The 63,669-nt window shown below is 42.9% G+C and overlaps 1 protein-coding gene across 1 annotated transcript; it reads right to left on the bottom strand.

Annotated features, from left to right (window-relative positions):
* Positions 1 to 16,159: 16,159 nt before the first annotated feature.
* On the bottom strand, positions 16,160 to 54,375 carry LOC124000323 (BCL2/adenovirus E1B 19 kDa protein-interacting protein 3-like). The gene is made up of 6 exons (XM_046306602.1): positions 54,076 to 54,375; positions 48,694 to 48,838; positions 24,350 to 24,437; positions 24,111 to 24,190; positions 23,445 to 23,594; positions 16,160 to 16,564 (listed from the first exon to the last, which is right to left on the bottom strand). The coding sequence occupies exons 1-6, from the start codon at positions 54,116 to 54,118 to the stop codon at positions 16,516 to 16,518; spliced, it is 555 nt and encodes a 184-aa protein (XP_046162558.1). The 5' UTR covers positions 54,119 to 54,375; the 3' UTR covers positions 16,160 to 16,515.
* Positions 54,376 to 63,669: the final 9,294 nt, after the last annotated feature.

Raw genomic sequence — 63,669 nt, 5'->3', positions numbered from 1 at the left:
CATCAGTCCTGTGTCATGCCACTGTCATTCCATGACAGTAAAGCATCCTGAGACCATTCATGTGTGGGGTTGCTTCTCAGCCAAGGGAATGGGCTCACTCACAATTTTTGCCGAAGAACACAGCCATGAATAAAGAATGGTACCAACACATCCTCCGAGAGCAACTTCTCCCAACCATGCAGGAACAGTTTGGTGACGAGCAATGCCTTTTCCAGCATGATGGAGAGCCTTGCATAAAGCAAAAGTGATAACTAAGTGGCTCGGGGAACAAAACATAGATATTTTGGGTCCATGGTCAGGAAACTCCCCAGACCTTAATCCCATTGAGAACTTGTGGTTAATCCTCAAGAGGCGGGTGGACAAACAAAACCCCACAAATTCTGACAAACTGGTTAGGGTATGTTTTAATAGTCATAGTGGGTATATAATCTCCTATACAGTTCCCGATAAACTCATTTGCCGTCTCAGCGTATTCGTTGATATTATTCTCTGAAGCTACCTGGAACGTATCACAGTCCGCGTGATCAAAACAATCTTGAAGTGTGGATTTCGATTGGTCAGACCAGCATTGAATAGTCCTTATCATGGGTACTTCCTGTTTGAGTTTCTGCCTATAGAAAAGGAGGAGCAAAATGGAGTCGTGGTCAGATTTGCCGAAAGGAGGGCGCGGGAAGGCCTTGTAGGCATGGCGGAAGTTGGAGTAACAGTGGTCGAGTGTTTTAGCAGCGCGAGTACTACAGTCGGTATGTTGATAGAACTTCGACAGCCTTTTCCTCAAATTTGCTTTGTTAAAATTCCCAGCTACAATAAATGCAGCCTAGGGATATGTGGTTACCAGTTTGCATAAAGTCCATTGAAGTTCTTTGAGGGCGGTTGTGGTATCGGCTTGAGGGGGGATATACACGGCCGTGACTATAATCGAAGAAAAATATATTGGGAGATGATACGGTCTGCATTTGATTGTGAGGTATTCTAGGTCAGGTTGTGACGGCCCTGAATTTTTCTGAACCGTCTCAGTGCAGCTCCTTCCAATAGGGCGCTTTCCCTTTAATTCCCAATTAAATAGCCAGCATCAGCTGCGTAAAAGTGGGGTTGTGATGGAGACATGACTGAGGATGTGTTCAACCCTCAGTTCCCGAAGCTTCTGTATTCCGTTGTTATGTTGCCGTTAAACCTGTGTTTTGTTGCCTAATAGAGTTTACCCAGGATCGGATCCACTCTTTGCGTCCCTGGACTACACCTCTCTGTTCTTCGTGGCCTTTCTCCGCGGGAGATCTAGATTGTCTGACTGACCGACTGACTACCACCTTTTTGTATACGGTATTTCATTTGTTTTGATGTGATGTATACTGTGATTTATGTAGTTTGTTGTAGTTGAGGACTTATTAAGAGTTGATACGCTTTAAAGTTCTGTGGTAAACTTATTGTTCTATTGATGGTATGATTAATACTGGGTTTACGCTACATGGAATGAACGGACAAACATTGCATGACAGAAGTCACTTGAGTTCCCTGAACTCTACCGGGCAGGACTCTTTTTAGGCCCGAGGTACAGGACATTTCTGGAGGAACCAGAACTCATTGTGTTATATTATTATATGTGTGTGTAATCATTGATGTTGTTAATACAACCCACACAAAAGAGTATAGTTGTTTTTGAAGTTCTTTCCAATGTTTTAAGGGTTTATGAAAAGTTTATTTCCATCCTGACCTTTACATAAGTCCTTTGTATTGGTGTAGACTTGACGGACCAGATGGGACTCATTCCCACCCAAACTAAAAGGAGAAACTAATGTTTTCTCTGGTAGGCACAACCTACCTGGCACCCCTATAAATAATAACCTCAAGTCAAAACCGTTACAAGGTAAACAAAAGGACATGAGTTCCTGTATGTTGTCACAATTACAACATGAGTCGTTAATCATGAAACACACACCCCCGGTCCTACTTCTTCCCGGAGAGATATTTATTCCTGTCTGCGTGATGAACTGAGAACCCAACCGGATGTACCAACTCAGACAGTATATCCTGAGAGAGCCATGTTTCCGTGAAAGAGAGTATGTTACAATCCCTGATGTCTTTCTGGAAAGAAACCCTTGTCCTGAGATCATCAACTTTATTATCCAGAGACTAAACATTAGCGAGTAATATACTCTGAAGTGGTTGGTGGGGTGCGCACCACAAGTCGGACTAGAAGACCACTCCGAGTACCTCTCCTCCGCCAGCATTGTTTTTGGTTGGCTTCCGGAATCAGTTCAATTGCCCTGGGGGTGTGAACAAAGGATCCGCTTCGGGAAAGTTGTATTCCTGGTTGTAATACTGGTAGTGCTGGTGAGTTACCGCTGCTCTGATATCCAATAGTTCTTTCCGGCTGAGTGTAATAACACAAAAGAAATTCTGGACTGACAATGTAAGAAATAATACATAAAAAACTAAATACTGCATAGTTTACCAAGAGCTAGAAGTAAGGCAGCCCTCTCTGGCGGGATAAGACAGTTTTACTGAACTCATGAAGCATTTATAAGTTATTTCTTCAATTATCAATGTTTATATATCATTCATTGAAATGATCATTGAATAGATTCCCAGATCTCAGACTGTGGCTTTAACACTGTCACCGGGGCCAACACTGTCACTGGGCCCGACACTGTCACCGGGGCCAACACTGTCACCGGGGCCAACACTGTCACCGGGCCCGACACTGTCACTGGGCCCGACACTGTCACTGGGCCCGACACTGTCACTGGGCCCAACACTGTTACTGGGCCCAACACAGGCACCGGGCCCAACACAGTCACTGGTGCAAACATACCGCAAGACAGTCCAGAACACCCACGGCCGGAGGTCGTCACACTATCTGGCACCAAACTACTTGTCACATTTGGCAGACATGAACAAACCGGAGGCTTAATAATGTTTGTTTTTCTAATTTTTGTGTTTTTTTTGTGACTTTTTTGAGTATGGAGGCTTGTTACATTTTGAGATTTCAAGGCATTTGTGGTTTCCAAGTACTCCGCTAGTCCAGACACCTGCAGTGAACACCTAGCTAGTCGCTGAAGAAACTCATGACTAAGAGTGGAAATGTGTATATATAAGAAGTTGTAGGTTGCACTGCTGCTGTGTTGCATAACAAGAAGCTAGATGTGTGGTCAGGAGTGCATTCTTCATCGATTCAGTCTTAAACTGAAGTCTGTTCAAGATGTCTGCAGCAGTGCAAAGCTGCTCCTTAAATGTACAAACAGAAGGAGCAAGATAGAAGCTTCATCAGCAGACAGCATTGAGAAAGCGAGACAGTTTCTGTACCCAGCTACCACATGTGTTTTGTGTGGTCACTTGCATGTCTCTTCAGTCTTTTGGTGTTTTCTGGTGTGGACTCCATCTAAGTAGTTGACAGAGATTCTTTAGGACACCCACAGACTAAACTCTCCTCTGATTGGTTGAGTTATCACAAAGGCCTTCCACAGAAGTGAGGTTCTGGATCAGCGAAAGGCACCAGTGTGATAGGCTAAGCATATAATTAATTATTGGACAGCCCACATCCGTTTGCTGGAGACCCTGGACTGAGTCACGTCATAGTGTGGTTGGTGAGCTCAGACTGAACCGTGTAACTGGGTTTGTATCAACCCAAACCCCAGAGACAGACAGGCTGCTGCTATTCTTAGACTGGAGACAGATGTGAAATTGTGCAGCTCAGGTTTTCTCATCCCTAAACCCCTTTTCTTATCCCTACAGTATGTCCTTTTTTATCAAGCGTTAGCCTACACACATATACACACACATAGTACAGTACGTCTTGCTGCTATTGTACTGTATAGTGTCATTACTCTGTGTTGTGTTTGGTTGTGATGTGCTGGGTTGTGATGTGCTTTGATGTGATGTGATGTGCTGCGTTGTGATGTGTTGGGATGTGTTGTGCTGCATTGTGATGTGCTGGGTTGTGTTGTGTTTGGTTGTGATGTGCTGGGTTGTGATGTGCTTTGATGTGATGTGATGTGCTGCGTTGTGATGTGTTGGGATGTGTTGTGCTGCATTGTGATGTTATGTGTTGTGTTGTGCTGCGTTATGATGTGCTGGGTTGTGTTGTGTTTGGTTGTGATGTGCTGGGTTGTGATGTGCTTTGATGGGATGTGTTGTGCTGCATTGTGATGTGCTGGGTTGTGTTGTGTTTGGTTGTGATGTGCTGGGTTGTGATGTGCTTTGATGTGATGTGATGTGCTGCGTTGTGATGTGTTGGGATGTGTTGTGCTGCATTGTGATGTTATGTGTTGTGATGTGCTGCGTTGTGATGTGTTGTGCTGCATTGTGATGTTATGTGTTGTGATGTGCTGCGTTGTGATGTGTTGTGATGTGTTGTGCTGCATTGTGATGTTATGTGTTGTGTTGTGCTGCGTTATGATGTGCTGGGTTGTGTTGTGTTTGGTTGTGATGTGCTGGGTTGTGATGTGCTTTGATGGGATGTGTTGTGCTGCATTGTGATGTGCTGGGTTGTGTTGTGTTTGGTTGTGATGTGCTGGGTTGTGATGTGCTTTGATGTGATGTGCTGCGTTGTGATGTGTTGTGATGTGTTGTGCTGCATTGTGATGTTATGTGTTGTGATGTGCTGCGTTGTGATGTGTTGTGCTGCATTGTGATGTTATGTGTTGTGTTGTGCTGCGTTATGATGTGTTGTGTTGTGATGGGGATGTTCTCAAATGAATGAAGTTGCACAATTGTAATCAGTAGCCGTGAGGAGAGTTTATTCATCTTCTAATTAGACTAAGACATGTATCAGAGCTTAGGCTGGTCCAGGAGAGGGAAGGCAACTCCAAACCCCAAATTACAGCCTCCACATTGGGCTTTACTCCGTCATTAGACTCAGCTCTAAAGCCAAAGGCTTAATAATCCTCCCACATCCTATGGGATTGTGGGTATTTGTCTTGAAACATATGAGCCCATTTGTTTCTAGAATGATCTTCTAAGACAGTCCAGGTAAGAATAGAAGTTGACTACTTGAGTTAAGCCCCTAGGTGCTATGGTGAGGAGGATCTCATCCATCTTTTACTCTGTCTGTTTAGGTTCCAAGTTTTTCCAGGTCGTACCAGTCGAAAGTATGAATTATACAAAGCTTAATTTTTTTGAGGGTCAAAAGAAGACTGGAAAATATATTCTCAGCCAATGTATGTAAATTAGGATTTTAAAATGTAATGCATTCGGTATTACTGATGCATATTTATTCCATCTTTAGCTGTAATTTTAGGAGCATGTTTAAGAAAAAGGCTAGTGTAACCCGAGAATAAACCTACCTAACCTGAGGCAGGTCTACTCTTAGCCAAGGATAGGACACATTCCAGACAGATAATTTATCCTTTATATGTAGGTGACCTGACCAGGAAAAACTGGTTTTAGTTGTAGCCTAGAGTTTTTCCTGCACTGATTACATGGTCCAGAAACTTGTCTGGTCCTACATGGTTGCTTTATGTCCTGTAAGAGACCAATAGGACTCAGTTTAGATCATTAGTATGCTGTCATACCCACACCTTTTCCATTTGCTTGGCCATAAAGTCTATCTACCAATCAATGAAGTTGTCTGTGAAATCACTCAAAATGTTCTCCACTGTGGACAAGTGGAGAAATTATACTTTTCCTGGAAGCGTAATTATTGCACAAGGTGTACCTACCAAGGTATTCTCAAAACAACTACAGTACATGTGAGGGGAAATGTATAATTTCATAAACAACACAGCCTTTTAGTGCCCACTGAAATTCTCAGTAAGGATTGTCCAAGACTAGCTAATGGAGGCCCCCTCAGTGGTAAGAGGACCCAGGTAATGCTCTTACCAGATGGACACATCCAGTCAGTCAGCCCACAGACTAGCCAGCAGCTGTTCCACTAACTTCACACAGGCACCATTCAGCACGTACATCACCTTCCACCACCCTCGACCCCCTCACCCTCTCTCTCTCTCGTGCTCTCTTTCTCTCTCTCTCTCTCTCTCTCTCTCTCTCTCTCTCTCTCTCTCTCTCTCTGTCTTCCTACCATCTTGTTGTCTTTCTGTGTATTTCTCTCTCTTGGCCATCTCTCTCTCTCAATTTCAATTTAAGTTACTTTATTGGCATGGGAAACATATGTTTGCATTGCCAAAGAAAGAGAAATAGATAATGAACAAAAGCGAAACAAACAATAAAAAAAGACGAGTAAACATTACACTCACAAAAGTTGCAAAAGAATAAAGACATTTCAAATGTAGTATTATGTCAAAATACAGTGTTGTAACGATGTGCAAATAGTTAAAGTATAAAAAAGAAAACAATAAACATAAATATGGGTTGTATTTACAATGGTGTTGGGTCTTCACTGGTTGCCCTTTTCTTGTGGCAACAGGTCACAAATATTGCTGCTGTGATGGCTCACTGTGGTATTTCACCCAGTAGATACGGGAGTTTATCAAAATGTGTTTTCGAATTCTTTGTGGGTCTGTGTAATTTGAGGGTAATACATGTCTCTAATATGGTCATACATTGGGCAGGAGGTTAGGAAGTGTAGCTCAGTTTCCACCTCATTTTGTGGGTGGTGTGCACATAGCCTGTCTTATCTTGAGAGGCAGGTCTGCCTATGGCGGCCTTTTTCAATAGCAAGGCTATGCTCACTGAGTCTATACATAGCCAAAGCTTTCCTTAAGTTTGGGTCAATCACAGTGGTCAGGTATTTCGTCACTGTGTACTCTCTGTTTAGGGCCAAATAGCATTCTAGTTTATTCTGTTTTTTGTTAATTCTTTCCAATGTGTAATTATCTTTTTGGGGGGTCTGTTTGTGTTTGAGAACAGAGCCCCAGGACCAGCCTGCTTAGGGGACTCTTCTCCAGGTACATCTCTCTGTAGGTGATGGCTTTGTTATGGAAGGTTTGGGAATCGCTTCCTTTTAGGTGGTTGTAGAATTTAACGGCTCTTTTCTGGATTTTGATTATTAACGGGTATCGACCTAATTCTGCTCTGCATGCATTATTTGGTGTTTTACGTTGTACACGGAGGATATTCTTTGCAGAAATCTGCAGGCAGAGTTTCAATTTGGGGTTTGTCGCTTTTTGTGAAATCTTTGTTGGTGATCGGCACCCAGACCTCATAACCATAAAGGGAAATGGGTTCTATAAATGATTCAAGTATTTTTTAGCCAGATCCTAATTGGTATGTCAAATGTTATGTTCCTTTTGATGGCATAGAAGGCCCTTCTTGCCTTGTCTCTCAGATCGTTCACAGCTTTGTGGTAGTTACCTGTGGCGCTGATGTTTAGGCTTTGGTGTGTATAGTTTGTGTGCAATTGTATTTGTGGTCCTGGCAACTGGACCTTTTTTGGAACACCATTTTATTTTTGTCTTACTGAGATATACTGGCAGGGCCCAGGTCAGACAGAATCTGTGCAGAAGATCTAGGTGCTGCTGTAGACCCTCCTTGGTTGAGGACAGAAGCACCAGATCATCAGCAAATAGTAGACATTTGACTTGGGATTTCTGTTGTTTTGAATTTGGCGCCCTGCAATTTTGTATGGTTTGGCCTCCACAGTAAGTGTGAGCAGAGCCTGTTAAGCATCTGATAGATGCTTGGCATAGATTAAAGCTAGAATCCTTAATTGAAACAATAACAAAGCGCACACCAAACCTCTGTTTGGGTAAAAGGCTGAGGAATCGGCCTGGAGAAATGTAGCCACTCTCAAATTCATAGCGAGAGCCATGGATGCAAGGACTGGTCATACATGATATCAAAATGATAGTTTCAACCAATGTTTTATACCGTCTTTGTTTACATTTATGTTGTTTACAAATATTTGTGTAAAAACAGCTTATTTTTTGGGTTCTAGTGGTGTACGACAGTTGAACTAAGCTCACAATGCATTTATAAGTTATATTCCTCAATAATTAATGGGTAAATATTTTTTATTTATAAATCCAAAAAGTTATGTAGCAATTAAGGATTCTAGCTTTAAGGCCTACGTCAAAGAATTGTATTTGGCCCAAGATGTGAGGACAAAACACACCTTTGCTTATCTGCCATGACTTGCTTACAGTACTGTACATTATCTTAGAGTGTATGTGTGTTTTAGTGTGTGTGCGTGCATTCATTTGTGTGCGTCTCCATCCCATCTTTCATTCTAAGCCTATGATGAATAATGCCCCATTGAGCCAAGCATGTCTGGGCTGGATGGGTTGAGTCCACCAATGAATTCAAATGGGAAATGGCACAGTAGTACACTGTAGTCCTTGTCAGTCCACAGGGCATATGACTGACTACTGCTGGGAAGAGAGTGGAAATAGGAGGAGAGAGGAAACGCCACATGGAAACTATTATGACGTTGGTTTCACAATCTGGCTCTGAGACACACACACACACACACACACACACACACACACACACACACACACACACACACACACACACACACACACACACACACACACACACACACACACACACACACACACACACACACACACACACACACACACACACACACACACACACACACACACACACACACACACACACACACACACACACACACACACACACACACCATTTTGACACTGGTTAATTGGTCCACAATCTGGCAAAACTGTCTTCATGTGTTTGGTTACATGTCGGGGGAAATCCACACACCAGAACAGCCCAGTAGCAACACAAAGGAATCTCTTTCATCCTTATGTACACCTTGGTGGGCTGACTGGGAACAGTCAAAAGTGTGGGGGAAGGTTGGTGTTGATGTGAGTTAGAGAGTCATAATGGTGTGTTGTCATGACATCCACCAGTGTGCTGAAGGCTGGTATCACTGAGGTGTTGGTTGTCTCCCTGGGTAGACCATATTCAGTTTGACATATCATTCAGGATTCAGGACAGTGTTTTATAGTGTGTGTAGTAGGGGTTCTATTGTGTGTTGGGGTGGAATTAGGTTGGACATGATGTTGTTCCCATAGACTTCACAAACTTAAATGATTTGAATTCAAGGATTTTACTAGAATCTAGGATTCCCAGAAGTACTTTCTCCCCCAATGTGAAGTTGATAGATAGTGTGTGAAGCCATGCGTGGGAGTGAGGACGGTTGCATATCAGACAGTGTGTTATTGTGCTTTGGCCGCTTGTGTAGTATGAGTGTGTGATGGTGCTATGAAGTATATCGTTCCTTATGATAAATTATTATGTATATTGATATTTATGATACATTATTATGTATATTGATATTTATGATAAATGATGAGGTATATTGTTCCTTATGATAAATGATGAGGTATATTTCAGCTATAAGGCCCGAGGAGGTGTGGTTATGGCCAATATCCCAATGCTAAGGGCTGTTCTTATGTGGGACGTAACGTGGAGTACCTGGATACAACCTTTCGCCATGGTATATTGGTTATATACCACAAATCCCTGAGGTGCCCTATTGCTATTATGAACTGGTTACCAACGTAATTAGCACAGTAAAAGTAATGTTTTGTCATACCCATTGTATACTGTTTGATATATCATGGCTTTTAGCTAATCAGAATTCAAGGATCAAACCTCCCGGTTTATAATGTTACTAATAATAAATTATGAGGTATATTGTTCCTTATGATAAATGATGAGGTACATTGTTCCTTATGATAAATGATGAGGTACATTGTTCCTTATGATAAATGATGAGGTATATTGTTCCTTATAATAAATAATGAGGCATATTGTTTCTCTTGATAAATGATGAGGTAAATTGTTCATTACAATAAATGGATCACGGAGAGGAAAAGTGAAGGAACCCGGGGTTGGAACCGGTTCAGGGAACAGAACCGGAAACCGGAAGATTAATACTTTTTTTCAGGGAAGAAAAATGGAACCTGGAACAAAACTGTTCCTGGAAAATAACTATTATTTTAAAGCATGGGAACAGCTTAATAACGTTATTTTAAGTTCCAGGCATTTGTTTTTAGTTCCACAACAAAGCACCTATGCAAAGCCCTTACTCTGTCACTCACAAACTTTTTCCAGTGTCTGCCTGTAAGCTGAAAATCTTTACCCGTGTGTGCTTAGGCTACCTGCCCCTCCCCCTCTGAAGCATAGCCTACTGTACTGACGTTACAAGCATGATTCAGAAGATAGGGAGAGACATTTTGAATTAGATAGAGATGAATGAATAAAAAATTCAGTGCTATTATCACGTTTGACATTGGATTTATTAACTAAGACGTGTTTTTAATTCTGGTGCTGCTTTGCAAAAAATGGTGGTTCTGTACAGAATGAAACGATTGGGGACATGCAATTCCTTGAGCGGAGCTTGGTGTAATCTGGTCACCTTGTTTGAATGTTAAGTCATGGTTATGACATGCCAATTTAAATGCATTCCTTCGTTGGGCCCAGGCCGTATGAAACCGGAGTCTCTATTTCCTGTTTGGCAGGAAAGAGAGGCCGAAAGATAATGCCTTTTACAGAGAGACAGACGTCCCACTCTTTCTGAAGCGGAGGTTCAGGAAATGAATGAATTTCTTCCAGGGAGGGTGGTGGGGTGGTTAGGGAGGGGGGTGGTTAGTGGGTTCTCTGTACCACCTTGTTGTGTGAACTGGTTTTGGGTGAGAGGGAGACAGAGGGGTACAGGGTGGATCACTGTAGAAGACGACAGGTAGCCTAGGGGTTAAGAACGATGGGCTCCTTAACGACAGATCCCTGGTTCGAATCACCAAGCCCATTAGGTGAAAAATATGTTGATGTGTACTTGAGCAAGGCACTTATCCCAATTGCTCCTGTAAATCACTCTGGATAAGAGCATCTGATAAATGACACAAATGTAAACATAAGAATCTGCATAGACCTCCCCTTCAAATCCACTGAACTGTTTCTATAACATTACTTAACCTAAATTGACCAATTACAATCAACCTAGCGTGCAGTACAGAACACAAGGCATGCTGTGTGTAAACATATGTGTGCGGCCATGTCTGTCTGTTTGAGAATGGAAACCAGGTGTTTTTGTGCTCTTCCAACAACAGTATGTACAATAGCAGTTGCACTGTCAGCTAGCAGTGTGACCCCAGCAGGAGCCTTCACATCAAACACCCTGCTGATGGATGAGAAACCTATTTAGTTGGGCCAGGGCTCAGAACAAATGGGAGCAATTTACCCCAGGCAGTAAAATAGCACTCCTGGCCCGGCCCAGCCAAGTCCCGTTATTTTATATGAGATGTTAAATGGGGTAAGGGAGCATGCGTTACACATGGTCAGTGTTCGGTTCATGGGAAAGCTGCAAGTGTAAAAGTCTTGACTGATTTCATGTCAGCACATGTAAAAATAATAAAAAATATATAAAAGGTTTAAGGTCTGAAGGGAAGTCAGGAGGACTGAGACAATAAAAGAGTTAAGGTCTGAAGGTAAGTCAGGAGGACTGAGACAATAAAAGAGTTAAGGTCTGAAGGGAAGTCAGGAGGACTGAGACAATAAAAGAGTTAAGGTCTGAAGGGAAGTCAGGAGGACTGAGACAATAAAAGAGTTAAGGTCTGAAGGGAAGTCAGGAGGACTGAGACAATAAAAGAGTTAAGGTCTGAAGGGAAGTCAGGAGGACTGAGACAATAAAAGAGTTAAGGTCTGAAGGGAAGTCAGGAGGACTGAGACAATAGAAGCGTTAAGGTCTGAAGGGAAGTCAGGAGGACTGAGACAATAAAAGGTTTAAGGTCTGAAGGGAAGTCAGGAGGACTGAGACAATAAAAGAGTTAAGGTCTGAAGGGAAGTCAGGAGGACTGAGACAATAAAAGGTTTAAGGTCTGAAGGGAAGTCAGGAGGACTGAGACAATAAAAGATTTAAGGTCTGAAGGGAAGTCAGGAGGACTGAGACAATAAAAGAGTTAAGGTCTGAAGGGAAGTCAGGAGGACTGAGACAATAAAAGAGTTAAGGTCTGAAGGGAAGTCAGGAGGACTGAGACAATGAGACAATAAAAGAGTTAAGGTCTGAAGGGAAGTCAGGAGGACTGAGACAATAAAAGAGTTAAGGTCTGAAGGGAAGTCAGGAGGACTGAGACAATAAAAGAGTTAAGGTCTGAAGGGAAGTCAGGAGGACTGAGACAATAAAAGAGTTAAGGTCTGAAGGGAAGTCAGGAGGACTGAGACAATAAAAGAGTTAAGGTCTGAAGGGAAGTCAGGAGGACTGAGACAATAAAAGAGTTAAGGTCTGAAGGGAAGTCAGGAGGACTGAGACAATAAAAGAGTTAAGGTCTGAAGGGAAGTCAGTAGGACTGAGACAATAAAAGATTTAAGGTCTGAAGGGAAGTCAGGAGGACTGAGACAATAAAAGATTTAAGGTCTGAAGGGAAGTCAGGAGGACTGAGACAATAAAGTTAAGGTCTGATTTAAGGTCTGAAGGGAAGTCAGGAGGACTGAGACAATAAAAGAGTTAAGGTCTGAAGGGAAGTCAGGAGGACTGAGACAATAAAAGAGTTAAGGTCTGAAGGGAAGTCAGGAGGACTGAGACAATAAAAGAGTTAAGGTCTGAAGGGAAGTCAGGAGGACTGAGACAATAAAAGAGTTAAGGTCTGAATGGAAGTCAGGAGGACTGAGACAATAAAAGAGTTAAGGTCTGAAGGGAAGTCAGGAGGACTGAGACAATAAAAGAGTTAAGGTCTGAAGGGAAGTCAGGAGGACTGAGACAATAAAAGAGTTAAAGTCTGAAGGGAAGTCAGGAGGACTGAGACAATAAAAGGTTTAAGGTCTGAAGGGAAGTCAGGAGGACTGAGACAATAAAAGAGTTAAGGTCTGAAGTGAAGTCAGGAGGACTGAGACAATAAAAGAGTTAAGGTCTGAAGGGAAGTCAGGAGGACTGAGACAACAGAAGAGTTAAGGTCTGAAGGGAAGTCAGTAGGACTGAGACAATAAAAGAGTTAAGGTCTGAAGGGAAGTCAGTAGGACTGAGACAATAAAAGAGTTAAGGTCTGAAGGGAAGTCAGGAGGACTGAGACAATAAAAGAGTTAAGGTCTGAAGGGAAGTCAGGAGGACTGAGACAATAAAAGGTTTAAGGTCTGAAGGGAAGTCAGGAGGACTGAGACAATAAAAGAGTTAAGGTCTGAAGGGAAGTCAGGAGGACTGAGACAATAAAAGAGTTAAGGTCTGAAGGGAAGTCAGGAGGACTGAGACAATAAAAGAGTTAAGGTCTGAATTGGGGGGGTGGTAAAGAGACATGGGGGGGGGGAACTACACACGGATAAATTATGTTGTTGATGATGTCACTGCATTCCTGTAAAACCTTCAGAGAGTGTGTGTGTGTCTGTGGTGTGGTGTGGTGTGGTGTGTGTGTGTAGCTGAGTGTGTTCTGGATATTGTCTCAACATGCACAATAAATCCAGAAGTAGCAAGGTAAACTTATTTACCATATAAACACTTTGATGCGCAACGATTCACCTCACATGGAAAAGCTGTAAAATGTCCAACAGATGTTGCAGTTTACGGTACAGAAAATGACTTCCCAAACATCGCATTACTGAAGTAGCCTGTTCCTCCACTGATGCATGACTAAATGAGAATATATTGCGGTTACACAATGGCTTGACACAAACATGTCTGACAGATAATTTAATGAGGATCACGGCTAACTTATACAAATGTCTGAGTTTTGATATACAGTACCAGTTAAAAAAACTACTCATTCAAAGTTTTTTCTTTATTTGTACTATTTTCTACATTGTATAATAATAATGAAGACATCAAAACTAAGAAATAACACATATGCAAACATGTAGTAACTAAAGTGTTAAACAAATCATAATATATTTTAAATTCTTCAAAGTAGCCACCCTTTGCCTTGATGACAGCTTAGCACACTCTCGGCATTCTCTCAACCAGCTTCACCTGGTGTGCTTTTCCAACATTCTTGAAGGAGTTCCCACTCTAACCACTAGGCTACCCTCGGGCGGAAGGGTAGCCTAGTGGTTAGAGCATTGGACTAGTAACCGAAAGGTTGCAAATTCAAATCCCCGAGCTGACAAGGTACAAAATATGTCGTTCTGCCCCTGAACGGGCAGTTAACCCACTGTTCCTAGGTCGTCATTGAAATTAAGAATTTGTTCTTAACTGACTTGCTGAGGAAAAGTAAGGTAAAAAATATATATATATGCTGATCACTTGTTGACTGCTTTTCCTTCACTCTGCGGTCCAACTCATCCCAAACCATCTCAATTGGGTTGAGGTTGGGTGATTGTGGAGGCCAGGTAATCTGATGCAGCACTCCATCACTCTCCTTCTTGGTCAAATAGCCCTTACACAGCCTCGAGGTGTGTTTTGGTTCATTGTAATGTGGAAAAACAATTGATAGTCCCACTAGACACAAACCAGATGTGATGGCATATTGCTCCAGAATGCTGTGGTAGCCATGTTGGTTAAGTGTGCCTTGAATTCTAAATAAATCACAGACAGTGTCACCAGCAAAGCACCCCCACATCATAACACCTCCTCCTCCATGCTTGACAGTGGGAACCACACATGCAGAGATCATCCGTTCACCTACTCATCGTCTCACAAAGACATGGTGGTTGGAACCAAAAATCTCAAATTTGGACTCATAAGACCAAAGGACAGTTTTCCACCAGTCTAATGTCCATTGCTCAAGTTTATTGACCCAAGCAAGTCTCTTATTCTTATTGGTGTTCTTTAGTAGTAGTTTCTTTGTAGCAAACCAACCATGAAGGCCTGATTCATGCAGTCTCCTCTGAACAATTGAGATGTGTCTGTTACTTGAACTCTGTGAAGCATTTATTTGGACTTCAATTTCTGAGGCTGGTAACTCTAATGAACTTATCATCTACAGCAGAGGTAACTCTGAGACTTCCTTTCCTTTGGCGGTCCTCATGAGAGCCAGTTTCATCATAGGGCTTGATGGTTACTGCGACTGCACTTGAAGAAACTTCCAAAGTTCTTTACATTTTCTGTGTTGACTGACCTTCATGTCTTAAAGTAATGATGGCCTGTCGTTTCTCTTTGCTTATTTGAACTGTTCTTGCCGTAATATGGACTTGGTCTTTCATCTAGAAAGGCTATCTTCTGTATACCACCCCCTACCTTGTCACAACACAACTGATTGAGTCAAACCTATTAAGAAGGAAAGAAATTCCACATATTAACTTATAACAAGGTACACCTGTTAATTGAAATTCATTCCAGGTGACTACCTCATTAAATTGGTTGAGAGATTGCCAAGAGTGTGCAAAGCTGTCATCAAGGCCAAGGGTGGCTACATTGAAGAATCTCAAATATAAAATATATTTTGATTTGTTTAACACTTTTTTGGTTACTACATGATTCCATATGTGTAATATCATAGTTTTGATGTCTTCACTTTTACTCTACAATGTAGAAAATAGTAAAAAACGAAGAAAAACCCTTAAATAGAATGATAAATATCAGATGTGTCCAAACTTTTGACTGGTACTGTATATGTTATTATATCACAGTTCTCTAGCACTTGTATCATTATTAGCATAATGTGATTGTGTAGCCAAACACAATAAAAGTGTATAAAGAAGGAAAGATCTAGTAAGAGAGACAAACGGACCACAGGCATGTGGAACTGTATGAGGAATGAAGTTTAATGGGCTTATGGTCCTTCAAACAGTTCAGAGTTTAAACAGTCAGATGGTTATATAGGACAACAAAAACAACCAGCGCCACTTGTGTTGTCATAAACCACTTAGAACGTTATACAAACCATTCCTCAACGTTATACAAACCACCCAGGCTTATCACAGATCTGTTATTTCTGACACAAATTATTGGTGACCAGAGTCAAATAAAGATATACTGTTGGGGACTTTCTTTCACCAGAATTTGATTTTGGTTTAAATTTGGACTATATATCTTCAATGCCTTGCTCATACCTTCCATGTGGATTTAGTGAGGAGTTACTCTCTTTTTTCTCTCTCCCTTTTCTCTCTCCATCTCATCACTCCTTTCTCTCTGTTAGTTAACTGAGATCAGTGTTACTCTGCTGGTAAAGTAATAGTGATCTCAGTCTGAGTTATAGACACAATGTCTGTATAGCAGTCTCTCTCCGGCCCTGACACACGCGTACACACACACGCACACACACGCACACACACACACACACACACACACACACACACACACACACACACACACACACACACACACACACACACACACACACACACACACACACACACACACACACACACACACACACACACACACACACACACACACACACACACACACACACACACACACACACACACACACACACACACACACACACACACACACACACACACACTCTCTCTCTGGCCCTGGGACAATCACAGATTCAGAGATGTTGGGTGACTGACTGATGGACAGACACACAACGTGCTGGTGGGTGGTGGACAGACAGACATATTGAGACAGACAGAGAGACAGTGGTAAAGAAAGGCCTGGTCCTATGTTGCCCCATGACAGCGAGAGAGAGGGGCAAGGGGTGTGTTGTGGCAAGGGCTGCCATTCCTATTGGTCTGCCGTCAACAAATGGGAGCGCTACCCTGAAGCATATATCACAGAGTGCTAGTTGTGGAGGCAGCCAATCGTTTCCCTATGTATATCCTGAGAAAGGGAGAGAGAAATATACTGCTAATATTGATAACACAATACTTATACTTTTATCTTTAATCTGCAATTTCTAACCACATTTACCTGGTTGTTGTATAAACACAGATTGCTGCCATTAGGAAAGTCAGGTGGTGGTGGTCTAATAGTAGGCTACTTCATTATCATTACTAAGACAAACTGCATCTCATTATCTCTGCTGGTAGCTAATATGTCCTGTACTTCTCTGTAACATATATACACAACCATTCAAAAGTTTGGGGTTACTTAGAAATGTCTTTGTTTTTGAAAGAAAAACACCTTTTTTTGCCCATTAAAATAACATCAAATTGATCAGAAATAATGTGTAGACATTGTTAATGTTGTAAATGACTATTGTAAATGGAAACAGCAGATTTTTAATGGAATATCTACGTACATAGGCGTACAGAGGTCCATTATCAGAAACTATCACTCCTGTGTTCCAATGGCACCTTGTGTTAGCTAATCCAAGGTTATAATCTTACAGTTTTTTTTGATTGCTTAAGCACGATTTTCAAAACAGGGCCCGTGTTTTAAAAACACTACACACAATTAGCACAACCACACACCCAATTAGCAAAACACTACAGATCCTTTGCAAAATGAAACACTCTTGTAAAAACGATACACTTCTTTTTAAAAACCACACTTTGTTACCATATGAAACACACACATTTCACATTACTATACTCTGTTTGCACGAGTTACACTCTGCTGTGATAAACCTAAAACACTTTTAGCACTTCTACTTCCCTATGATTAGAGTAGGCTACTATCAACAAAGTACAAATATAATGTAAATTCACCAAACACTACACAAGACCAATGTTGCAGACTGAAGAAACTCATTTATTTCTCAACACGCCCAAAATGTTGACATGGAGATTCATAATACTGTAACCAAACGTCACTTTACGTATTGTAAGATCAAAAAAATCAAATAAAAAATAACTAGACATTGTCTCTTCGCCTAGCTGGATCTGGCCAGAGAATTTCATCAACATCGCAGGCAATGTTGTCATTAGCAAGACACCTTGGAAAGAAACGTCTTGAATGACGAATCCATCCGTGCATTGCTGCTACCTCCATCTGGTCACAGGCCTCCTCCATGGCTTGGATGAGGGTTACCTCAGCCTGGAGACGGAGATCATATACCTTCCACCGCCATCCCGAGAAAAACTCTTCTATAGGGTTGAGGAATGGAGAGTATGGTGGAAGATATAGGACGGTGAAATGTGGATGTTGCTGAAACCAGATCTGAACCAGAGCAGAGCGGTGGAAAGACACATTGTCCCAGACAACAATGTATTGCATATGATCGATTTGATTTGCTGCTGTTATGTTGTGCAATTGGTCCAAGAATGTAAGTATGAGTGCTGTGTTGTAAGGGCCCATATAGGCATGGCGGTGGAGGACCCCATTCTGTGTAATGGCTGCACAGAGTGTTATATTACCCCCACGTTGCCCTGGGACATTGACTATAGCCCTGTGGCCAATGATGTTTCTTCCCCTCCTTCGTGTTCTCGTCAGGTTGAACCCAGCCTCATCTACGTAAATGAACTCATGCTGGATCTCCTCTCCATCCATTCGTAAAACTCTGAAAAAGAGTGTCAGGCAAAATTGTGTAGATCTAGTATACATATTACAGTACAGTAAATGATTATGAGACAGTATGCAAGATCACACTGCTAAAGTGAATACATACCTCTGCATAATCATGCCGCAGTCGTTTCACCCTTTCGGAATTGCGCTCGAAAGGCACTCGATAAATTTGCTTCATTTGAATATGTTTTTTTTTTAGGATGCGTGCCAGTGTTGATGTTGAGACCTGATGGATATCGTTGAAAATGGCGTGGTTATTGACAATGTTAGCTTGAAGCTGCTAGAGTGTTATAGCATTGTTGGCCAAAACCATGTTTACTATCTCCCTCTCTTGCTGTTCTGTGAACATAGGAGGCCTTCCCCCTTGTCGTCCCTGACCCTCAATCCTATGTAGAAAAAAACAGTATAAAGTATAGTATATAAAGTATAGTATATATATAGTACAGTAATTTCACAGGAAAAGGTAACAGAAGTGCTGATAGTGCATAGAATACAGTACTGTAAGCAGTTACTGAAACCGTGCAGATGTTTTTGATATGATGATATTTTTACAATACCTATTTTCCAGTCTAAATGTTCTCATCACACTTGCCACTGTATATCGGCTTAGATTTGGCTGTACTCGCAGTCCAGCCTCCCTCAGCGTCAGGCCGTGGTTGACAACATGGTCAACCAGTGTTGCGCGGATCTCATTTGTCAGATTCGGTCCTCTTTGAGCACCTTCCTGTCTTCCTCCTCGTCCTCCTCCTCCTCCTCTTTCTCTGACTCTTTCCATTGTGCTTGAAGGCCGATGAACTCACCTGCTGCTTTTTATAGTGCTAATACACCTGATTGGTGTGTCTACAATTAAGCAAACGAGTGTTTGCACACCTGATGACTGTGTTGAACCAATAGGTCGGAGGGTGTGGTAATCTGACAGTCAGTGCTTTGGTATTGCAAGGATGTGACTTCATGATAGATTTTTGTGTGTAATGTATGTTAAGTGTGTTTAATGTTTTGCAAATCACTGTGTGTAGAGTTTTGCAACAAGTGTGAGGTTGACAATGTGCTTATAGTTGTGCAAATATGGGCTGATTTTTTGCTTCTTGAGTGTAAGGTTTTGCTAATAGTGTACTACTTTTAATTTTAGTGTGTAATCAATCCAAAAAAACTGTAAAAGGCTAATTGATCATTAGAAAACCCTTTTGCAATTATGTTAGTGTTAGGAATTTTATGAATAATGACTAAACAATATCTACATTTAAATAGAACTATAACTAATTAAACTCTACCCTGTTTTACAATATCTGATGAATAATGTTAGTTCCTAAGAAAGAGGTTATGTAGCATGGATAAGGGGTAATTGGAAATGATAACCATTGTGTAGGAAGGAATGTGTGTGTGTGTGTGTGTCTTAAGTAAGCAAAGAGGGTCATTAACCTATTTTGAACCGACTTAACTATAACTCTGTGGCGATCAAATAAGACAGCGAGAGCCTCTCCAGGTTTTCCGTATCTGGAACTGTCTGCTAAAGTGGTAATAAATTATGGGGAGACTTCAGGAGTTAATCCAGTTATATTGTGTGTCATGTATGTGCGCTGGTGAGTTGGAATGAACTTTTGAACCTGCTTTGTCCTGATCGAGAGGAGGAAGGACATTTTAAAACCTATGACGTCATATTTGATATATAAACTGTTGTACAGGGTTCTATGAGCAGCGTGCTCCGAGAATAAATGCTATTGGCTAATTTTGATAAGACTGGTCTCTGTCTATTTTATGCAAATAAGGATCTTACAAATTCTTAGAAACAGACAGAGGGATTTTAATTGGGATTTTAATTGTATTGGTTAATGAACACATATAGGAATTATACAATTCCCTTGACAGTTAGCACAGCTGAAAACTGTTGTCCTGTTTAAAGAAGCAATAAAACTGGCCTTCTTTGGACGAGTTGAATATCTGGAGCATCAGCATTTTTAGGTTCGATTACAGGCTCAGAATGGCCAGAAACAAAGAATTTCTTCTGAAACTCATCAGTCTATTGTTGTTCTGAGAAATGAAGGATGAGTGTGAGGCCCCGGTGCACAACTGAACAAGAGGACAAGTACATTAGAGTGTCTAATTTGAGAAACTGGCAGAAAGAGAGTCGGACCGAAATTCAGCGTGGTGGTTACTCATGTCTTTAATAAATGAAGAGCGATACATGAAATAACTTAATACAAAAGCAAAACAACAAACGGAACGTGAAAACCTAATTACAGCCTATCTGGTGAAACTACACAGAGACAGGAACAATCACCCACGAAATACAAAGCGAAACCCAGGCTACCTAAATACGGTTCCCAATCAGAGAAAACGAGAATCACCTGAGTCTGATTGAGAACCGCCTCAGGCAGCCAAGCCCATACAACACCCCTACTCAGCCGCGATCCCAAATACTACAAAACCCCAATACGAAATACAACAAAACAAACCCATGTCACACCCTGGCCTGACCAAACAATCAACGAAAACACAAAACACTAAGACCAAGTGACAGAACCCCCTCCCCCCTAAGGTGCGGACTCCCGGACGCACCACAAAACCATAGGGAGGGTCCGGGTGGGCGTCTGTCCATGGTGGCGGTTCCGGCTCGGGATGTGGACCCCACTCCATTAAAGTCATAGTTCCTCCCCTTCGCGTTCCGGGATAATCCACCCTCGCCGCCGACCATGGCCTAATAGTCCTCACCCAGAACCCCACTGAACTGAGGAGCAGCTCGTGACTGAGGGGCAGCTCGGGACTGAGGGGCAGCTCGGGACTGAGGCAGCTCGGGACTGAGGGGCAGCTCGGGACTGAGGGGCAGCTCGGGACTGAGGGGCAGCTCGGGACTGAGGGGCAGCCCGGGACTGAGAGGAAGCCCAGTACTGAGAGGAATCCCAGTACTGAGATGAAGCTCAGGCAGGTAGTAGGCTCCGGTAGATCCTGGCTGGCTGGCGGATCTGGAAGATTCTGGTTGACTAGCAGATCTGGAAGATTCTGGTTGACTGGCAGATCTGAGAGAATCTGATTGACTGGCAGATCTTGAAGATCATGGCTGACTGGCGGATCTAGCTGCTCTATGCAGACTGGCAGCTCTTTGCAGACTGACGGCTCTGGCTGCTTCAGGCAGACTGACAGCTCTGGCTGCTTCATACAGACTGACAGCTCTGGCTGCTCCATGCAGGCTGACAGCTCTGACTGCTTCATACAGACTGACAGCTCTGGCTGCTTTATGCAGACTGACAGCTCTGGCTGCCTCATACAGACTAACAGCTCTGACTGCTCCATGCAGGCTGACAGCACCCTGCAGACTGACAGCTCCTTGCAGACTGACAGCTCTTTGGAGACTGACAGCTCTGGCTGCTTCATGCAGACTGACAGCTCTGGCTGCTTCTTGCTGACTGACAGCTCAGGCTGCTCCGAACAGGCAGGAGGCTCCGGCAGCGCTGTAGAGGAGGAAGGCTCTGATAGCGCTGAACAGGCGGGAGACTCCGACAGCGCAGGAGAGTAGAAAGGCTCTGATAGCGCTGAACAGACAGGAGACTCGAGCAGCGCTGTAGAGGAGGAAGGCTCTGATAGCGCTGAACAGGCGGGAGGCTCCGGTAGCGCAGGAGAGGAGAAAGGCTCTGATAGCACTGAACAGACAGGAGACTCCAGCAGCGCTGTAGAGGAGGAAGGCTCTGAAAGCGTTGAACAGGCGGGAGACTCCGACAGCGCAGGAGGGAAGGAAGGCTCTGATAGCGCTGAACAGACAGGAGACTCTGACAGCACAGGAGAGGCGAGGCGCATTGTAGGCCTGATGCGTGGTGCTGGCACTGGTGATACTGGAGCGAGGACACGCACAGGAAGCCTGGTGCGGGGAGCTGCTACTGGAGGACTGGTGTGTGGAGGTGGCTCTGGATAGACCGGACCGTGCAGGCGCACTGGAGCTCTTGAGCACCGAGCCTGCCCAACCTTACCTGGCTCGATGCGCACTCTAGCCCGGCCAACACGAAGGGCTGGTATGAACCGCACCGGGCTATGCACCCGCACTGGAAACACCGTGCGCTCCATAGCATAACACGGTGCCTGCCCGGTCTCACTAGCCCCTCGGTAAGCACAGGGAGTTTGCGCAGGTCTCCTACCTGGCGTAGCCATACTCCCTGTAAGCCCCCCCAATATTTTTGGGGGGCTGCTTTTCGGGCTTCCATCCGCGTCGCCGTGCTGCCTCCTCATACCAGCGCCTCTCCACTTTTCGCCTCCTGTTCTTCCTTGGGATGGTGATATTCTCCAGGCTGAGCCCAGGGTCCTTTTCCGTCTAATATCTCCTCCCAAGTCCAGAAGCTACTCACGATTAACAGGGAGAGTTGTCTCAGGTCTGACTCCTGACACTCTCTCCCTGAGCCCTCCCCCAATACATTTTTGGGGATGACTTTCGGGTTTCTTTCTGCGCTGCCGTGTCTTTCTCTTCGACTCCATTCGCCTATAGCCCTCTTCGCACTGCTCCAGCGAATCCCAGGCGGGCTCCGGAACTCTCTCTGGGTCGACCGCCCACCTGTCTATTTCTTCCCACGTCGTATACTCCTGATATTGTAGCTCCTCATAACAGCGTCTCTCAGCTCTCGCCGCCTCCAGTTCTTCTCCGAACAATTCATCCTCCTTTCGCTGCTCCTGCTGTCGTTGCCTGTTACCACGCCACTCGGTCCATGTGTGGTGGGTGATTCTGTAACGGCGTTCTTCGTTAGTAGAAAGAGAGTCGGACCAAAATGCAGCGTGGTGGTTACTCATGTCTTTAATAAATGAAAAGCGACACATGAAATAACTTAATACAAAAGCAAAACAACAGACGGAACGTGAAAACCTAATTACAGCCTATCTGGTGAAACTACACAGAGACAGGAACAATCACCCACAAAATAAAAAGCGAAACCCAGGCTACCTAAATATGGTTCCCAATCAGAGACAACGAGAATCACCTGACTCTGGTTGAGAACCGCCTCAGGCAGCCAAGCCCATACAACACCCCTACTCAGCCGCAATCCCAATAACCACAAAACCCCAATACGAAATACAACAAAGCAAACCCATGTCATACCCTGGCCTGACCAAACAATCAACGAAAACACAATAGTCATTTACAACATTAACATTGTTTTCACTGAATTTCTGATCAATTTGACGTTATTTTAATGAACCAAAGATGTGTTTTTCTTTCAAAAACAAAGACATTTCTAAGTGACCCCAAACTTTGAACGGGCATGTGTGTGTGTCTTACCCCACTCCCAGTGTGAGAATGTGTGAGACCAGCAGTGAGGGGATGAGGATCATGAGGATGTCGGAGGAGAACAGGCCTCTCTTCATCACCTCACTCTTCCTTACACTCAGGGAGCCTGACTGCTGCTTCGGGTGCTGGAACACAAACTCCCTGGGGGAGTGAGAGAGATGGGGGGAAGGGAAACAAGGGAGATGAAGATAGAAAGAGATTTAGAGAGATCAGGAGAAATGGGAAAATAGATAGATAGAAAGAAAGGAGGAGAGAGGGAAGACTTGAATGAAACATTTGGTTTTGTCTTGTTTTTCAAGATAAAAGGAGATTTCTCAGGAGAAATTCTGTAGTCTCATACCATGAAGATAAACATACCTTCATGACTGTAAAATAATATCATATGTCATGTTCAGATGTAATGGAGAGATATTATCTGTCAGGTTTCAATGCTATTGTACACAGTTTTATTCATTATGTATTAAAATAATAACTACATTCCCTCTAGCAAATCCACAGGCCCCCCATTAGTCAGTGGTTGTTCTTAGCAGCCAAGTACTCTGTGTATGTTAGTTAATGTGTTGACATTGCAACTACTCAAATAAGGTCAATGGAAATAAAATGAATTACAGTGAAAATCAATTTGGAATCATTCCAATTATATGCGTAGGTTCTTACTTTGGTGGAAGGTTCTCAGGCCGACTGGACCAGTCCCATACCCACTCAGAAATCAGCCCCCTCTCCCCTTCTTCTTCGGACTGAGACGGGAGAAGAGAGGGAAAGATAAATGTCATTTAATAAGTACATTTGCCATCATGAAAACACTGACTTGTGTGGTGTTAAAGCTATCTAATAGCAAAGGCTTGCTACTGCTACAGTAAAATATGTGATGTGAATGTTTTGTGTTTGTTTAGTACCTGTATGGTAACACAGTCTATACTGCTGCTGCCTTCACTGTGGGGAGGGGAAGCAACACTCTGTGGAGGAGTCACCACCTGTGGAGGACTGAACACAGAGAGCAAGTCAACATGACTTGACTGCACACACACACACACACACACACACACACACACACACACACACACACACACACACACACACACACACACACACACACACACACACACACACACACACACACACACACACACACACACACACACACACACACACACACACACACACACACACACACACACACACACACACACACACACACACACACACACACACACACACACACACACACACACACAGGCTACTAACCTGTCATTACTCCTCTCTCAGCTACTAACCTGTCATCACTCTTCTCTCAGCTACTAACCTGTCATTACTCCTCTCAGCTACTAACCTGTCATCACTCTTCTCAGCTACTAACCTGTCATTATTCCTCTCAGCTACTAACCTGTCTTTACTCCTCTCAGCTACTAACCTGTTATTATTCCTCTCTCATCTACTAACCTGTCTTTACTCCTCTCAGCTACTAACCTGTCATTATTCCTCTCAGCTACTAACCTGTCTTTACTCCTCTCATCTACTAACCTGTCTTTAATCCTCTCAGCTACTAACCTGTCATTATTCCACTCAGCTACTAACCTGTCTTTACTTCTCTCATCTACTAACCTGTCTTTACTCCTCTCAGCTACTAACCTGTCATTACTACTCTCAGCTACTAACCTGTCATTACTCCTCTCAGCTACGAACCTGTTATTATTCCTCTCTCATCTACTAACCTGTCTTTACTCTTCTCTCAGCTACTAACCTGTCATTACTCCTCTCAGCTACGAACCTGTCATTACTCCGTCTCAGCTACTAACCTGTCTTTACTCTTCTCTCAGCTACTAACCTGTCTTTACTCTTCTCTCAGCTACTAACCTGTCATTACTCCTCTCAGCTACTAACCTGTCTTTACTCTTCTCTCAGCTACTAACCTGTCATTACTCCTCTCAGCTACTAACCTGTCATTACTCCTCTCAGCTACGAACCTGTCATTACTCCTCTCAGCTACTAACCTGTCTTTACTCTTCTCTCAGCTACTAACCTGTCATTACTCCTCTCAGCTACGAACCTGTCATTACTCCTCTCAGCTACTAACCTGTCTTTACTCTTCTCTCAGCTACTAACCTGTCTTTACTCTTCTCTCAGCTACTAACCTGTCATTACTCCTCTCAGCTACTAACCTGTCATTACTCCTCTCAGCTACGAACCTGTCATTACTCCTCTCATCTACTAACCTGTCTTTACTCTTCTCTCAGCTACTAACCTGTCATTACTCCTCTCAGCTACTAACCTGTCATTACTCCTCTCAGCTACTAACCTGTCATTACTCCTCTCAGCTACGAACCTGTCATTACTCCTCTCAGCTACGAACCTGTCATTACTCCTCTCAGCTACTAACCTGTCATTACTCCTCTCAGCTACGAACCTGTTATTATTCCTCTCTCATCTACTAACCTGTCTTTACTCTTCTCTCAGCTACTAACCTGTCATTACTCCTCTCAGCTACTAACCTGTCATTACTCCTCTCAGCTACAAACCTGTCATTACTCCTCTCAGCTACTAACCTGTCATTACTCCTCTCAGCTACTAACCTGTCATTACTCCTCTCAGCTACGAACCTGTTATTATTCCTCTCTCATCTACTAACCTGTCTTTACTCTTCTCTCAGCTACTAACCTGTCATTACTCCTCTCAGCTACTAACCTGTCATTACTCCTCTCAGCTACGAACCTGTTATTATTCCTCTCTCATCTACTAACCTGTCATTACTCTTCTCTCAGCTACTAACCTGTCATTACTCCTCTCAGCTACTAACCTGTCATTACTCCTCTCAGCTACTAACCTGTCATTACTCCTCTCAGCTACTAACCTGTCATTACTCTTCTCTCAGCTACTAACCTGTCATTACTCCTCTCAGCTACTAACCTGTCATTACTCTTCTCTCAGCTACTAACCTGTCATTACTCCTCTCAGCTACTAACCTGTCATTATTCCTCTCAGCTACTAACCTGTCTTTACTCCTCTCAGCTACTAACCTGTTATTATTCCTCTCAACTACTAACCTGTTATTATTCCTCTCTCAGCTACTAACCTGTTATTATTCCTCTCTCATCTACTAACCTGTCTTTACTCCTCTTAGCTACTAACCTGTCATTATTCCTCTCAGCTACTAACCTGTCTTTACTCCTCTCATCTACTAACCTGTCTTTAATCCTCTCAGCTACTAACCTGTTATTATTCCTCTCAACTACTAACCTGTTATTATTCCTCTCTCAGCTACTAACCTGTTATTATTCCTCTCTCATCTACTAACCTGTCTTTACTCCTCTTAGCTACTAACCTGTCATTATTCCTCTCAGCTACTAACCTGTCTTTACTCCTCTCATCTACTAACCTGTCTTTAATCCTCTCAGCTACTAACCTGTCATTATTCCACTCAGCTACTAACCTGTCTTTACTTCTCTCATCTACTAACCTGTCTTTACTCCTCTCAGCTACTAACCTGTCATTACTACTCTCAGCTACTAACCTGTCATTACTCCTCTCAGCTACGAACCTGTTATTATTCCTCTCTCATCTACTAACCTGTCTTTACTCTTCTCTCAGCTACTAACCTGTCATTACTCCTCTCAGCTACTAACCTGTCATTACTCCTCTCAGCTACGAACCTGTTATTATTCCTCTCTCATCTACTAACCTGTCTTTACTCTTCTCTCAGCTACTAACCTGTCATTACTCCTCTCAGCTACTAACCTGTCATTACTCCTCTCAGCTACGAACCTGTTATTATTCCTCTCTCATCTACTAACCTGTCATTACTCTTCTCTCAGCTACTAACCTGTCATTACTCCTCTCAGCTACTAACCTGTCATTACTCCTCTCAGCTACTAACCTGTCATTACTCCTCTCAGCTACTAACCTGTCATTACTCTTCTCTCAGCTACTAACCTGTCATTACTCCTCTCAGCTACTAACCTGTCATTACTCTTCTCTCAGCTACTAACCTGTCATTACTCCTCTCAGCTACTAACCTGTCATTACTACTCTCTCAGCTACTAACCTGTCATTACTCTTCTCTCAGCTACTAACCTGTCATTACTCCTCTCTCAGCTATGAACTTGTCATTACTCCTCTCTCACCTACTAACTTGTCATTATTCCTCTCTCAGCTACTAACCTGTCATTACTCTTCTCTCAGCTACTAACCTGTCATTACTCCTCTCTCAGCTACTAACCTGTCATTATTCCTCTCTCAGCTACCAACCTGTCATTATTCCTCTCTCAGCTACTAACCTGTCTTTACTCCTCTCAGCTACCAACCTGTTATTATTCCTCTCTCATCTACTAACCTGTCTTTACTCTTCTCTCAGCTACTAACCTGTCATTACTCCTCTCAGCTACTAACCTGTCATTACTCCTCTCAGCTACTAACCTGTCATTATTCCTCTCTCATCTACTAACCTGTCATTACTCTTCTCTCAGCTACTAACCTGTCATTACTCCTCTCAGCTACTAACCTGTCATTACTCCTCTCAACTACTAACCTGTCATTACTCCTCTCAGCTACTAACCTGTCATTACTCCTCTCAGCTACTAACCTGTCATTACTCTTCTCTCAGTTACTAACCTGTCATTTCTCCTCTCAGCTACTAACCTGTCATTACTCCTCTCAGCGACTAACCTGTCATTACTCCTCTCAGCTACTAACCTGTTATTACTCCTCTCAGCTACGAACCTGTTATTATTCCTCTCTCATCTACTAACCTGTCATTACTCTTCTCTCAGCTACTAACCTGTCATTACTCCTCTCAGCTACTAACCTGTCATTACTCCTCTCAGCTACTAACCTGTTATTATTCCACTCAGCTACTAACCTGTCTTTACTTCTCTCATCTACTAACCTGTCTTTACTCCTCTCAGCTACTAACCTGTCATTACTACTCTCAGCTACTAACCTGTCATTACTCCTCTCAGCTACGAACCTGTTATTATTCCTCTCTCATCTACTAACCTGTCATTACTCTTCTCTCAGCTACTAACCTGTCATTACTCCTCTCAGCTACTAACCTGTCATTACTCTTCTCTCAGCTACTAACCTGTCATTACTCCTCTCAGCTACTAACCTGTCATTACTCTTCTCTCAGCTACTAACCTGTCATTACTCCTCTCAGCTACTAACCTGTCATTACTCCTCTCTCAGCTACTAACCTGTCATTACTCTTCTCTCAGCTACTAACCTGTCATTACTCCTCTCTCAGCTACTAACTTGTCATTACTCCTCTCTCACCTACTAACTTGTCATTATTCCTCTCTCAGCTACTAACCTGTCATTACTCCTCTCAGCTACGAACCTGTTATTATTCCTCTCTCATCTACTAACCTGTCATTACTCTTCTCTCAGCTACTAACCTGTCATTACTCCTCTCAGCTACTAACCTGTCATTACTCCTCTCAGCTACTAACCTGTCATTACTCTTCTCTCAGCTACTAACCTGTCATTACTCCTCTCAGCTACTAACCTGTCATTACTCTTCTTTCAGCTACTAACCTGTCATTACTCCTCTCAGCTACTAACCTGTCATTACTCCTCTCTCAGCTACTAACCTGTCATTACTCTTCTCTCAGCTACTAACCTGTCATTACTCCTCTCTCAGCTACTAACTTGTCATTATTCCTCTCTCAGCTACTAACCTGTCATTACTCTTCTCTCAGCTACTAACCTGTCATTACTCCTCTCTCAGCTACTAACCTGTCATTACTCCTCTCTCAGCTACTAACCTGTCATTATTCCTCTCTCAGCTACTAACCTGTCATTATTCCTCTCTCAGCTACTAACCTGTCTTTACTCCTCTCAGCTACCAACCTGTCATTATTCCTCTCTCAGCTACTAACCTGTCTTTACTCCTCTCAGCTACCAACCTGTTATTATTCCTCTCTCATCTACTAACCTGTCATTACTCTTCTCTCAGCTACTAACCTGTCATTACTCCTCTCAGCTACTAACCTGTCATTACTCCTCTCAGCTACTAACCTGTCATTATTCCTCTCTCATCTACTAACCTGTCATTACTCTTCTCTCAGCTACTAACCTGTCATTACTCCTCTCAGCTACTAACCTGTCATTACTCCTCTCAGCTACTAACCTGTCATTACTCCTCTCAGCTACTAACCTGTCATTACTCCTCTCAGCTACTAACCTGTCATTACTCTTCTCTCAGCTACTAACCTGTCATTACTCCTCTCAGCTACTAACCTGTCATTACTCCTCTCAGCTAACCTGTCATTACCTCTCAGCTACTAACCTGTTATTACTCCTCTCAGCTACTAACCTGTCATTATTCCTCTCTCATCTACTAACCTGTCATTACTCTTCTCTCAGCTACTAACCTGTCATTACTCCTCTCAGCTACTAACCTGTCATTACTCCTCTCAGCTACTAACCTGTCATTACTCCTCTCAGCTACTAACCTGTCATTACTCCTCTCAGCTACTAACCTGTCATTACTATTCTCTCAGCTACTAACCTGTCATTACTCCTCTCAGCTACTAACCTGTCATTACTCCTCTCAGCTACTAACCTGTCATTACTCTTCTCTCAGCTACTAACCTGTCATTACTCCTCTCTCAGCTACTAACCTGTCATTATTCCTCTCTCAGCTACTAACCTGTCATTACTCTTCTCTCAGCTACTAACCTGTCATTACTCCTCTCTCAGCTACTAACCTGTCATTACTCCTCTCTCAGCTACTAACCTGTCATTATTCCTCTCAGCTACTAACCTGTCATTACTCCTCTCAGCTACTAACCTGTCATTATTCCTCTCTCAGCTACTAACCTGTCATTACTCCTCTCAGCTACTAACCTGTCATTACTCCTCTCTCAGCTACTAACCTGTCATTACTCCTCTCAGCTACTAACCTGTCATTATTCCTCTCTCAGCTACTAACCTGTCATTATTCCTCTCTCAGCTACTAACCTGTCATTACTCCTCTCAGCTACTAACCTGTCATTACTCCTCTCAGCTACTAACCTGTCATTACTCCTCTCTCAGCTAGTAACCTGTCATTACTCCTCTCAGCTACTAACCTGTCATTACTCCTCTCAGCTACTAACCTGTCATTACTCTTCTCTCAGCTACTAACCTGTCATTACTCTTCTCTCAGCTACTAACCTGTCATTACTCCTCTCAGCTACTAACCTGTCATTACTCCTCTCAGCTACTAACCTGTCATTACTCCTCTCAGCTACAAACCTGTCATTATTCCTCTCTCAGCTACTAACCTGTCATTACTCCTCTCAGCTACTAACCTGTCATTACTCCTTCTCTCAGCTACTAACCTGTCATTACTCCTCTCAGCTACTAACCTGTCATTATTCCTCTCAGCTACTAACCTGTCATTATTCCTCTCTCAGCTACTAACCTGTCTTTACTCCTCTCAGCTACTAACCTGTCATTACTCCTCTCAGCTACTAACCTGTCATTACTCCTCTCAGCTACTAACCTGTCATTATTCCTCTCTCATCTACTAACCTGTCATTACTCTTCTCTCAGCTACTAACCTGTCATTACTCCTCTCAGCTACTAACCTGTCATTACTCCTCTCAGCTACTAACCTGTCATTATTCCTCTCTCATCTACTAACCTGTCATTACTCTTCTCTCAGCTACTAACCTGTCATTACTCCTCTCAGCTACTAACCTGTCATTACTCCTCTCAGCTACTAACCTGTCATTACTCCTCTCAGCTACTAACCTGTCATTACTCCTCTCAGCTACTAACCTGTCATTACTCTTCTCTCAGCTACTAACCTGTCATTACTCCTCTCAGCTACTAACCTGTCATTACTCCTCTCAGCGACTAACCTGTCATTACTCCTCTCAGCTACTAACCTGTTATTACTCCTCTCAGCTACGAACCTGTTATTATTCCTCTCTCATCTACTAACCTGTCATTACTCTTCTCTCAGCTACTAACCTGTCATTACTCCTCTCAGCTACTAACCTGTCATTACTCCTCTCAGCTACTAACCTGTCATTACTCCTCTCAGCTACTAACCTGTCATTACTCCTCTCAGCTACTAACCTGTCATTACTATTCTCTCAGCTACTAACCTGTCATTACTCCTCTCAGCTACTAACCTGTCATTACTCCTCTCTCAGCTACTAACCTGTCATTACTCTTCTCTCAGCTACTAACCTGTCATTACTCCTCTCTCACCTACTAACTTGTCATTATTCCTCTCTCAGCTACTAACCTGTCATTACTCTTCTCTCAGCTACTAACCTGTCATTACTCCTCTCTCAGCTACTAACCTGTCATTATTCCTCTCTCAGCTACTAACCTGTCATTATTCCTCTCTCAGCTACTAACCTGTCTTTACTCCTCTCAGCTACTAACCTGTCATTATTCCTCTCTCAGCTACTAACCTGTCTTTACTCCTCTCAGCTACTAACCTGTTATTATTCCTCTCTCAGCTACTAACCTGTCTTTACTCCTCTCAGCTACTAACCTGTCATTATTCCTCTCTCAGCTACTAACCTGACATTATTCCTCTCTCAGCTACTAACCTGTCATTACTCCTCTCAGCTACTAACCTGTCATTACTCCTCTCAGCTACTAACCTGTCATTACTCCTCTCAGCTAGTAACCTGTCATTACTCCTCTCAGCTACTAACCTGTCATTACTCCTCTCAGCTACTAACCTGTCATTACTCTTCTCTCAGCTACTAACCTGTCATTACTCTTCTCTCAGCTACTAACCTGTCATTACTCCTCTCAGCTACTAACCTGTCATTACTCCTCTCAGCTACTAACCTGTCATTACTCCTCTCAGCTCTGTTATTATTCTATCTACTAACCTGTCTTTACTCTTCTCTCAGCTACTAACCTGTCATTACTCCTCTCAGCTACTAACCTGTCATTACTCCTCTCAGCTACTAACCTGTCATTATTCCTCTCTCATCTACTAACCTGTCATTACTCTTCTCTCAGCTACTAACCTGTCATTACTCCTCTCAGCTACTAACCTGTCATTACTCCTCTCAGCTACTAACCTGTCATTATTCCTCTCTCATCTACTAACCTGTCATTACTCTTCTCTCAGCTACTAACCTGTCATTACTCCTCTCAGCTACTAACCTGTCAACCTTATTCTCTCTCAGCTACTAACCTGTTATTACTCCTCTCAGCTACTAACCTGTCATTACTCCTCTCAGCTACTAACCTGTCATTACTCCTCTCAGCTACTAACCTGTCATTACTCCTCTCAGCTACTAACCTGTCATTACTCCTCTCAGCTAGTAACCTGTCATTACTCCTCTCAGCTACTAACCTGTCATTACTCCTCTCAGCTACTAACCTGTCATTACTCCTCTCAGCTACTAACCTGTCATTACTCCTCTCAGCTACTAACCTGTCATTACTCCTCTCAGCTACTAACCTGTCATTACTCCTCTCAGCTACGAACCTGTTATTATTCCTCTCTCATCTACTAACCTGTCATTACTCTTCTCTCAGCTACTAACCTGTCATTACTCTTCTCTCAGCTACTAACCTGTCATTACTCCTCTCAGCTACTAACCTGTCATTACTCCTCTCAGCTACTAACCTGTCATTACTCCTCTCAGCCACTAACCTGTCATTATTCCTCTCTCAGCTACTAACCTGTCATTACTCCTCTCAGCTACTAACCTGTTATTATTCCTCTCTCAGCTACTAACCTGTCTTTACTCCTCTCAGCTACTAACCTGTTATTATTCTTCTCTCAGCTACTAACCTGTCTTTACTCCTCTCAGCTACTAACCTGTTATTATTCCTCTCTCAGCTACTAACCTGTCATTACTCCTCTCAGCTACTAACCTGTCATTACTCCTCTCAGCTACTAACCTGTTATTATTCCTCTCAGCTACTAACCTGTTGTTATTCCTCTCTCAGCTACTAACTTGTCATTACTCCTCTCAGCTACTAACATGTCATTACTCCTCTCTCAGCTACTAACCTGTTATTATTCCTCTCTCAGCTACTAACCTGTCATTACTCCTCTCAGCTACTAACCTGTCATTACTCTTCTCTCAGCTACTAACCTGTCATTACTCCTCTCTCAGCTACTAACCTGTTATTATTCCTCTCTCAGCTACTAACCTGTCTTTACTCCTCTCAGCTACTAACCTGTCATTACTCTTCTCTCAGCTACTAACCTGTCTTTACTCCTCTCAGCTACTAACCTGTCTTTACTCCTCTCAGCTACTAACCTGTTATTATTCCTCTCTCATCTACTAACCTGTCTTTAATCTTCTCTCAGCTACTAACCTGTCATTACTCCTCTCAGCTACTAACCTGTCATTATTCCTCTCTCATCTAATAACCTGTCATTACTCTTCTCTCAGCTACTAACCTGTCATTACTCCTCTCAGCTACTAACCTGTCATTACTCCTCTCAGCTACTAACCTGTCATTACTCCTCTCAGCTACTAACCTGTCATAACTCCTCTCAGCTACTAACCTGTCAATACTCTTCTCTCAGCTACTAACCTGTCATTACTCTTCTCTCAGCTACTAACCTGTCATTACTCCTCTCAGCTACTAACCTGTCATTACTCCTCTCAGCTACTAACCTGTCATTACTCCTCTCAGCTACTAACCTGTCATTACTCCTCTCAGCCACTAACCTGTCATTATTCCTCTCTCAGCTACTAACCTGTCATTACTCCTCTCAGCTACTAACCTGTTATTATTCCTCTCTCAGCTACTAACCTGTCTTTACTCCTCTCAGCTACTAACCTGTCATTACTCCTCTCAGCTACTAACCTGTTATTATTCCTCTCTCAGCTACTAACCTGTCTTTACTCCTCTCAGCTACTAACCTGTCATTACTCCTCTCAGCTACTAAACTGTCTTTACTCCTCTCAGCTACTAACTTGTCATTACTCCTCTCAGCTACTAACCTGTTATTATTCCTCTCAGCTACTAACCTGTTATTATTCCTCTCTCAGCTACTAACTTGTCATTACTCCTCTCAGCTACTAACATGTCATTACTCCTCTCTCAGCTACTAACCTGTTATTATTCCTCTCTCAGCTACTAACCTGTCATTACTCCTCTCAGCTACTAACCTGTCATTACTCTTCTCTCAGCTACTAACCTGTCATTACTCCTCTCTCAGCTACTAACCTGTTATTATTCCTCTCTCAGCTACTAACCTGTCTTTACTCCTCTCAGCTACTAACCTGTCATTACTCTTCTCTCAGCTACTAACCTGTCTTTACTCCTCTCAGCTACTAACCTGTCTTTACTCCTCTCAGCTACTAACCTGTTATTATTCCTCTCTCATCTACTAAACTGTCTTTAATCTTCTCTCAGCTACTAACCTGTCATTATTCCTCTCTCATCTAATAACCTGTCATTACTCTTCTCTCAGCTACTAACCTGTCATTACTCCTCTCAGCTACTAACCTGTCATTACTCCTCTCAGCTACTAACCTGTCATTACTCCTCTCAGCTACTAACCTGTCATAACTCCTCTCAGCTACTAACCTGTCAATACTCTTCTCTCAGCTACTAACCTGTCATTACTCTTCTCTCAGCTACTAACCTGACATTACTCCTCTCAGCTACTAACCTGTCATTACTCCTCTCAGCTACTAACCTGTCATTACTCCTCTCAGCTACTAACCTGTCATTACTCCTCTCAGCCACTAACCTGTCATTATTCCTCTCTCAGCTACTAACCTGTCATTACTCCTCTCAGCTACTAACCTGTTATTATTCCTCTCTCAGCTACTAACCTGTCTTTACTCCTCTCAGCTACTAACCTGTCATTACTCCTCTCAGCTACTAACCTGTTATTATTCCTCTCTCAGCTACTAACCTGTCTTTACTCCTCTCAGCTACTAACCTGTTATTATTCCTCTCTCAGCTACTAACCTGTCATTACTCCTCTCAGCTACTAACCTGTCATTACTCCTCTCAGCTACTAACCTGTTATTATTCCTCTCAGCTACTAACCTGTTATTATTCCTCTCTCAGCTACTAACCTGTCATTACTCCTCTCAGCTACTAACCTGTCATTACTCCTCTCAGCTACTAACCTGTTATTATTCCTCTCAGCTACTAACCTGTTATTATTCCTCTCTCAGCTACTAACCTGTCATTACTCCTCTCCGCTACTAACCTATCATTACTCCTCTCAGCTACTAACCTGTCATTACTCCTCTCAGCTACTAACCTGTTATTATTCCTCTCAGCTACTAACCTGTTATTATTCCTCTGTCAGCTACTAACCTGTCATTACTCCTCTCAGCTACTAACCTGTTATTACTCCTCTCAGCTACTAACCTGTCATTACTCCTCTCAGCGCTACTAACCTGTTATTATTCCTCTCTCAGCTACTAACCTGTCATTACTCCTCTCTCAGCTACTAACCTGTTATTATTCCTCTCTCAGCAACTAACCTGTTATTATTCCTCTCTCAGCTACTAACCTGTTATTATTCCTCTCAGCTACTAACCTGTCATTACTCCTCTCAGCTACTAACCTTGTCATTTCCCCTCTCCCTACCTCTCTACTGCCTGTCTACTTGCCATTTCCCCTCTCCCTACCTCTCTACTGCTCTACTGCTCGTCTATTTGTCATTATTATTCCTCTCTCAGCTACTAACCTGTCATTACTCCTCTCAGCTACTAACATGTCATTACTCCTCTCTCAGCTACTAACCTGTTATTATTCCTCTCTCAGCTACTAACCTGTCATTACTCCTCTCAGCTACTAACCTGTCATTACTCCTCTCAGCTACTAACCTGTTATTATTCCTCTCTCAGCTACTAACCTGTTATTATTCCTCTCTCAGCTACTGACCTTTTATTATTCCTCTCTCAGCTACTAACCTGTCATTACTCCTCTGAGCTACTAACCTGTCATTACTCCTCTCAGCTACTAACCTGTCATTACTCCTCTCGGCTACTAACCTGTTATTATTCCTCTGTCAGCTACTAACCTGTCATTACTCCTCTCAGCTACTAACCTGTCATTACTCCTCTCAGCTACTAACCTGTTATTATTCCTCTCTTAGCTACTAACCTGTCATCACTCCTCTCAGCTACTAACCTGTTATTATTCCTCTCTCAGCTACTAACCTGTCATTACTCTTCTCTCAGCTACTAACCTGTCATTACTCCTCTCAGCTACTAACCTGTCATTACTCCTCTCAGCTACTAACCTGTCATTACTCCTCTCAGCTACTAACCTGTCATAACTCCTCTCAGCTACTAACCTGTCAATACTCTTCTCTCAGCTACTAACCTGTCATTACTCCTCTCAGCTACTAACCTGTCATTACTCCTCTCAGCTACTAACCTGTCATTACTCCTCTCAGCTACTAACCTGTCATTACTCCTCTCAGCCACTAACCTGTCATTATTCCTCTCTCAGCTACTAACCTGTCATTACTCCTCTCAGCTACTAACCTGTTATTATTCCTCTCTCAGCTACTAACCTGTCTTTACTCCTCTCAGCTACTAACCTGTCATTACTCCTCTCAGCTACTAACCTGTCATTACTCCTCTCAGCTACTAAACTGTCTTTACTCCTCTCAGCTACTAACTTGTCATTACTCCTCTCAGCTACTAACCTGTTATTATTCCTCTCAGCTACTAACCTGTTATTATTCCTCTCTCAGCTACTAACTTGTCATTACTCCTCTCAGCTACTAACATGTCATTACTCCTCTCTCAGCTACTAACCTGTTATTATTCCTCTCTCAGCTACTAACCTGTCATTACTCCTCTCAGCTACTAACCTGTCATTACTCCTCTCAGCTACTAACCTGTTATTATTCCTCTCTCAGCTACTAACCTGTTATTATTCCTCTCTCAGCTATTAACCTGTCATTACTCCTCTCTCAGCTACTAACCTGTCATTACTCCTCTCAGCTATTAACCTGTCATTACTCCTCTCAGCTACTAACCTGTCATTACTCCTCTCAGCTACTAACCTGTTATTACTCCTCTCTCAGCTACTAACCTGTCATTACTCCTCTCAGCTATTAACCTGTCATTACTCCTCTCTCAGCTACTAACCTGTCATTACTCCTCTCAGCTACTAACCTGTCATTACTCCTCTCAGCTACTAACCTGTTATTACTCCTCTCTCAGCTACTAACCTGTCATTACTCCTCTCAGCTATTAACCTGTCATTACTCCTCTCAGCTACTAACCTGTCATTACTCCTCTCAGCTACTAACCTGTTATTATTCCTCTCTCAGCTACTAACCTGTCATTACTCTTCTCTCAGCTACTAACCTGTCATTACTCCTCTCAGCTACTAACCTGTCATTACTCCTCTCAGCTACTAACCTGTCATTACTCCTCTCAGCTACTAACCTGTCATTACTCCTCTCAGCTACTAACCTGTCATTACTCTTCTCTCAGCTACTAACCTGTCATTACTCCTCTCAGCTACTAACCTGTCATTACTCCTCTCAGCTACTAACCTGTCATTACTCCTCTCAGCTACTAACCTGTCATTATCCTCTCAGCTACTAACCTGTCATTATTCAGCTACTAACCTGTCATTACTCCTCTCAGCTACTAACCTGTTATTATTCCTCTCTCAGCTACTAACCTGTCTTTACTCCTCTCAGCTACTAACCTGTCATTACTCCTCTCAGCTACTAACCTGTCATTACTCCTCTCAGCTACTAAACTGTCTTTACTCCTCTCAGCTACTAACTTGTCATTACTCCTCTCAGCTACTAACCTGTTATTATTCCTCTCAGCTACTAACCTGTTATTATTCCTCTCTCAGCTACTAACTTGTCATTACTCCTCTCAGCTACTAACATGTCTTACTCCTCTCTCAGCTACTAACCTGTTATTATTCCTCTCTCAGCTACTAACCTGTCATTACTCCTCTCAGCTACTAACCTGTCATTACTCCTCTCAGCTACTAACCTGTTATTATTCCTCTCTCAGCTACTAACCTGTTATTATTCCTCTCTCAGCTATTAACCTGTCATTACTCCTCTCTCAGCTACTAACCTGTCATTACTCCTCTCAGCTATTAACCTGTCATTACTCCTCTCAGCTACTAACCTGTCATTACTCCTCTCAGCTACTAACCTGTTATTACTCCTCTCTCAGCTACTAACCTGTCATTACTCCTCTCAGCTATTAACCTGTCATTACTCCTCTCTCAGCTACTAACCTGTCATTACTCCTCTCAGCTACTAACCTGTCATTACTCCTCTCAGCTACTAACCTGTTATTACTCCTCTCTCAGCTACTAACCTGTCATTACTCCTCTCAGCTATTAACCTGTCATTACTCCTCTCAGCTACTAACCTGTCATTACTCCTCTCAGCGCTACTAACCTGTTATTATTCCTCTCTCAGCTACTAACCTGTCATTACTCCTCTCAGCGCTACTAACCTGTTATTATTCCTGTCTCATCTACTAACATGTCATTACTCCTCTCAGCTACTAACCTGTTATTATTCCTCTCTCAGCTACTATCCTGTCATTACTCCTCTCAGCTACTAACCTGTTATTATTCCTCTCTCAGCTACTAACATGTCATTACTCCTCTCAGCTACTAACCTGTTATTATTCCTCTCTCATCTACTAACCTGTCATTACTCCTCTCAGCTACTAACCTGTTATTATTCCTCTCTCAGCTACTAACCTGTCATTACTCCTCTCAGCGCTACTAACCTGTTATTATTCCTCTCTCATCTACTAACCTGTCATTACTCCTCTCAGCTACTAACATGTCATTACTCCTCTCAGCTACTAACCTGTTATTATTCCTCTCTCAGCTACTAACCTGTCATTACTCCTCTCAGCTACTAACCTGTTATTATTCCTCTCTCAGCTACTAACCTGTTATTATTCCTCTCTCAGCTACTAACCTGTTATTGTTCCTCTCTCAGCTACTAACCTGTCATTACTCCTCTCAGCTACTAACCTGTTATTATTCCTCTCTCAGCTACTAACCTGTCATTACTCCTCTCAGCTACTAACCTGTCATTACTCCTCTCTCAGCTACTAACCTGTTATTATTCCTCTCTCAGCTACTAACCTGTTATTGTTCCTCTCTCAGCTACTAACCTGTCATTACTCCTCTCAGCTACTAACCTGTCATTACTCCTCTCTCAGCTACTAACCTGTCATTACTCCTCTCAGCTACTAACCTGTCATTACTCCTCTCAGCTACTAACCTGTTATTACTCCTCTCTCAGCTACTAACCTGTCATTACTCCTCTCAGCTATTAACCTGTCATTACTCCTCTCAGCTACTAAACTGTCATTACTCCTCTCAGCTACTAACCTGTTATTATTCCTCTCTTAGCTACTAACCTGTCATTACTCCTCTCAGCTACTAACCTGTTATTATTCCTCTCTCAGCTACTAACCTGTCATTACTCTTCTCTCAGCTACTAACCTGTCATTACTCCTCTCAGCTACTAACCTGTCATTACTCCTCTCAGCTACTAACCTGTCATTACTCCTCTCAGCTACTAACCTGTCATAACTCCTCTCAGCTACTAACCTGTCAATACTCTTCTCTCAGCTACTAACCTGTCATTACTCCTCTCAGCTACTAACCTGTCATTACTCCTCTCAGCTACTAACCTGTCATTACTCCTCTCAGCTACTAACCTGTCATTACTCCTCTCAGCCACTAACCTGTCATTATTCCTCTCTCAGCTACTAACCTGTCATTACTCCTCTCAGCTACTAACCTGTTATTATTCCTCTCTCAGCTACTAACCTGTCTTTACTCCTCTCAGCTACTAACCTGTCATTACTCCTCTCAGCTACTAACCTGTCATTACTCCTCTCAGCTACTAAACTGTCTTTACTCCTCTCAGCTACTAACTTGTCATTACTCCTCTCAGCTACTAACCTGTTATTATTCCTCTCAGCTACTAACCTGTTATTATTCCTCTCTCAGCTACTAACTTGTCATTACTCCTCTCAGCTACTAACATGTCATTACTCCTCTCTCAGCTACTAACCTGTTATTATTCCTCTCTCAGCTACTAACCTGTCATTACTCCTCTCAGCTACTAACCTGTTATTATTCCTCTCTCAGCTACTAACCTGTTATTGTTCCTCTCTCAGCTACTAACCTGTCATTACTCCTCTCAGCTACTAACCTGTCATTACTCCTCTCTCAGCTACTAACCTGTCATTACTCCTCTCAGCTACTAACCTGTCATTACTCCTCTCAGCTACTAACCTGTTATTACTCCTCTCTCAGCTACTAACCTGTCATTACTCCTCTCAGCTATTAACCTGTCATTACTCCTCTCAGCTACTAACCTGTCATTACTCCTCTCAGCTACTAACCTGTCATTACTCCTCTCAGCTACTAACCTGTCATTACTCCTCTCAGCCACTAACCTGTCATTATTCCTCTCTCAGCTACTAACCTGTCATTACTCCTCTCAGCTACTAACCTGTTATTATTCCTCTCTCAGCTACTAACCTGTCTTTACTCCTCTCAGCTACTAACCTGTCATTACTCCTCTCAGCTACTAACCTGTCATTACTCCTCTCAGCTACTAAACTGTCTTTACTCCTCTCAGCTACTAACTTGTCATTACTCCTCTCAGCTACTAACCTGTTATTATTCCTCTCAGCTACTAACCTGTTATTATTCCTCTCTCAGCTACTAACTTGTCATTACTCCTCTCAGCTACTAACATGTCATTACTCCTCTCTCAGCTACTAACCTGTTATTATTCCTCTCTCAGCTACTAACCTGTCATTACTCCTCTCAGCTACTAACCTGTCATTACTCCTCTCAGCTACTAACCTGTTATTATTCCTCTCTCAGCTACTAACCTGTTATTATTCCTCTCTCAGCTATTAACCTGTCATTACTCCTCTCTCAGCTACTAACCTGTCATTACTCCTCTCAGCTATTAACCTGTCATTACTCCTCTCAGCTACTAACCTGTCATTACTCCTCTCAGCTACTAACCTGTTATTACTCCTCTCTCAGCTACTAACCTGTCATTACTCCTCTCAGCTATTAACCTGTCATTACTCCTCTCTCAGCTACTAACCTGTCATTACTCCTCTCAGCTACTAACCTGTCATTACTCCTCTCAGCTACTAACCTGTTATTACTCCTCTCTCAGCTACTAACCTGTCATTACTCCTCTCAGCTATTAACCTGTCATTACTCCTCTCAGCTACTAACCTGTCATTACTCCTCTCAGCGCTACTAACCTGTTATTATTCCTCTCTCAGCTACTAACCTGTCATTACTCCTCTCAGCGCTACTAACCTGTTATTATTCCTGTCTCATCTACTAACATGTCATTACTCCTCTCAGCTACTAACCTGTTATTATTCCTCTCTCAGCTACTATCCTGTCATTACTCCTCTCAGCGCTACTAACCTGTTATTATTCCTCTCTCAGCTACTAACATGTCATTACTCCTCTCAGCGCTACTAACCTGTTATTATTCCTCTCTCATCTACTAACCTGTCATTACTCCTCTCAGCTACTAACCTGTTATTATTCCTCTCTCAGCTACTAACATGTCATTACTCCTCTCAGCGCTACTAACCTGTTATTATTCCTCTCTCATCTACTAACCTGTCATTACTCCTCTCAGCTACTAACATGTCATTACTCCTCTCAGCGCTACTAACCTGTTATTATTCCTCTCTCAGCTACTAACCTGTCATTACTCCTCTCAGCTACTAACCTGTTATTATTCCTCTCTCAGCTACTAACCTGTTATTATTCCTCTCTCAGCTACTAACCTGTTATTGTTCCTCTCTCAGCTACTAACCTGTCATTACTCCTCTCAGCTACTAACCTGTTATTGTTCCTCTCTCAGCTACTAACCTGTCATTACTCCTCTCAGCTACTAACCTGTCATTACTCCTCTCTCAGCTACTAACCTGTTATTATTCCTCTCTCAGCTACTAACCTGTTATTGTTCCTCTCTCAGCTACTAACCTGTCATTACTCCTCTCAGCTACTAACCTGTCATTACTCCTCTCTCAGCTACTAACCTGTCATTACTCCTCTCAGCTACTAACCTGTCATTACTCCTCTCTCAGCTACTAACCTGTTATTATTCCTCTCTCAGCTACTAACCTGTTATTATTCCTCTCTCAGCTACTAACCTGGCATTACTCCTCTCTCAGCTACTAACCTGTTATTATTCCTCTCTCAGCTACTAACCTGTTATTATTCCTCTCTCAGCTACTATCCTGTTATTATTCCTCTCAGCGCTACTAACCTGTTATTATTCCTCTCTCATCTACTAACCTGTCATTACTCCTCTCAGCTACTAACCTGTTATTATTCCTCTCTCAGCTACTATCCTGTCATTACTCCTCTCAGCTACTAACCTGTTATTATTCCTCTCTCAGCTACTAACCTGTTATTATTCCTCTCTCATCTACTAACCTGTTATTATTCCTCTCTCATCTACTAACCTGTCATTACTCCTCTCAGCTACTAACCTGTTATTATTCCTCTCTCAGCTACTATCCTGTCATTACTCCTCTCAGCTACTAACCTGTTATTATTCCTCTCTCAGCTACTAACCTGTTATTATTCCTCTCTCAGCTACTAACCTGTTATTATTCCTCTCTCAGCTACTAACCTGTTATTATTCCTCTCTCAGCTACTAACCTGTTATTATTCCTCTCTCAGCTACTATCCTGTCATTACTCCTCTCAGCTACTAACCTGTCATTACTCCTCTCTCAGCTACTAACCTGTTATTATTCCTCTCTCAGCTACTAACCTGTTATTATTCCTCTCTCAGCTACTAACCTGTCATTACTCCTCTAAGCTACTAACCTGTCATTACTCCTCTCAGCTACTAACCTGTTATTATTCCTCTCAGCTACTAACGTGTCATTACTCCTCTCAGCTACTAACCTTTTATTATTCCTCTCTCCGCTACTAACCTGTTATTATTCCTCTCTCAGCTACTAACCTGTTATTATTCCTCTCAGCTACTAACCTGTTATTATTCCTCTCTCCGCTACTAACCTGTCATTACTCCTCTCAGCTACTAACCTGTCATTACTCCTCTCAGCTACTAACCTGTTATTATTCCTCTCTCAGCTACTAACCTGTCATTACTCTTCTCTCAGCTACTAACCTGTTATTATTCCTCTCTCAGCTACTAACCTGTCATTACTCCTCTCAGCTACTAACCTGTCATTACTCCTCTCAGCTACTAACCTGTTATTATTCCTCTCTCAGCTACTAACCTGTTATTATTCCTCTCTCAGCTACTAACCTGTTATTATTCCTCTCTCAGCTACTAACCTGTTATTATTCCTCTCTCAGCTACTATCCTGTTATTATTCCTCTCAGCTACTAACCTGTCATTACTCCTCTCAGCGCTACTAACCTGTTATTATTCCTCTCTCAGCTACTAACATGTCATTACTCCTCTCAGCGCTACTAACCTGTTATTATTCCTCTCTCATCTACTAACCTGTTATTATTCCTCTCTCAGCTACTAACCTGTTATTATTCCTCTCTCAGCTACTAACCTGTCATTACTCCTCTCAGCGCTACTAACCTGTTATTATTCCTCTCTCATCTACTAACCTGTCATTACTCCTCTCAGCTACTAACCTGTTATTATTCCTCTCTCAGCTACTATCCTGTCATTACTCCTCTCAGCTACTAACCTGTTATTATTCCTCTCTCAGCTACTAACCTGTTATTATTCCTCTCTCAGCTACTAACATGTCATTACTCCTCTCAGCGCTACTAACCTGTCATTACTCCTCTCTCAGCTACTAACCTGTTATTATTCCTCTCTCAGCTACTAACCTGTTATTATTCCTCTCTCAGCTACTAACCTGGCATTACTCCTCTCTCAGCTACTAACCTGTTATTATTCCTCTCTCAGCTACTAACCTGTTATTAATCCTCTCTCAGCTACTATCCTGTTATTATTCCTCTCAGCTACTAACCTGTCATTACTCCTCTCAGCGCTACTAACCTGTTATTATTCCTCTCTCATCTACTAACCTGTTATTATTCCTCTCTCAGCTACTAACCTGTCATTATTCCTCTCTCAGCTACTAACCTGTCATTATTCCTCTCATCTACTAACCTGTTATTATTCCTCTCTCAGCTACTAACCTGTCATTACTCCTCTCAGCTACTAACCTGTTATTATTCCTCTCTCAGCTACTAACCTGTCATTACTCCTCTCAGCTACTAACCTGTTATTATTCCTCTCTCAGCTACTAACCTGTTATTATTCCTCTCTCATCTACTAACCTGTTATTATTCCTCTCTCATCTACTAACCTGTCATTACTCCTCTCAGCTACTAACCTGTTATTATTCCTCTCTCAGCTACTATCCTGTCATTACTCCTCTCAGCTACTAACCTGTTATTATTCCTCTCTCAGCTACTAACCTGTTATTATTCCTCTCTCAGCTACTAACCTGTTATTATTCCTCTCTCAGCTACTAACCTGTTATTATTCCTCTCTCAGCTACTAACCTGTTATTATTCCTCTCTCAGCTACTATCCTGTCATTACTCCTCTCAGCTACTAACCTGTCATTACTCCTCTCTCAGCTACTAACCTGTTATTATTCCTCTCTCAGCTACTAACCTGTTATTATTCCTCTCTCAGCTACTAACCTGTCATTACTCCTCTAAGCTACTAACCTGTCATTACTCCTCTCAGCTACTAACCTGTTATTATTCCTCTCAGCTACTAACGTGTCATTACTCCTCTCAGCTACTAACCTTTTATTATTCCTCTCTCCGCTACTAACCTGTTATTATTCCTCTCTCAGCTACTAACCTGTTATTATTCCTCTCAGCTACTAACCTGTTATTATTCCTCTCTCCGCTACTAACCTGTCATTACTCCTCTCAGCTACTAACCTGTCATTACTCCTCTCAGCTACTAACCTGTTATTATTCCTCTCTCAGCTACTAACCTGTCATTACTCTTCTCTCAGCTACTAACCTGTTATTATTCCTCTCTCAGCTACTAACCTGTCATTACTCCTCTCAGCTACTAACCTGTCATTACTCCTCTCAGCTACTAACCTGTTATTATTCCTCTCTCAGCTACTAACCTGTTATTATTCCTCTCTCAGCTACTAACCTGTTATTATTCCTCTCTCAGCTACTAACCTGTTATTATTCCTCTCTCAGCTACTATCCTGTTATTATTCCTCTCAGCTACTAACCTGTCATTACTCCTCTTAGCGCTACTAACCTGTTATTATTCCTCTCTCAGCTACTAACATGTCATTACTCCTCTCAGCGCTACTAACCTGTTATTATTCCTCTCTCATCTACTAACCTGTTATTATTCCTCTCTCAGCTACTAACCTGTTATTATTCCTCTCTCAGCTACTAACCTGTCATTACTCCTCTCAGCGCTACTAACCTGTTATTATTCCTCTCTCATCTACTAACCTGTCATTACTCCTCTCAGCTACTAACCTGTTATTATTCCTCTCTCAGCTACTATCCTGTCATTACTCCTCTCAGCTACTAACCTGTTATTATTCCTCTCTCAGCTACTAACCTGTTATTATTCCTCTCTCAGCTACTAACCTGTTATTATTCCTCTCTCAGCTACTAACCTGTCATTACTCCTCTCAGCTACTAACCTGTCATTACTCCTCTCAGCTACTAACCTGTCATTACTCCTCTCTCAACTACTAACCTGTTATTATTCCTCTCTCAGCTACTAACCTGTTATTATTCCTCTCTCAGCTACTAACCTGTTATTATTCCTCTCTCAGCTACTAACCTGTCATTACTCCTCTAAGCTACTAACCTGTCATTACTCCTCTCAGCTACTAACCTGTTATTATTCCTCTCAGCTACTAACGTGTCATTACTCCTCTCAGCTACTAACCTTTTATTATTCCTCTCTCCGCTACTAACCTGTTATTATTCCTCTCTCAGCTACTAACCTGTTATTATTCCTCTCAGCTACTAACCTGTTATTATTCCTCTCTCTGCTACTAACCTGTCATTACTCCTCTCAGCTACTAACCTGTCATTACTCCTCTCAGCTACTAACCTGTTATTATTCCTCTCTCAGCTACTAACCTGTCATTACTCTTCTCTCAGCTACTAACCTGTTATTATTCCTCTCTCAGCTACTAACCTGTCATTACTCCTCTCAGCTACTAACCTGTTATTTCTCCTCTCAGCTACTAACCTGTCATTACTCCTCTCGGCTACTAACCTGTTATTATTCCTCTCTCAGCTACTAACCTGTCATTACTCCTCTCAGCTACTAACCTGTCATTACTCCTCCCAGCTACTAACCTGTTATTATTCCTCTCTCAGCTACTAACCTGTTATTATTCCTCTCTCAGCTACTAACCTGTCATTACTCCACTCAGCTACTAACCTGTTGTTATTCCTCTCTCAGCTACTAACCTGTCATTACTCCTCTCAGCTATTAACCTGTCATTACTCCTCTCTCAGCTACTAACCTGTTATTATTCCTCTCTCAGCTACTAACCTGTTATTATTCCTCTCTCAGCTACTAACCTGTCATTACTCCACTCAGCTACTAACCTGTTGTTATTCCTCTCTCAGCTACTAACCTGTCATTACTCCTCTCAGCTACTAACCTGTCATTACTCCTCTCTCAGCTACTAACCTGTTATTATTCCTCTCTCAGCTACTAACCTGTTATTACTCCTCTCTCAGCTACTAACCTGTTATTACTCCTCTCTCAGCTACTAACCTGTTATTATTCCTCTCTCAGCTACTAACCTGTTATTATTCCTCTCTCAGCTACTAACCTGTTATTATTCCTCTCTCAGCTACTAACCTGTTATTATTCCTCTCTCAGCTACTAACCTGTCATTACTCCTCTCAGCGCTACTAACCTGTTATTATTCCTCTCTCATCTACTAACCTGTCATTACTCCTCTCAGCTACTAACCTGTTATTATTCCTCTCTCAGCTACTATCCTGTCATTACTCCTCTCAGCTACTAACCTGTTATTATTCCTCTCTCAGCTACTAACCTGTTATTATTCCTCTCTCAGCTACTAACCTGTTATTATTCCTCTCTCAGCTACTAACCTGTCATTACTCCTCTCAGCTACTAACCTGTCATTACTCCTCTCAGCTACTAACCTGTCATTACTCCTCTCTCAACTACTAACCTGTTATTATTCCTCTCTCAGCTACTAACCTGTTATTATTCCTCTCTCAGCTACTAACCTGTTATTATTCCTCTCTCAGCTACTAACCTGTCATTACTCCTCTAAGCTACTAACCTGTCATTACTCCTCTCAGCTACTAACCTGTTATTATTCCTCTCAGCTACTAACGTGTCATTACTCCTCTCAGCTACTAACCTTTTATTATTCCTCTCTCCGCTACTAACCTGTTATTATTCCTCTCTCAGCTACTAACCTGTTATTATTCCTCTCAGCTACTAACCTGTTATTATTCCTCTCTCCGCTACTAACCTGTCATTACTCCTCTCAGCTACTAACCTGTCATTACTCCTCTCAGCTACTAACCTGTTATTATTCCTCTCTCAGCTACTAACCTGTCATTACTCTTCTCTCAGCTACTAACCTGTTATTATTCCTCTCTCAGCTACTAACCTGTCATTACTCCTCTCAGCTACTAACCTGTTATTTCTCCTCTCAGCTACTAACCTGTCATTACTCCTCTCGGCTACTAACCTGTTATTATTCCTCTCTCAGCTACTAACCTGTCATTACTCCTCTCAGCTACTAACCTGTCATTACTCCTCTCAGCTACTAACCTGTTATTATTCCTCTCTCAGCTACTAACCTGTTATTATTCCTCTCTCAGCTACTAACCTGTCATTACTCCACTCAGCTACTAACCTGTTGTTATTCCTCTCTCAGCTACTAACCTGTCATTACTCCTCTCAGCTATTAACCTGTCATTACTCCTCTCTCAGCTACTAACCTGTTATTATTCCTCTCTCAGCTACTAACCTGTTATTATTCCTCTCTCAGCTACTAACCTGTTATTATTCCTCTCTCAGCTACTAACCTGTCATTACTCCTCTCAGCGCTACTAACCTGTTATTATTCCTCTCTCAGCTACTAACCTGTCATTACTCCTCTCAGCTACTAACCTGTTATTATTCCTCTCTCAGCTACTATCCTGTCATTACTCCTCTCAGCTACTAACCTGTTATTATTCCTCTCTCAGCTACTAACCTGTTATTATTCCTCTCTCAGCTACTAACCTGTTATTATTCCTCTCTCAGCTACTAACCTGTCTTTACTCTCGAGCTGTGCCTCTTGCAGGATCCTCTGTAGCTCCCCCTGCAGGGCCCAGGAGGCTGTGTCCTGTTCGTGTCCTGTCAGACTCTCCCTGCTGCTCACCGCTGATAGCAGCTCCTCCAGCTCCACCCAAGACTCTGTGTGTGTGTGTGTGTGTGTGTGTGTGTGTGTGTGTGTGTGTGTGTGTGTGTGTGTGTGTGTGTGTGTGTGTGTGTGTGTGTGTGTGTGTGTGTGTGTGTGTGTGTGTGTGTGTGTGTGTGTGTGTGTGTGTGTGTGTGTGTGAGAGAGAGAGAGAGAGAGAGAGAGAGAGAGAGAGAGAGAGAGAGAGAGAGAGAGAGAGAGAGAGAGAGAGAGAGAGAGAGAGAGAGAGAGAGAGAGAGAGAGAGAGAGAGAGAGAGAGAGAGAGAGAGAGAGAGAGAGAGACATGCACCCTGTCAGCAATGTTGCAAACTGAGGGCTGAGCTAATTCTGGAACATTCCATAGTTTACTTTTCAGTTAATCTTATTCAATCTCCCGGAATAACTTTACTAAAGCCCCATTCTGGAAGACTGAATGCTAAATCAGGAGGGTGTGGCAGACCACATATCAGCCAGCAGTCATGCAAGTGAGGGATACAGCATGAGCACACAAAAAATAGACAAATAAGTCTATTTACCCTCCAGGACATTTACAGCACAGAATGTCACAGAATGGCCCAGAAGACTATGAAGGACCTCAGCCACCTGAGCCATGGCTTATTCACCTCGCTACTATCTAGAAGGCAGAGACCGTACAGGTGCATCAAAGCTGGGCCAAGAGACCTAAAAATGAGATGCCATGAGATTGTTAAATAGTCACCACTAGCCAGCCTGCTCCCAATACCCTGACCTGAACTTAGTCACTGTTACGAGCCGGCTACCATCCATGTCCTCTACCATGCACCTTTGAGACTGCTGCCCTATATACAGTTGAAGTTTACATACACTTAGGTTAGAGTCATTAAAACTTGTTTTTCAACCACTCCACAGATTTCTTGTTAACAAGCTATAGTTTTGGCAAGACGGTTAGGACATTTACTTTGTGCATGACACAAGTCATTTTTACAACAATTGTTTACATACAGATTATTTCACTTATAATTCACTATATAACAATTCCAGTGGGTCAGAAGTTTACATACACTAAGCTGACTGTGCCTTTAAACAGCTTGAAAAATTCCAGAAAATGATGTCATGGCTTTAGAATCTTCTGATAGGCTAATTGACATCATTTGAGTCAATTGGAGGTGTATCTGTGGATGTATTTCAAGGCCTACCTTCAAACTCAGTGCCTCTTTGCTTGACATCATGGGAAAATCTAAAGAAATCAACCAAGACCTCCAAAAAGTATTGTAGACCTCCACAAATCTGGTTCATCCTTGGGAGAAATTTCCAAATGCCTGAAGGTACCACACTCATCTATACAAACAATAGTATGCAAGTATAAACACCATGGGACCATGCAGTTGTCATACCGCTCAGGAAGGAGACATGTTCTGTCTCCTAGAGATTAAGTACTTTGGTGCGAAAAGTGCAAATCAATCCCAGAACAACAGCAAGGGACCTTGTAAAGATGCAAAGATGGACTGTAAAGCTGCTGGAGGAAACAGGTACAAAAATATCTATATCCACAGTAAAACAAGTCCTATATCAACATAACCTGAAAGGCCGCTCAGCAAGGAAGAAGCCTCTGCTCCAAAACCGCCATAAAAAAGCAAGACTACGGTTTGCAACTGCACATGGGGACAAAGATTGTACTTTTTGGAGAAATGTCCTCTGGTCTGTGTACTACTCCCTTCACAGAACAGCACGATCAGGCTCTAACCAGAATAGAAAGAGGAGTGCCAGGCCCCAGTGCACAACTGAGCGAAAGGATAAGTACATTAGAGTGTCTAGTTTGAGAAACAGACACCTCACCAGTCCTCAATTTGCAGCTTCATTAAATAGTACCTGCAAAACACCAGTCTCAACGTCAACAGTGAAGCGGCGACTCTGGGATGCTGGTCTTCTAGGCAGAGTTGCAATGAAAAATCCATATCTCAGACTGGCCAATAAAAATAATAGATTAAGATGGGCAGAAGAACACAGACACTGGACAGAGGAACTCTGCCTAGAAGGCCAGTATCCTAGAGTCACCTCTTCACTGTTTACGTTGAGACTGGTGTTTTGCGGGTATTATATTTCTTCATTTTTTTATTTACATTTTTTGGATTTGCTTGTGTTGTTTTCTTTTGTTAGGTATACTAACATAAGCATTTCGATAACAGCTGCAAAATGTGTACTCGATCAATAACCTTTGATTTGATCTAAAGAGACTGTTTAATTGTCTGTTTTATCATTACAGTAGACGGCTGTCTTAAGGTTATGACACGTAATGCAGAGGGGTATACTACAAAGCAGGATCAATGAGTTAGCCAGCTAACATGCCTAAACATTCTGAATGTATTTTTGACAGATAAGCTTGGACTCCCAAAATGCGTAGCGTTCTAAAGCACTACTTCGATGAGCTGATCCCAGGCTGTGTCACAGCTGGCACCATAGGGAGGCGCACGAGTCAGGGGAGGGTTTGGCCGGGGGGCTGTCATTGGCTCATCGTGCTCTAGAGACTCCTTGTGGCGGGCTCGGCACTTGCAAACTGACTTCAGTCGTCAGTTGAACAGTGTTTCCTCTGACACATTGGTATGGCTGACTTCCGGGTTAAGTGAGCAGTGTGTTAAGAAGCAGCGTGTCATAGCGGATCATGTTTCGGAGGACGCCTTTCTTGACCTTCGCCTCTCCCGAGCCCGTTGGGGAGTAAAGTTTAAGCATGTTATGGCCTAGTCAAATCAAAGTTTATTATACACATATTTGCTGACGTTATCACAGGTGCTGTGAAATGCTTGTGTTTCTAGCTCCAGCAGTGCAGTAGTAATACCTAGAAAACAATACGAAACAATTCACTCATAATAAATAGCTTTTCATGCACCTCTTTTACAATCTTTGCCAGGTGGCATACACCTGTATTGATTACTATGTATAGCTTTGTAAAACTATAAATGACCAACCACCCAGCTATTGAATAGTTAGAAGGTCTATTTCCCTGCTTTTGAGAGAAGCCAGCTAGTAGTTCCTGGAGACTTCCAGCAATTCAAATCAAATCAAATGTGCTTCCTAAAACAACAGGTGCGGACTAACAGTGAAATGCTTACTTACTTCCCAACAATGCAGAGAGAGAAAGATAAATACTAGAGAAATAGTATGTGATCAGTCAAAAGAGGTGTTGCAAAAAGGGTCAATGCAGATATTCCAGGTAGCTATTGGTGAATGATTTAACTAACTATTTAGCAGTTTATGGCTTTGGGGTATAAGCTGTTCTGGGTGCTGTTGGTTCTAGACTTGTGTCAGGGCCGGAGTAGTAGGATTCGATATTAGTCCTGCATTGACGTTTGCAAGTTTGATGGCTCGTCGGAGGTCGTAGCGGGATTTGTTATAAGAGGCCGGATTAGCGGCAGCTCTAGCCTTTAGCTCAGTGTGGATGTTTCCTGTAATCCATGGCTTCTGGTTGGGATATGTTTGTATGGTCACTGTGGGTTAGACTTCGTCGTAGCACTAATTGAAGAAGCCGGTGATGTGGTAAACTCCTTTATGTTATTGGATGAATCCCGGAACATATTCCAGTCTGTGCTAGCGAAGTTCTATATTGAATTGATCTGATGATATACTGGTGATGATTGATATTAGATGGGTGCACCTGAGGTATTGAAATACCCATAGACTATTTACCCAAGTTATTGAAATACTAATAGACTATTTACCCGAGATATGGAAATTTAACTAGGCCTATTGTGAACATGGTTTATTGTGTGAATCAAATGGTGAATTGTATATATTTTATTAAGATAACAACTACAACTATATTCCTTAAAATACATTTAGCACTTATCTTTAAACCTACTGGTCTCTGGTCTTTAACATGATAATCTCATCACTGCTCCCTCTGAAACTAGTCCGTTGCATTATTTGAGTGTTCCATGATAAGCACATGCAACACATGCACACGGACGAACACAACACACACTAACACACACAAACAAACAGGGCCAAGCACTGACAGAGTGCCCTGGCAGAGTGCCGCCTGCTTACATAAGATCTTATTTCTGTATGAGATGATCCACCCTCTCCTCTCTCCTATCTCATGATCTCTCTCTCAGGAATGCATGTATGCAAACATCATCAACACTCATCCCCTCTGTTTCTCTCTTCCCCTGTTTTATTTTCTTTAAGTAAGTGAAAGACCATGTAAACAGCAACAGTGGAGATGACATTATGAATAGGGGGGGGGGGTGGAGAAGAGAGCACAGAGGGGAAACTGTGCTGTTGCCCTAGTTTTCCTCCCAGAGAGAGAGAGTTATGACATAATCACTGGCTGACAGCCTGCTGTTTCTCTCTCTCTTTCTCTCTCTGCGGCCTTGACCATGTTGCACTGCAGCAATACACAATGCCTGTCAATCGTCCAGTATCCATCCATAGGATTAGTGCCAATCAGGTTTATGTAATGTCTGTTAATATAGGCCTAGTTCTTGAAAAACAAAGCACAAATGTGTTGTTGTGCTCGTTCCAAAGCTTTGCGTTAAAGTCCTAGATATTACGGCTTAATAAATGTGTTTACGGTTCAACCATGTCCAGTGTACTATTCCCATCTGTGTATGAGTTGTGTATACATTGACAGCTGGACAACATCTCCCATGAACTGTAGAGGCTATAAGCAAACTGTACAGTGAGCTATAAGCCTCAGGGGAATCTCCCGGGTTTAATTGGTTTAGGGAGATAGAAAAAGGTGAGTCATGAAATCCGTTTACACAATGACATGTCCGTTGCAACAACTCCAAATGGGTGTGGTAACGTTTCTCCCCTAACCTGCCCTTTTAGTCCACGCTATCCATGCATTCTGTCATGGTTAATGATTATTTAAGTGTTGTGTGTGAATTAAGGCAAATGTAGCAAACAACCTTCTTCTAATGAAAGAGGTCAATGTTCATGCATCATTAATTGATTGTTACTAATAAATAAGCGTTATAGGCATGAGGATGAACATAATAATTTATACATCAATAGTGTTATTTTCCTGATGGACGCCATTTGGAATTATTTATAAAGAATGTAACCTAGAAGAACACTTGGACATAGTTAATCCCTATGGTAAACACAGAGAAAGAGTCATCCTAGGGCAGTCACAAGGCTTTTAGAAACATTTGATAGTAACACACAAATCAATCATCATTGACCCGACTTTGCATTGACCCAAAAACAATAAATCAGTTTTTATACATTGACACAAAGTAACCACCCCGGCCAGCACAGTCCCCCAAACCCTTACCGTACAAGCCGTCCTCTGGAGTCTGCGAACCTGACAGAGACATGGTTAGTGGCCGAAGGATGATTTAAATTCAGAGAGAGAGATTCTCACACTGACAAACACGAGCAATGAGGAGAAAACTGTATTCTAAACTGCCTTTCTTCATTCACTGTTGTTATGGTAGCACGTAGACTGTGATGATCAGAGCACGCTAATCCGCCAGCACTCCCTCCCTACTCACGTGCAGAGAAGATTGAGGTAAACAAAACAGACTTGACCCACTGGGCACACACTGGTTGAATCAACGTTGTTTCCACATAATTTCAAAGAACCAACGTGGAATAGATGTTGAAATGACGTCTGTGCCCAGTGGGGAAGCTCAACAGCAAAGAGCCATACAGCAATTTAAGTAGCTGACAACACTTGTACAGTGTATTAGATTAAGAGATAATTGATTTAACTCACTTCAACTCCATTCAGACAATGTGTATTGGGTAGCAGGGTAGCCTAGTGGTTAGAGCGTTGGACTAGTAACTGGAAGGTTGTGAGTTCAAACCCCCGAGCTGACAAGGTACAAATCTGTCTTTCTGCCCCTGAACAAGCAGTTAACCCACTGTTCCCAGGCCGTCATTGAAAATAAGAATGTATTCTTAACTGACTTGCCTGGTTAAATAAAGGTAAAAAAAAAAATATATATATTTTAACTAATAGTTTTAAATGCACATCCAGGGAATGTTTAAAAAACAAACAAATTCACCCATGTAATAATATGTACAGTGTATCCTATATACACATAGAGTGTATATATAGTGAACAAAAATTTAAACACATGTAAAATTGTTAAAATTGTTGCATTTATATTTCTGTTCAGTATACAATCTATGAGCTACCCCACATGAACAATTTTTCGTCTGAATCAAATAGAGGACTTGTGAGTTGTCCCAGCTTATGGTGGTTGGTGGACAGTGACTTTTAATTCCTTTGAAAAGAAGCCCAGCAACTAGTGACATCAGCACTCCGCATGTAGACTCAGGCTCGTTCAGTGCCTGTGAAGTAAATGCATGTTGTTGTGTCCATAGAGATACCATGGCGCACAAGGGCGGGCCATCATGATGCACAGTAGCTCTTCTGATTCCATGTTTTTGCTTCCATGCTTCCTCTTCAAACACACACACACACACACACGGCTCTAAATTAATATTGTTCAGGAGGAATGGGAGAAGGTCAAGTGGTCTGATGAGACAAAAAAATAGCATTTTGGTCTAAACTCTACTCGCCGTGTTTGGAGGAAGAAGAAGGAGGTGGAAACATCATTCTTTGGGGATGCTTTTCTGCAAAGGGGACAGGACGACTGCACCATATTGAGGAGAGGATTGATGGGGCCATGTATTGCGAGATCTTGGCCAACAACCTCCTTCCCTCAGTAAGAGCATTGAAGATGGGTCGTGGCTGGGTCTTTCAGCATGACAATGACCCGAAACACACAGCCAGGGCAACTAAGGAGTGGCTCCGTAAGAAGCATCTCAAGGTCCTGGAGTGGCCTTGCCAGTCTCCAGACCTGAACCCAATAGAAAATCTTTGGAGGGAGCTGAAAGTCCATATTGCCCAGCTTCATCCCTGAAACCTGAAGGATCTGGAGAAGGTCTGTATGGAGGTGCGGGCCAAAATCCCTGCTGCAGTGTGTGCAAACCTGGTTAAGAACTACAGGAAACGTATGATCTCTGTAATTGCAAACAAAGGTTTCTGTACCAAATATTAAGTTCTGCTTTTCTGATGTATCAAATACTTATGTCATGCAATAAAATGCAAATTAATTACTTAAGAATCATACAATGTGATTTTCTGGATTTTTGTTTTAGATTCTGTCTTTCACAGTTGCAGTGTACCTATGATAAAAATTACAGACCTCTACATGCTTTGTAAGTAGGAAAACCTGCAAAAGTGGCAGTGTATCAAATAATTGTTCTCCCCACTGTACATGGCGGAGGCTCAATCAAGCTAGTCATCTTGAAATCTTTCTTATGTCATTCTCTCTGGCACCAAAAGTTTTAAAAAATTGTTGTAAGGGGAAAGAATATGGTCACATAATTGGCATATATATTACTCTTACAGAATTTCCACGTGGGCGAAGATATTGAAAATGTAATCAAAGCCTACTTGATTGTAACTAGGACAGAATCATTTATAATTAACTTTTTCCGATATAACATAGATACAGCAGATCCCCTTATTATATGAGACACTTTTAAATGTGCCTTTAGAGACAATGAAATTCACTCATCTATAATACAAAAGCAATTTAGGTCAAACGATTCCATTTTAACGAAGGAAATGGAAAGACTAAGGACTAGACAGAGAGCAATAGAAACTGTACCATAGAGGCTCAGAGTAAGTTAAAGGAAAAACAAAAAGAAATGGAGGAACTTATTCAACAAAGATCCAGTGTAATATATTGTAAAAAATAAAGAGAACTGAATGGAATATGCACCAAATAATTTTTTTAGTCTACACATAGGAATGCTACAAAAATAATTTACTGGAACTACAATCATTACTGGAACTACAATCATGATTCAATCCATGATTCACCACACGATATTGTGGAAGAGGAAGTAAAGTACTTTTACTTGCTGACCAAACTAAACCGCTGGAGCGCATGTAGATTTTGTACGCCTACACAAGACACAACCAGGACGAGCAGGTTGAAATATCAAAACAAACTCTGAACCAATTATACTAATTTGGGGACAGGTCGAAAGGCTTTAAACATTTATGGCATTGTAGCTAGCTGTTGCTAGCTAATTTGTCCTGGGATATAAACACTGGGTTGTTATATAATCAACAGATAAAACAGTAAACCGAATTAGTTTCTCGTCATCTCTCCTCCTTCCTTCAGGCTTCTTTTTCTGCTTTGGACTTTATATTGCGGTTGGCAACCAACATTATGGTGCATTACTACAACCAGCTGGAGTGTAGACTTCAGGTCATCTTTCAATCACCCACGTGGGTATATGCTCCTAAAAACCAATGAGGAGCTTTGAGAGGCAGGACATGCAGCACGTTGAGCGTCACAAATAGAACCAAGTTCTATTTTAGCACCTGGCCACACAGACGCTCACTGTCTTGCCTGAGCAGTGTGGGTGCAATGATTGAATAACATGTATGTGTAAATGTATTAACGCTCGCACACGCGACGTGTCCGGTCTGGTCAGCATGTAAGCATATGTTTTCATTTCAGTCTCCTCCATCTCCACTAACCGAAGCTAATTGTATGGATTTCTTTCCTATTAATAATGTCAAATTAATATCTGTACAGAAAGACTTGTGTGAAGGCCAAATTACAGAGGAGGAACTTCTTGATGCAATTAAAGCCTTTAAGTTTGGGAAAACTCCAGGATTGTCATACTTGTGGAGGTATACCAAACGTTTTTTTTTATATACTCAGGGGACCATTATTAGCATGTTTTAATCACTCCTATATAAATGGTAGATTATTGGACACTCAACAAGAAGTTCTGATTTCATTGTTACTGAAACAGGATCCAAGTGGTAAATATAAAGATACTGTCCATTTAAAAAACTGGTGGCCTCTTACACTTCAGTGTTGCGATGCAAAAATTCTAGCTAAATGCTTAGCGCATAGAATTTAAAAGGTATTGTCGGATATTATTAATCAAATCAAATCAAATCAAATTGTATTTATATAGCCCTTCGTAAATCAGCTGATATCTCAAAGTGCTGTACAGAAACCCAGCCTAAAACCCCAAACAGCAAGCAATGCAGGTGAAGAAGCACGGTGGCTAGGAAAAACTCCCTAGAAAGGCCAAAACTTAGGAAGAAACCTAGAGAGGAACCAGGCTATGTGGGGTGGCCAGTCCTCTTCTGGTTGTGCCGGGTGGAGATTATAACAGAACATGGCCAAGATGTTCAAATGTTCATAAATGACCAGCATGGTCCAATAATAATAAGGCAGAACAGTTGAAACTGGAGCAGCAGCACAGTCAAGTGGACTGGGGACAGCAAGGAGTCATCATGTCAGGTAGTCCTGGGGCATGGTCCTAGGGCTCAGGTCAGTTGAAACTGGAGCAGCAGTATGGCCAGGTGGACTGGGGACAGCAAGGAGTCATCATGTCAGGTAGTCCTGGGGCATTGTCATAGGGCTCAGGTCCTCCGAGAGAGAGAAAGAAAGAAGGAGAGAATTAGAGAACGCACACTTAGATTCACACAGGACACCGAATAGGACAGGGGAAGTACTCCAGATATAACAAACTGACCCTAGCCCCCCGACACAAACTACTGCAGCATAAATACTGGAGGCTGAGACAGGAGGGGTTAGGAGACACTGTGGCCCCATCCGAGGACACCCCCGGACAGGGCCAAACAGGAAGGATATAACCCCACCCACTTTGCCAAAGCACAGCCCCCACTAGAGGGATATCTTCACTAGAGGGATATCTTCAACCACCAACTTACCATCCTGAGACAAGGCTGAGTATAGTCCACAAAGATCTCCCAGTGGAAAGAGGGGAACGGCACAACCAGCAAGGGGTTCGGGATCCTTTCCGCACCTTCCCACTCCTGGGCCAGACCCAGACAGGATGACCACAACAGTGAATCAACCCACTCAGGTGACTGCACCCCCTGCAGGGACGGCATGAGAGAGCCCCAAATCAGAGAGATACAGTACCACGAGGTTAGTACTCAGCCCTTGGCCCCTGGAGTAATATGATCACATTTTTTGCAGGATCTCGAATCCAGAATGACTTGCGAACTGTGACAAAAGCATGGATTAATTTTCGCAGAAAGTTTCTGGGGACCCCTCGATGTCCAGAGGGGGCGGAGGGACCTCAGGCACCTCACCTTCTTGCAGGGGACCAGCCACCACCGGCCTGAGGAGAGACACATGAAACGAGGAGTTAATACGGTAATACCCAGCTTCCGAAAGGGCAGGCGGAGGGACAGGTTTCGGGTCGAGAGCCAGACCCTGTCCCCCGGTGCAGGCACGGGGGTCTCACTGCGGTGCTGGTCAGCGCTCCTCTTCTGTCGTTCTCCCGCTAACCGTAATGAGTCCTGAACGGCTTTCCAGGTGTCCTTGGAGCGCTGTACCCATTCCTCCACCGCAGGAGCCTCGGCCTGACTCTGATGCCATGGAGCCAGGACCGGCTGGTAACCTAACATACACTCAAAAGGAGACAAGTTAGTAGAGGAGTGGCGTAAGGAGTTCTGGGCTAGTTCGGCCCATGGAACATACCTTGCCCACTCACCAGGCCGGTCCCGACAATAGCACCGCAGAAACCTGCCCACATCCTGGTTTACGTGCTCCACCTGCCCATTACTCTCGGGGTGAAAACCTGAGGTTAAGCTAATCGAGACCCCCAGTCTCTCCATAAACGCCCTCCACACTCTGGACGTGAATTGGGGACCCCGATCAGAGACGATGTCCTCAGGCACCCCATAGTGCCGGAAGACATGGGTAAACAAAGCCTCAGCAGTCTGCAGGTCGATCTAACGACACCAGGGGAATCCCTAGCCTTAACGCAAGCCCACGATCCATAAAATTCCCAGCTGCGCCTGAATCGACTAGTGCCTTATGCTGTAGAGAGGGGGAAAACCCAGGGAAAGAAATCAATACAAACACATGACCGACAGGAAGCTCTGAATGAGTTTGGTGCTTACTCACCTGGGGTGATCGAGCAGTGTTCCGCCTGTCCTCCCGACTCCTGTCCTCGAGTTTCTCCAGCACCGGTCGGACGTGTGCCCTCTGGGACCACAACTGGTGCAGGAGGACACTCCTCCTCCGGTCCCCCTTGAAGCCGTACCTCCTAATTCCATAGGGATAGGGACAGGGGGGCTGGTGATAGGAAACGACAGGACCTGATCCGAACGCCCGTGAGCAGCCAGCAGGTTGTCGAGACGGATAGCCAGATCGATAAGTCCATCCAGTGTGAATGTGGTGTCCCGACATGCCAGCTCCCTGCGGACGTCCTCCCTGCGACTACATCTAAAATGATCAATCAAGGCCCTGTCGTTACATCCTGCTCCTGCTACCAAAGTCCTAAACTCTAAAGCAAAATGCCGTACACTCCTCGTCTCCTGACGCAGGTGGAACAGCCGTTCACCCGCCGCCCGACCCTCGGGTGGATGGTCAAATACAGCTCGGAATCGGCGGGTGAACTCTGGGTAATTATCCTTAGCCGAGTCCGGACCATTCCACACTGCGTTGGCCCACTCGAGGGCTTGCCCAGTCAAGCAGGAGACTAGGGCGCACACACTCTCCTCTCCAGAGGGAGCAGGACGCACGGTAGCTAGGTATAGTTCCAGTTGAAGGAGGAAACCCTGGCACCCAGCTGCCGATCCATCATACTGCCGTGGGAGTATCAGCTGAAGAGCCCCGGAGCCAGATGTGGTCGCAGAAACAGGAGGTGCTAGAGAAGGGGTTGCTAGAGATGAGGTGGGGAGGCCACTCCTCTCCCATCGATCTATTCTCTATATCATTTGGTCCATAGCAGAATCAATCCGGTGAATCACGCTGGTATGATGGAGGACCCTCTCCTCCATCAATGGGAGAGGAGACGCTGCTGCTCCTGCTGATTCCATGTGTGATGCGGGATTCTGTCACGTCTAATCAAGGTGGGTGGAATCAGGTGCAGAGAGCAGATAGCGATATGAAAGTTTATTCTCCGGTGAACAAGAAACACGGTCAACCCAATACACACAGGGTGATCAATCCAACACAGGATAAAATACGAACCGGAGAATAAGAACATAAGAACACCAACAAATAAAAAATCCCGCACAAAACAAGGGCGGGACAACCTACTATATATACAGACACTAATAAACTAAACAACACACAGGTGAAACTAATCAGACAAAACCAACAGATACACGAAAAGGGATCGGTAGTGGCTAGTAGGACGGTGACAATGACCGCCGAGCACCGCCTGAACGGGCAGGAGAGCCAACCTCGGCGGAAGTCGTTTTAAACTCTCAAGAGGAGTAAAACAAGGTTGTCCACTATCGGAATATCTATTTATTATTGTCATTGAAATGTTAGCTGTTAAAATCAGATCCAACAATAATATTAAGGGACTAGAAATCCAGGGCTTAAAAACTAAGGTGCCATTGTACGCTGATGATTCATGTTTTCTTTTAAATCCACAATGAGAATCGATATCTATATCTATATATATATCTATATGCTTTCTCTAACCTCTCTGGATTAAAACCAAATTCTGATATTACGTATTGGATCACTAAAAAATACAACTTTTACATTACCGTGTAGTTCACCAATACAATGGAAAATCTGATGAACTATTTTGGGGTCTTGTCCCTGTGCTTCCCCTTCTATGTGGACATAATCGGTATACATGTCCCGAAAGAAAGAAATGATCTCACACAGGAAAATACCTGTCTATTTTTGGGAAAATCACACTGATGAACTATTTAGTCATATCATTATTGAATTATTTGCTTATGGTTTTGCCTACCACCTAGCGACCTGTTTATTTAAATTATATGAGCCAGACAAAATTAAACAGGCTTATTTATATAATGAATATGAATTTGGAGGGCAGAAATTATTCAATATTAAAACAGACTTCTCACTAAAGGCGTCAGTCATGCAAAGTTATACTTAAATCCGAATGGGTTCTCTAGCAAATTAGTTAGAATGTCTCACCCCATGTTCAAGAATGGCCTTTTTCCCTTTGTTCAGATTACAACTGCTCACTTTCGTTTATTTGAAAACAAAATAATCTCCAAAATATTGTTATTTTTTAAAACAAGCCATAGAAAGTTGGTTGCAATTTCAGTTTAATCCACCAGAAAACACAGAACAAATAATATAACAAATGTTGTGGTTAAATTCAAATATACTAATTGATAACATTTTTTTAAGTATAAACTTTCTTAACTGACTTACCTAGTTAAATAAAGGTAAAAAATAGAAATCCAATATGGATGGTGGTAAGAGATAGATGGGAGGGGCTGATGAAGGGTGGGACTAATAACAACAGTAAAATATAATGTAATGTATATAGGTTCAGAACGTTTGTGAAATAACACAGTTAAAAATATACGGCAAATAGAAATCAAACTGGACGGACATCAGAAATAGAAGAAGGCCAGGACTCAAAATAAACAAAATTGTCACACCCTGATCTGTTTCACCTGTCTTTGTGATTGTCTCCACCCCCCTCCAAGTGCCACCCACCCTCCCCATTATCCCCTGTGAATTTATCTGTGACCAGTTGGTCTTGTTCAATTCTACCAGCAGTTTTTGGTCATTTTGTGGTCATTTTGTGTCCTCTTGTCCTTTAAAAAGATCAGGCTCACTGGTAAGAACAAGTACTCTGGTGGGCTATATGGAGAACTTTCCCGCCTCCCTTACTCGCACCCCTGTTCATGCCATTCTGCTGTGGGGAGGTCAGTCTAAATCTCTCCGGGTCCTCATTGATTCTTGGGCCAAGTTTTTTGGACACTACCCTGGCTTCCGAGCTGAACATTCCCACAGCCCCTCTCCTCTTCTATGGATGTTAGAGTGCTGGACGGGAGCTCTATAGACTGGGTCACTCATATTACCACTCCCATCAACCTACGAGTGTCAGGGAATCACAGCGAGACTATTCAATTCCTGCTCATCAAGTCTCCTTAGATTCCCATGGTATGGGGATTCTCCTGGCTCCAGTGACACAATCCCCTCATCAACTAGTCTACTGGTGCCATCATGGGCAGGAGTCCATTCTGCCATGCCCAGTGACTGAAGTCAGTGCAACCTGCCCCGGGACGTCTTCCTGGGGGCTTGGAAGGTGCCCCGGACCTCGCTGCCATTCCCGCAGAGTACCAGGACTGGGGGCAGTTCAACAAGGAATTGAGCCACTTTGCTTTCGTTGCACCGACCTTATGACTGCGGGATTGACCGTGTCCCTAGCACCGCTCCGACTGTACTTGTTGTCGGGACTGGAGACCAAGGCTATGGACACCTACATCGGGGATTTCCTAGCTGCAGGATTTGTACATCTTTCGTCCACTTCCGCTGGCGCAAGGTTCTTCTTTGTTGAGAAGAAGGACAAGACCCTGTGCCCGTGCATCGACTACCTAGAGTCCAATGACATAACGGTGAAGACCCGCTACCACTCATCTCCTCTGCCTTCGAGCCACTCCAGGGGACCACCGTGTTTTCCAAGCTGGATCTATGGAACGCCTACCACCTGGTGTGGATACGGGAGGGGGATGAGTGGAAGATCACCTTCAATACGGCCAGCAGCCACTACGAGTATTTGGTCATGCCGTTTGGCCTCACCAATGCCCCTGCTGTGTTCCAGGCTCTGGTAAATTATGTTCTCCGCGACATGTTGAACTGGATCGTCTTCGTCTACATTGATGACATCCTCATCTTCTCCAGCTCCCCCCAAGAACATGTGCTCCTCGTCCGACAGGTTCTTCAAAGCCTCCTAGAGAACCAGCTGTTTGTTAAGGCAGAGAAGTGTGAGTTCCATCGCTCCACCATCCCCTTTCTGGGGTACATCATCTCCACTGGTAGTGTCCAGATGGATCACAAGAAGTTGAGAACAGTGGTGGATTGGCCCCAGCCTTCTTCCAGGGTGCAGC

The sequence above is a fragment of the Oncorhynchus gorbuscha genome, linkage group LG16 (assembly GCF_021184085.1).
Source record: "Oncorhynchus gorbuscha isolate QuinsamMale2020 ecotype Even-year linkage group LG16, OgorEven_v1.0, whole genome shotgun sequence".
Classification (NCBI taxonomy): domain Eukaryota; kingdom Metazoa; phylum Chordata; class Actinopteri; order Salmoniformes; family Salmonidae; genus Oncorhynchus; species Oncorhynchus gorbuscha.
This window is presented reverse-complemented; position numbering and strand designations above follow the sequence as displayed.

What these genes read in the sequence shown, in the direction of transcription:
- LOC124000323 (XM_046306602.1), bottom strand. Translation starts at nt 54,118, where the DNA reads ATGTCTCTGTCAGGTTCGCAGACTCCAGAGGACGGCTTGTACG. An exon ending in TCCAGAGGACGGCTTGTACG is followed by an intron (nt 48,839 to 54,075) that starts GTAAGGGTTTGG and finishes ACACACACACAG; the next exon opens with AGTCTTGGGTGGAGCTGGAG. An exon ending in TAGACTGTGTTACCATACAG is followed by an intron (nt 24,191 to 24,349) that starts GTACTAAACAAA and finishes CTCCCGTCTCAG; the next exon opens with TCCGAAGAAGAAGGGGAGAG.